Raw genomic sequence first — 52,523 nt, 5'->3', positions numbered from 1 at the left:
GAAGGAAATGGCAACCCACTCCAGTGTTCTTGCCTGGAGAATCCCAGGGACGGGGGAGCCTGGTGGGCTGCCGTCTATGGGGTCACGCAGAGTCAGACATGACTGAAGTGACTTAGCAGCAGCAGCAGCAGGAGGGACACCTAATCTAGGTGAGCAAATTGCAGAAGGCTTTCCAGAAAGCACGCACATCCCTGATCTGCAGCCTAAAGGAACAGTAGGAGAGAGCCAGGTAAGAATGGTGAAAGCTTTTCAGGTATAGAATGTTGCATGTTAGACACAGAAGTGTTTGCACCTGGCACTGCAAAGTGTTTCTCTAGGGCAGGAGTTCGTTGTAAGCGGAAGAGTAACAAGAAATGAAGATGTCGAGGTAAACAGGGTCAGTATAACAAAGGACCTCATATGTTATCATTTTGCATTATATCCTGAAAGCAGAGAGAAGCCACTTAAAAGATTGTTAAGCAAAGGAATGACACGCTCTTCTAGAAGCAACTGGGGACTAGGGACAAGGGGACCATATAGGAAGTTATATGGAAATCCAGGTAAGAGAGGACAAAGACCTCAGCTAAAGGAATGGCAATGGGAACACAGAAGGGATGGATTCAGGACATATTAAAGAGCTAAAACTACTAATAATTGGTAGCTTATTAGATGTAGGAGACAAGAAAGGGATGGCAAAGACAACTTCTCAGTCTCCGACCTAGATAGATGGTAGAGCCATTTCCCAAGATGGCAAAGACCATCTTTTGGGGATAAGATCTTTATTTGGCAGCAGGATTTACTAAACGATGCACTTTAACAGGTTAGAAAGAGGAACTTAACTTTACTACAAAACTTGGCATTAGAAATCTCTGTAAAAATGAAAACAGAAAACTGGGCTTCCCTAGTAGCATGGTGGTTAAGTCTTCACCTTCCAGGGCAGGAGGTGTGGGTTTAATCCCTGATCAGGGAGCTAAGATTCCCATATACTTCCTGGCCAAAAAAACCCAAAACATAAAACAGAAGCAATATTGTAACAAATTCAACAAAGACTATGTTTGGTTAAAAAAGAAAAAAAAAAAAAGACTCCACATTAAAAAAAAAAAAATCACCCCCAAAATAAGAAGACAGAAAAGTGTAATGACTGCCTAGAAATGAATACCAAACACATTTCAGATCAAAGATGTTTCACTGCTTAAAAGGAAATGGCAAGACCTACGGTAATTTTGGGATTGACACTGGCATTTACTCACATGATAACGGTGAGATACAGAGCCAAAAAGTGATAGTACTGCTGTCCAAGAAGCAACATGACAATGGAGGCTGTTCCTTCTAGGTAGAATGAAAATAAGATAATTTTATAGTAACCAAACTTCCTCAGCCAGGACTGGCTGATAAGTACAAGGCACTGAAATGGAAACAGATGGGCATAACGTTAAGATGGAATCCAGTGAAATAGGTTTACTCTTCCTGACAACAAAACAAACATTCTCAGCAAAAAATAAATTTGCTTCTGAATCATAGTATCAGCTGAAACACACAACTAATACTACCTATCATGGTTAGAAGTGTTATTATCCATTTATACCCATAAAAGTTGACTAATATACTGCAAAAAAAACAGCTATTATTTCCTATAAAATGGACAAAGTGGGAAGTAGTTTCATACATTTTTATTTTCACACTAACAAGAGCAGGTTTAACTAAAACCAACTATGAGAGAACCATCACTGAAACAACGAGCATAGCTTTATTGTAATGTGAAAAGGCCAACTCAAATCCAAAATATACTCAGATTTTAAAATTTGGGATTAAAGCCCAGAATTCACCTCGCACACAGTAGTGAATAGTAAAATAAACATTTTACTATTCTTCTTAGTAAGAATTCCAGATATATCTGAAATGTACTTTTTTATCCTAAAATCAAGCACCAGAAATTAGCAATAGTTTATGATTGTATCGACATTTCTTCTGTTTGTATTTCCTGTCTAATCTTATATATTTTCATCTTTCATGTTGAGAGTTCAATCACATTTTTTCCTGCATTTCTTGCTAGCAATGAAAAAGTTTATTGCTGTAGACCAAAAAGTTAGTGCTAAATATACATATGTACATTAACAAAGATTAGAAGATACTCTTTGTTTTCAATAAAAAAGCACATTGTTTAGCCCTGAATCATTTTTACTAACTAAATGTACATACAATTAGAAGAGAATTTTTAATGATGTAAGTATAATAACAATATTCTTTAACAAACATAAGGGTTTCCCCCTCTGACTGATTTTTTGGTTTACTTCTCTACTTTCAAGGAACAAGAGCGCTTTTTTCCTGGATAGTAAAACGGTGATTGAGAGGATCCATGCCATTTCTCAGAGTTCTATAAGATAAAGTATGTAAAACAGACCAAGTCCCCTTATATTCCTATATATAATAATAACACTAAATTTACACAGTTCCACATTTTGAAATGAAGCTTCTTGTTCTCAATCTCCAACCCATAAAATACTACACAAGATATGAGAGTAATACTCTAAGAAACATGCGACAAAGTGGAAAGTGCAAGATTTTAAAACCAGATTCCCTAGTGTCAACCACAAACGTGCACTTGCCATGGGTGCTGCCATCTGCCTCTAAAAGGATTAAATCAGGTTCTCTGGAAGCTGCTGACCTCCAACACCCCCCTGAAAGGTTTAGAGTGGAGAGCAGAAATGAGGCACTCTGTGCTCCCAGGAAACTGGCAGGACAAGTCTTCAGTAGTTAGACATTCTCAGGAGCTGACTTTATGAGTCAAATTCTTATATCTCCTCATACCTAGAAGAGCACTAAAATCCTTCATGGTGACGACTGTTTTTTGTGACCAGCAGAAACTTTCTAAAAAATAAACATGCTTGATTGCATGTACTCCCCTTTTACCAAAATCACATACATACTGTCCTCTACCTCTTTGGAGCAGTTTCTCAGAGAGCTACCTGAGTTGTTGTCTCCCGGGCAGCAGTCCTCATATTGCCCCAAATAAATTAACTCGCAACTCTCATATTGTGCATTTTTCTTAAAGTCGACACTGGGTTGAAATTCCAGCTCTGCCACTTTTACCAGCTTACTTTACCTAGGAAGCATTTCCTTCCTCTAGCACTCCCCCTCTGTCTCTGTCTCTCTCATCATACAAAGTACTTAATAATTGGTAGCTGTTTTAATTCTGTCCAGTGTAAAAATATATGAGCCAATGATGGGTAATATAGCAACAAAAAACAGGCTACTTTTGCTTGTACTAAAATACAGCCTTCCATAGACTGAGGATTTTGGCTCTCCATCCATGTGTTTATTAAGTAGAAGCTCATGAATAATGTGTCCCAGCACAAGTGTTGGCAAACAGATGCCAAAAAAGCTTAAATCAAAACAAAGATAAAGGCAGTGCTGTGTTTACAGTGAACATTTAATAAATATTTGTTGTACTGAGATTTAATAATAAAAGTTAACATTTCTAGAGTGTTTATTTTGTGCCAGGAACTGTTTCAAGAACTTTGCATGCCTTACAAAGTTAATTCATTTAATTCTAATTATAATCTTTAGGCACCATTTTTATTTCCATTTTTACAGAGAAGGAAACTGAAACACAGAGAGCTTCAGTAACTTGGCCAGGGTCACAGAGCTAATAAGAGCGGAGGCAGATTTCTCCCTGGCAGTCTCCATGCTTCTAACCCATTTACTATTCTGCCTCTTGGAGGTGAGTGGGATGTGGAAGAGTCCCAAGCCTATTAAAACAGTTATTACAGAGAAAGAACACTTCCTCATTCTTCTTTCCTTTCATTTATTCAACTCCTTAAAAGAAAGCTATGGGGAAAACACTCTGAGAAAATGAAAATGCAGCGCCTAGCCTTCATTACCAGAACCAACAGGCAGTGTGTTAAAGTGACCTAGCCAAATAAATAACAGCAAATTCCAAACAGCTGTCTTTTTTTGCCCCCAATGATTTATATATATATATGTCACTTTTTGAGAAATCAAGAATAAAATTTAAAGCAATTTTGCATTTCCATTTTATAATGATTTTTTATTGAGATCAACAGAAACACATATGTTAGTATGAAGGTTTGAGAAAAAGAATTATTGAAATCTTTTGGCTATCAGATCAGATCTGATCAGTCGCTCAGTCATGTCCAACTCTTTGAGACCCCATGAATCGCAGCACGCCAGGCCTCCCTGTCCATCACCAACTCCTGGAGTTCACTGAGACTCACGTCCATTGAGTCAGTGATGCCATCCAGCCATCTCATCCTCTGTTGTCCCCTTCTCCTCCTGCCCCCAATCCCTCCCAGCATCAGGGTCTTTTCCAATGAATCAACTCTTCGCATGAGGTGGCCAAAGTACTGGAGTTTCAGCTTTAGCATCATTCCTTCCAAAGAAATCCCAGGGCTGATCTCCTTCAGAATGGACTGGTTGGATCTCCTTGCAGTCCAAGGGACTCTGGAGAGTCTTCTCCAACACCACAGTTCAAAAGCATCAATTCTTCAGCGCTCAGCCTTCTTCACAGTCCAACTCTCACATCCATACATGACCACAGGAAAAACCATAGCCTTGACTAGACGAACCTTTGTTGGCAAAGTAATGTCTCTGCTTTTCAATATGCTATCTAGGTTGGTCATAACTTTCCTTCCAAGGAGTAAGCGTCTTTTAATTTCATGGCTGCAGTCACCATCTGCAGTGATTTTGGAGCCCAGAAAAATAAAGTCTGACACTGTTTCCACTGTTTCCCCATCTATTTGCCATGAAGTGGTGGGACCGGATGCCATGATCTTTGTTTTCTGAATGTTGAGCTTTAAGCCAACTTTTTCACTCTCCACTTTCACTTTCATCAGGAGGCTTTTGAGTTCCTCTTCACTTTCTGCCATAAGGGTGGTGTCATCTGCATATCTGAGGTGATTGATATTTCTCCCGGCAATCTTGATTCCAGCTTGTGTTTCTTCCAGTCCAGCGTTTCTCATGATGTACTCTGCATATAAGTTAAATAAACAGGGTGATAATATACAGCCTTGATGAACTCCTTTTCCTATTTGGAACCAGTCTGTTGTTCCATGTCCAGTTCTAACTGTTGCTTCCTGACCTGCATACAAATTTCTCAAGAGGTAGATCAGGTGGTCTGGTATTCCCATCTCTTCAGAGTTTTCCACAGTTGATTGTGATCCACACAGTCAAAGGCTTTGGCATACTCAATAAAGCAGAAATAGATGTTTTTCTGGAACTCTCTTGCTTTTTCCATGATCCAACGGATGTTGGCAATTTGATCTCTGGTTCCTCTGCCTTTTCTAAAACCAGCTTGAACATCTGGAAGTTCACGGTTCACATATTGCTGAAGCCTGGCTTGGAGAATTTTGAGCATTACTTTACTAGTGTGTGAGATGAGTGCAATTGTGCGGTAGTTTGAGCATTCTTTGGCATTGCCTTTCTTTGGGATTGGAATGGAAACTGACCTTTTCCAGTCCTGTGGCCACTGCTGAGTTTTCCAAATTTGCTGGCATATTGAGTGCAGCACTTTCACAGCATCATCTTTCAGGATTTGGAATAGCTCAACTGGAATTCCATCACCTCCACTAGCTTTGTTCATAGTGATGCTTTCTGAGGCCCACTTGACTTCACATTCCAGGATGTCTGGCTCTAGGTCAGTGATCACACCATTGTGATTATCTGGGTCGTGAAGATCTTTTTTGTACAGTTCTTCTGTGTATTCTTGCCATCTCTTCTTAATATCTTCTGCTTCTGTTAGGTCCATACCATTTCTGTCCTTTATCGAGCTCATCTTTGCATGAAATGTTCCTTTGGTATCTCTGATTTTCTTGAAGAGATCCCTAGTCTTTCCCATTCTGTTGTTTTCCTCTATTTCTTTGCATTGATCACTGAAGAAGGCTTTCTTATCTCTTCTTGCTATTCTTTGGAACTCTGCATTCAGATGTTTATATCTTTCCTTTTCTCCTTTGCTTTTCACTTCTCTTCTTTTTACAGCTATTTGTAAGGCCTCCGCAGACAGCCATTTTGCTTTTTTGCATTTCTTTTCTATGGGAATGGTCTTGATCCCTGTCTCCTGTACAATGTCACGAACCTCATTCCATAGTTCATCAGGCACTCTATCTATCAGATCTAGGCCCTTAAATCTATTTCTCACTTCCACTGTATAATCATAAGGGATTTGATTTAGGTCATACCTGAATGGTCTAGTGGTTTTCCCTACTTTCCTCAATTTAAGTCTGAATTTGGCAATAAGGAGTTCATGGTCTGAGCCACAGTCAGCTCCTGGTCTTGTTTTTGCTGACTGTATAGAGCTTCTCCATCTTTGGCTGCAAAGAATATAATCCATCTGATTTAGGTATTGACCATCTGGTGATGTCCATGTATACAATCTTCTCTTGTGTTGTTGGAAGAGGATGTTTGTTATGACCAGTGCATTTTCTTGGCAAAACTCTATTAGTCTTTGCCCTGCTTTGTTCTGTATTCCAAGGCCAAATTTGCCTGTTACCCCAGGTGTTTCTTGACTTCCTACTTTTGCATTCCAGTCCCCTATAATGAAAAGGACATCTTTTTTGGGTGTTAGTTCTAAAAGGTCTTGTAGGTCTTCATAGAACCATTCAACTTCAGCTTCTTCAGCGTTACTGGTTGGGGCATAGACTTGGATTACTGTGATATTGAATGGTTTGCCTTGGAAACGAACAGAGATCATTCTGTCGTTTTTGAGATTGCACCCAAGTACTGCATTTTGGACTCTTTTGTTGACCATGATGGCCACTCCATTTCTTCTGAGGGATTCCTGCCCGCAGTAGTAGATATAATGGTCATCTGAGTTAAATTCACCCATTCCAGTCCATTTCAGTTCGCTGATTCCTAGAACGTCGACATTCACTCTTGCCATCTCTTGTTTGACCACTTCCAATTTGCCTTGATTCATGGACCTGACATTCCAGGTTGCTATGCAATATTGCTCTTTACAGCATCGGACCTTGTTTCTATCACCAGTCACATCCACAGCTGGGTATTGTTTTTGCTTTGGCTCCATCCCTTCATTCTTTCTGGAGTTATTTCTCCACTGATCTCCAGGAGCATATTGGGCACCTACTGACCCAGGGAGTTTCTCTTTCAGTATCCTATCATTTTGCCTTTTCATACTGTTCATGGGGTTCTCAAGGCAAGAATACTGAAGTGGTTTGCCATTCCCTTCTCCAGTGGACCACATTCTGTCTTAAAATTTAGTAGCCAAGAGAGACTGGAAGAAAATATTGCTGAACATACATCTAAAAAAGCACTTTTACTGAGACTACATAATATATCGAATATATAAAGTACTCTTACAATTCAACATTATACAATTCAATTTAAAAAAATTTGAACAGGGAATTCCCTGGTGGTCCAGAGGTTGGGAGTCTGCACTTCCACTGCAGGGGGCGTGAGTTCAATCCCTGGTCAGGGAACTAAGATCCCACATGCCATGTGGGAAGGCCAAAAATATAATAAAAAAAAAAATTTGAACAAATAATTTATCAAAAAGATATATGAGTGGCAAGTAAGCACATTAAAAGATACTCAACATCATTAGCAGTCATCGGAAAATGCAAATCAAAACCACAGTAACATACTGCTGCTTCATACCTACTAACATGGCCAAAACTAAATAGCCTGATATAGTACTGATGAGAATGTGAAACAATTGGAAAACTTTACATTATTGGGAGGAATGTAAAATGGTACAACCACTTTGGAAAACAGGTTGTCAGTGTCTTCCATAAACATACACCAACCATGGAGTCCAACCATTCTACTTCAAGGGGTTTACCCAAGAGAAAGAAAAGAATACGTCCATACAAAGACATGAATGTTCATAGCAGCTTTGTTTATAATAGCCAAAAACTGGAAACAACCCAAATGCCCATCAAAAAGTGAATAGGTAAACAAACTGTTGTATACCCATACAATGGAATATTATTCAGCAATAAAAAGGAGTGAAATATTGATACCACAACAATGTGACAGAAGAATCCAGGCCAGACAATAGTACATATTATATTATTCCATGTGTATAAAAATCTAGAAAATAGACAGAATTAAAGGGACGGATTACAAAGAGGCACAAAGACAATTTGGAGAGCAATGGGTATGTCCACTACTTTGATTGTGGTGATAGCTTCATGGTGCAGACATAGGTCAAAGTGTACCAAGTCATACAGGTTAAATACATGTAATTTACTGAGAGTCAATCATACCTCAGAAAAACCATAACCAAAAAACTACCTTGTTTCAACTCATACATATTTATTTTCTAAAAAATGAAATGTGCTAAAGTTGAGTGCAGTGGGTGTTCCGTGGTGCCCTAGAGGTGAGGATTTCAGGCTTTTACTGCTGCGATCTGGGTCCAGTCTGGTCGCTGCTGCTGCTGCTAAGTCGCTTCAGTCGTGTCTGACTCTGTGCGACCCCATAGACGGCAGCCCACCATGCTCCCCCGTCCCTGGGATTCTCCAGGCAAGAACACTGGAGTGGGCTGCCATTTCCTTCTCCAATGCATGAAAGTGAAAAAATAAAGTGAAGTCGCTCAGTCGTGTCCGACTCCTAGCGACCCCATGGACTGCAGCCCACCAGGCCCCTCCGTCCATGGGATTTTCCAGGCAAGAGTACTGGAGTGGGGTGCCATCACCTTCTCCGCCAGTCTCTGGTTAGGGAACTGAAATCCTGCAAGTTGCACAGCGCCACCAAAAAGTTTAAAATTTTTTTTAAAAGTAAAACTGACTGTGGTAATGACTGTACATGTCTGTGAATATACTAAAACCCACTGAATTGTATACTTTAAATGGATGAATTAATAAGTATGGTATGTGAGTTACATCTCAAAGAAGCTGCTTAAAAATACCCATGTGTGTGCGTGCTCAGTCGCTCAGTCCTGATTTTTGTGACCCTATGGACTATAGCTCTCCAGGCTCCTCTGTCCATGGGATTCTCCAGGCAAGAATAGTGGAGCGGGGTGCCATTTCCTTATCCAGGGGATCTTCTTCCCAGGGATATAACCCATGTCTCTTGTGTCTCCTGAACTGGCAGGCAGATTCTTTACCACTGTGACATCTGGGAAGCCTCCAAATACCTATCTACTCTTAAAAAAAAAAAAAAAAAAAAAAAACTTAGATAAGAGTTTAACAAACTTGTTTTTGCCTGGAGAAGAGGAGATACTATAGGCAAGTACATGATTAAAAGTGAGAATGTATATATAGCCTAGAATCTGACAATAACACATAGAGACAGGAATTCAAGCAGCTCCCCATTCTGGATCATTGGACACAGCAACAAACAGCTTGAAAACTCTCAAACTGCCATTAAGGGAGAGTATCATTTTATTATATACACACAGTACCTGGGACTATATAGATAAACCAAAACTGATACTCTATTTGGTAACCTCTGCTAAACAGACCATGACAGATTCTTAAAGTGCACAAGTTTAAAGGCCTCTGAGTCTCTCTTTTTTCACTTGGAAAGTCTTTGTCTTGAAGGTAGTTGTCAGGATTACACAAGATAATGCTAGTTAGGATTACACTAGATAATGTATATGAGGTACTTGGCATAGTCCATGGCACACAGTAAGCACTCAAAAAATGTGAGTTCTCAATATTATGGTATATACAGTAACCAAACTATGATAAAGGCCTTGAGCTAATGGCAGAAAGGCAAATTCTATCCCATATACTTTGCTTAAGAAAGTGTGGCAACACTTAGAACATTTCAGAACTATTTCTATTCCACAGGGCTTAAATCTTTGTAAAAGTTAGTAAATAGTAAAAACTCATCTATCTAAGTTATTCAACTTAGTCTCTGAAGAGTATAGATGACATATTTTAATTGAGAAAACAGAAAAAATCCATATCATAGGCTAGGTCAAGTCATATTTTTGGAGGACAGATTTAGGTTAAGGGAAGCAATTTTATTCATGAGTTCTCCAAATCGTGTAAAAAACAACCGGCTGGTATATTTTTTGAAGGAGGACACACCCTCCACAATAATGGTCATGGCCATGGAATTTTACTAACACTCTGGAATTCTAGGACTTGGTTTTTTAGCCAAGTGCTTTTGAAACCTGGCTTCAGGAATCCATGATCAAATAACTCTTCTTCCTTCTAACAGTCACAGGAATCTTAAATATCAGGATAAAGCAAAATGACATGCTCACAGGAAGCCATGCATTTTCTTCCATAGCTCTGCAGAGGTTTAAATGAGGAAGCTCAAGAGGACAAAATTCAAAAGCTAAAATAGTAAAAATAACACAGAGCTCCGCTTTAACTGGGTTCTCCTCCTTTTCTTCTTTGCATCTCTTGTTTACATCATATTCCTACTGAATCTTGTCTAATGTAGGGAATCTGAATCTTTGGGCCTCTTAATAAATCTGAATCATTTTTTCATTACTGATACAATCAGGTTTTTATTTCTCAGCCAGGTAAGTTCTTGTTTAGTTGCTAGGTCATGTTCGACTCTTCTGCGATCCCATGGACTGTAGCCTGCCAGGCTCCTCTGTCCATGGGATTTCCTGGGCAAGAGCACTGGAGTGGGTGACCTGAAAATTGCTCTTTCCTCCTCCAGGGGAATCTACCTGACCCAAGGATTGAATCTGCATCTCCTGAAATGGCAGGCAGATCCTTTACCACTGAGCCACCAGAGAAGGCCCTAGCCTAGCTAAGAGTTATATCTTTAATCCCTGTAGGAAGATACATGAAGAATCATCACATACCTGTGGGCAGATAAAGCCTGCCCCATACATGATGCTCCTTATGGAAGAAGGAAGAACATCCGTGGGAATGAGGTTATCAACAAATATCATCATGAAGTTACTGAAGAAGGTTAAATGGAAGACTTGGAAGAAATTCACTATCAGAAAAAGGCGAAAGTTTTTCTGCGTCAAGATTTGTCTCATCAATGAGACGACGGAGGTCCAGGGGAGATCCTGTACAGTTTCTGAGAAAAGATTTTCCTCGGGGCTTCTTTTAGGTTCTAAGTGACTTATGTGGCACATGCCAGTATAAAGGCTGGCAGTAGCCAAAATGGCAACAACAACAGCGATGATCTGAAAATTGAGCAAAATTTCCATGTTATCAGAGATGAGGCCACAGAAAAGGATACTGGTAGATCCTACCAGTGATGCCACTTGGTTGATTTTAATAAGCTGGAGCCGACTTTCGTATCTAGTGAAAATTTCTGCAAACAGTACACACTGGGCTTGCTGAACAAAGGTAAGTGTGCTATCAAAAGCACATAATGATACCACCAGGTGAAGCCCACTGAGCCAGTCACCTTCATGATAGTATTTCCAGGGGAACCAAGGGAGCAGGAAGGCTGCTGCATATAAAGGGGCACCGTACAAAACAGAACTGTGACGACTGGAACAGCAGTCAGCCTTAGAGTTGTTGTGAAAATACCCCGTCAGGTCGTTAAGAGCATTCCAGATCATTAAAATCATCTAGAAAAAAAAAAACAAAACAAAACAACACAGGATTATTTTAGTGTAGTTTATACTGATGAAAGTAACTTGAATTTTTAACTAATATGAAGTGACCAAAGTTGATCAGCTGGAAAAAAAAAAAAGTCACTGCTTCCAGAATCAGCAGGAAGTATACATACTGAAATAATAATGACAGCTAATACTACCCCCAAACCAGAGTGCATTCACTTTGTGTTTAGGCACTGAACAAGTTTTTACATGAATTATTTCACTAAATCCCTAAAACAACCCTATGAAGTAGGTACTATTCTTACCCCTTCTTTATGAGGAAACTGAGGGTCAGAGAAGTTAAGCAACTTTCTCGGCTAATAAATGACTGAACCAGGGCCTGAGCCAAGGCAGATGACCCTGGAGTCCGCGCTTTCAATCATTATGCTCCGCTGTCTCCCCACGAGGCATATGGCCATGCCTTGGCAAAGAATGATGGCCTGTTTACAGACCATGGCACAGTTTTACATAATTTCATTAGGAAAGGTTAAAATATTAGCGTTTGCTATCTCAAAATGGAAAAAAACACTTATTAGATCAAGGATGTTGTTGTTAGTAATAAACAAGTAACATTATAAACCATATGGGTATTTAAGACCATGAACTCTATCCATCCTGACCACCTAATTGGTAATGAGTTACAATACAATTTGTAAATATATGGGCCATTTCAAAACACAGAATATCTTAATAATAATTCTTATTTTTCCACATAAGGAATTTTTCCAGATAACCAAAAATGTACCAGTTAAACTCTAAGCTGTCATTCTTTATTATAATTGGGATATAGTTGCTTTACAATGTTGTGTTAGTTTCTGCTGTACAAGGAAATGTATCAGCTATATGTATACATATATCCCCTCCCTCTTATCCACCTCCATCCCACCCATCTAAGTCACCAGAGAGCACTGAGCTGAGCTCCCTGTGCTATACAGTAGGTTCCCATTGGTTATCTGTTTTACACATGGCAGTGCACATCACTTCAGTTCAGTTCAGTCATTCAGTCGTGTCCGACTCTTTGCGACCCAATGAACCACAGCACGCCAGGCCTCCCTATCCATCACAAACTCCCGGAGTTTACCCAAACTCATGTCCATTGAGTCGGTGATGCCATCCAGCCATCTCGTCCTCTGTCGTCCCCTTCTCCTCCTGCCCCCAATCCCTCCCAGCATCAGGATCTTTTCCAATGAGTCAGCTCTTCGCATGAGGTGGCCAAAATACTGGAGTTTCAGCTTTAGCATCATTCCTTCCAAAGAAATCCCAGGACTGATTTCCTTCAGAATGGACTGGTTGGATCTCCTTGCAGTTCAAGGGACTCTCAGGAGTCTTCTCCAACACCACAGTTCAAAAGCATCAATTCTTCAGCGCTCAGCCTTCTTCACAGTCCAACTCTCACATCCATACATGACCACAGGAAAAACCATAGCCTTGACTAGACACACATACGTCAACCTAAATCTTCTGATTCATCCCAATGCCCACCCCTGCATCGTGTCTACACGTCTGTTCTCTACATCTGCATCTCTACTCCTGCCCTGAAAAAAGGTTCATTTGTATCATTTTTCTAGATTTAATATATATGCATTAAAGCTGTTATAAGTGACCATCATTTTAAAAGTCTCTTTGCCCTTAAACAGAAGATCTTGGACATGGATAACCTTTTCTTGATAACTCTTTCAACTTGTGAAGAATCAGCTTTTTGGAAAATCATGAGGCACAACTAGAAGGAGAAGCTTTTCTAAGGTAAAAGAACAACAAGGGCTCCGTCTCACCTGGGCTTGATAAAAAGCCACTTCTGAAACCTTGTACAGATGTAAAAAAAGCTTTACATAGTAGAAACTGAAGACAGAATTGAGCATTTCAGTCCCTAATGTTGTTAGAGAGAATGCCCAAGCAATGGGTTTGATGTTTAAAAATGTCATTTTCCATGCAGAGGAATTCTTCTTCCTTTAGTTTAAGAAAAAAAGAAATGGTTAACATTCACTACTTGTGTACAAGAGCTGATTCAGCTCATGGGTGACAAAATTCCACCAGATACTAGTTAACTTTAGTTAAATAAAAGTCCAAAAGCATTAGCTGTGAATATGCAACCAGATTTAACACTTTACTTTCTTAATCCACTTACTCAACAATTTTTGAGACGTTGCCAGGAACACTATTTTGCATAGAGTGTGGCTTTACTTGAATATATATTTTAATATCTCTTCTAACTTATAAAAGTGAAACATATCAAAGAGTTTGCTGCTGCTGCTAAGTCACTTCAGTCGTGTCTGACTCTGTGCGACCCCATAGATGGCAGCTCACCAGGCTCCCCCGTCCCTGGGATTCTCCAGGCAAGAACACTGGAGTGGGTTGCCATTTCCTTCTCCAATGCATGAAAGTGAAAAGTGAAGTCGCTCAGTTGTGTCCGACTCTCAGCGACCCCATGGACTGCAGCCTACCAGGCTCCTCCATCCATGGGATTTTCCAGGCAAGAGTACTGAAAAGGGTTGCCATTGCTTTCTCCAATCAAAGAGTTTAGACACATTTAACTAGTGACCAGGGAGATGTGTTTATGGCATTATTATCTTCCCTACTTGGGAAGGCACAACAGAAATGAAACAATGAGGTGACATCCTTAAGTAGTGTCTGAGAGAAAGAATAGAAGCAAGCCTTTCATTTTAGTATAAAGTTGTCCATTCAGTAGTACAGACTTGCATTGGGAGATTCATTTTTTATCTTCTCTTTTTGATCTTTTGATTCTCTTTTGATCTTACAGCCTATGTAACTTTGGCCCAAAGGACACGGCTAAGAGGGGTATAGAAAGAACCCATTTGGTCCTTGCTCTCATGTAAACCTTCCTCTTAAATCTAGCCTATTGTTTTACCCATCCACGGACTTGATTTATCCAACTGGAAAGCAGGGAAAGGTTAACCAAGCAAGAGGTAGGTATAGACTCATCTTGCTTTTTTAATCTTGACTATGGTTTTAAGATAACAGAATTTTCCTGTTTTATAATGGTATGTGCATGCTAAGTCACTTCAGTCATGTCCGACTCTGTGCGACCCTATGGACTGCAACCTGCCAGGCTCCTCCGCCTGTGGGATTCTCCAGGCAAGAATACTGGAATGGGATCCCTTCTCCGGGGGATCTTCCCAACCCAGGGATGGAACCCATGTCTCTTATGTCTACCTGCATTGGCAGGCGGGTTCTTTAATAGGCACTTCTCCAAAATCTTACTCAAGCAGAAAACACAAATATTCAGATAATTTGAGATATGCTACTTACTTAAATAATCCCTGGGAATTAAGCAGGCACCTCAGTCTATACTACCCAATTACTTGGGGATGCGGAGAGCAAGTTATAAGGGGGAAGTGGACATTTGGCTCAAATGATCAAATTACCTAAGTCCCTGAGCTTCATATTGCATCATGTAGATGCAAGAATGATTTTAATTCTATAGGAAATAGAGAATTATCAAAAAGGGTTAATAATTCCATTTGTAGATCAAGCATTATCTATAAACAAAATACAGACTATCTGCCCGTTTGTGTACTCAGTTCAGGGCAGTTGCCCAGTCATGTCTGCCTCTTTGCGACCCCACGGACTGCAGCACGCCAGGCTTCCCTGTCCATCACCAACTCCCAGAGCTTGCTCAAACTCATGTCCCTTGTACTCACTTGTGTACTAGCTTTCTTAAAATGTCTATAGATTCTGCTGTAATGATAAAAAAAAACATATATATGAACTTCTTTGTTACTATGCATGCTCAAACCTTTGAAAAATACACGTACTAAAATGTGGAGATGAACCAACATTTTTGGCTATGAAAGTAATTCTCCAGTTTGAAAAAGCTGGGAACTACTGCTAAAGACCTCACTCTAGGGACTTACTTTCGGCATAAGTGAGAATGAAGACTGAAGCCGAGGCCACCGGTTACTAAGAGAGCCAAATACAAGGAGGTCAGGAGAACCAAAAGCCAAGATACAAATTTGTTGTCGTTTAGTCACTAAGTTGTGTCCAGCTCCTTTGTGATCCCATGGACTGTTGTCTGCCAGGCTCCTCTGTCCATGGGATTTCCCAGGGAAGAATAGTGGACTGGGTTTCCATTGTCTTCTCCAGGAAATCTTCTCAACCCAGGGGCTGAACCTGTGTCTCCTGAAGTGTCAGGCGGATTCTTTACCATCGAGCACCAGAGAAGCCCTAAGACACAAATTTAGCCCACCAAAATCCAGGCACTCTTCTTGTTCTTAGTTTTATTTCAGGCATGCTAAAGCAAGAAGCGTGCCACACCTTCTGAACTGATCTATCATTAAGTCAGAAGGCAGGTATTTATAAACTCAGAATTTTGCAAGGAATCATAAGCTTGCTTAGCTGAGTTCAAATTTTTTAAAAAGATTTTGAGTTAAGCACCCATCTTGTCTGAGACAAGTTAATGACATTAACATTAATAATATATGACAAGTTATACATATACACATATATATATGTATATATATGGTGGATACAAAGTTTTGATAACGTTATAAAAAATTCCATAGCCTGAACTTCTGTTTATGACCAAAAAAAGTAAAAATCTTTATTTCCATCTGCAAAAAGAACTATTGATATTTTGCTTTAGATTATTTTCATTATAATAAACACTTATTTCAGTAGGTATCAAACTGAAAACCACCACTTACAATCACTTTAAAGTCAACACTACTTAAAACTCTCACTTGACTTTACTATAGCAACAAAACACCAAAGAACATGAATAGTAAATGTATCTTTACAAGCAGGAACAAAGGATTTCTGAACCTGGTTCTTATTTAATACCAAATGTTTTATATAGAAGAGTTTAAAAGTAGCAGAATGGTGTAATGATCAGGCTGGGAACATGCACTAAATACTGGTGAATTATTAAATGAAAACCCAAAACCCTTCTTTCAGAATCAACTTGGGTTGTTATTGTTAACCTATTGCTAAACCAAATAATAATGTTGCAGAAGAGGCTGCTTATGATTGCTTCTCAGCTATGACTACACGGACTCTAAATAATGATGGAGACCCCTTGAAAGCAGGGCTTTTAGCACTGAAAGCTAACTTGTCTTTTTCAGTGCAATTTTTGTTCAAGCTTTTCCGGGGCGGGGGTGGGGGTGAAGGAGAAGTTCCCCCAGTGTCCTTAAAAAGAACACACTAATACTAAAAGGCATAAAGTCTGGTGTGTTGGGTTTTGTGTGGACTTTTTTGCCATGTAAAATCATCAATAACTTTAATTCTTCAGATCATTCTTTTTTGTTGTTTTGCCATTGTTTTTTGAAGAACGCTAAAGAACATTTCAATACAGTTTCCCGTTTGATTTGGAGTCAAAATAAGCTTTTGCCATGGAGAAAGGGTTAGCACTTTCAGTTACTAGTGGCTATGAAAGATGAGTTTCTTGAAGGTCAGAGGCATGATTCTGGCCCTTCAGCTTCAACAAATCACCATCAGCAAATCCTAAATCCAATCATCTCTCTTTCCAAAGAGCTTTATCTGCAGTGACTTGTGAATTAAGATAGTTTTAGTTATTTTCTTTTGGCTGTGGAGTAGTAATCCGTCTACCAGAATAAGGGCAGTTAGGGCAGAATAGTAAACCTAGTTTCTTTCTTAACCTAAGAATAAAAATAGATCAGTAACATTTTACTTTTTAGTGTCCCTGGATTTAGAAGACAAGGATTTGTGAGTTTACCATTCCTCTTTTATCACCTCTGAAACGTCTGTTTCTTCTAAGATTATTGGCTGACATTCTACCATAGCTGTCTTCTGTCAGCTGTACCTTTACCATTACATCAAGGCTAAGAACACTGACTTTCTGATCTGTCACCTTATTTTAGAATTTTTGTGTTTTGTCTGCACGAAGATGGTAAAAGCCACAACCTACGAGAAGTATTTATTTTGTTGTGTGCAGAGACCAGCTTTCACTGTCCTGGCCATCAAGGGCTAGGGCTGCATTCTCCTCTCTCCAGGTGTAACGTCATGACTCCAGATACTTAACTTGTGATCTCTCTTTTTTTAAAAAGTATGCAAAAACGCTTGCAATTTTTTTCTCAGGAGTCGCTTCAACTGCACCTTCAGGTGGGTCTGAGGCCCACCGTTTCAGGGGCAGTACAAATTCTCAGCGATTTGGAGGTGAGGACTCAGATATCAAGAAGAAAACAGTTAACTGCCCTGAACTTCCGACCGATCCTCGATTTCCCAGCATCAAGCAGAGCAAATCTGGGAGTCAGAAGACCAGCAAGGGTCGGCGGGGCAGCGGACCTCAGGGTCCCGGCCACGCCTCGCGCCTCCCGCCCGCAACCGTCCGCTGCTCGTGGACCGTACTTGTGACCCTCACGCCCACTTAGGCTGTCCACCGGCCAGGCAGCCGGCCACCCACCACAGGGGCAGCGGAGGCCACCACCTCCTCACCCCAGCTCGCCGAACGCACAGCCAGAAGCGTTTCGAAGAGAGGAGAGGGCGGGACCCTCGGCCGCACCCCTTGTCCTTTTCCCGCCTTCTTTGTTTCCTTCGGAGTCACCATTGGCCGCCTGCCTCTGATACCGGGCGAACCGCGGGCCTGCAGCGAGACTCGATTGGACGACGTCGCCGCCGCTCGGCCGGCGGCCTGCTCGTGATTGGCCGAGGGACCGCCGGGGGTTTGAATCGCAGCCCCGGTCGGGGAGGGTTCTGCCAAAGTGCCACGTTGGGCCCGGCTGCGGCGTGAGGAGCCGGCTCGGAGAGCCGACTCAGGAGCTCGCCCCGGGGCGCCGGCCGTTGGGGCGGTTGGGCGGCGCGAGAGAACCCAGTCCGTGGCGTGTGCGGACCGCCGCGCGGCGGCGCCGGAGGCGGTAGCGGGCGGCTGCGGTCAGGCGTCGCAGTGGAGCCTGGGCTGCGGCGCGTCCCGCCCGAGGGCGGCTCTGGCTGAGGGCGGAGGGGCCGGGGGAGAGCCCGGGGCAGCGGCTGAGGCGGGCCGGCGGCGGCGGGGGCCGCTGCCCCCGGAAGAGCCGGCCGAAATGCTGGCGGAAAACCTGGTGGAGGAGTTTGAGATGAAGGAGGACGAGCCGTGGTACGACCACCAGGACCTCCAGCAAGGTGAGGGTGCGGTCGCCAGGCGGGGCCTGGCCAGGGCAAGGCGGCTGCCGGCTTGAGGCTTCACCTCCTGGCCGCGAAACTGTTAAAAAGTTGATTTTGCTCGGGGCCCACCGACGCCAGGATCGGGGAAGATCTGGCGCTCACCTGGCGCTGGGACTGTCGCGTCTGCTGGTCCCGCGCGGGAGGACTCCGCTGCGCGGGCCCGGGCTCTTGCGCGGTAATCAGCATCCCCCATCATCCCCGCCACTACTGCGTGTCAGGAACTGACCGGGCTCCAGGCACCGTTTGGAGCTCTCTCCAGGGATTAACTGATTTAATCCCCACGGTGTTCCTCGGAGCGGAGAGGGGTGGCCCCTTACCGCGCTCTCCGCGTCGGGGAGGAACCACAGCCGGTGCTCACAGCCGGCGAGGTGAGCTGCTGCAGGTGGTGGACCCGGGGTGGCAGTGCCGTGTGGCAGGAATCGCGCACACATTTGATCCTCACAATAACTCCGTTGAGAGAGTAACTCATATTGTTCCCCTTTTCCAAATGGGTAACGCGGATGCTAAAGCGGCCAAGTGACTTCCCTCAAATGTGGAAGCAAGTCTTTTTTTTTTTTTTTTTTTTTGACCGATTTTTATTGGAGTTTAGTTGATTTATAATACTGTGTTTCTGCCGTAGGGCAAAGCATTTTTGAACCCGCACACTCAGAATGAGGAGTCGTCCTAGTCACTGCTCAAACCCCTATCTCTTCTGCGCCACCTGGTTTACAGCTCTTAGAGTTGGCGTTAGACCGGGTGAGAGGGGGACTACTTAGGCGTGGTTTACCAGATGCCAAGTGAATGACTTGAGGGCACTTCTACCTCAGCTGCTTCCTTCACTTTGCCCCCTAGCTTTTTCACAAGAGGCATTCCTATCTTGGCCTGTCCTGGATTTCCTGTCTCCTGAGAAATTTTTTTCAGGCATCTTCTGTTTCAGCAATTCTGTGTAAATCAACTTTTTCATCTCTCAACTGGCATAAAAAGTTACCATCTCATTTAGTTGAATATTAATTGACCATGGTGTTTGTTCATGCTAACCATTGAACTTAAGGGAGAAAGAATGTAGGCTTAAAAGACTCATACTTAAAAAAAAAAAAAAAGACTCAGAAAAGAAACATAAGGAACTCTTTTGGCGGAAGGTGATTTCTTAAATCAATATGTCGTGGCTTGTTGCTTAAGTCAGAGTTTATATAGTCTTTATATAAGTCAAAGTTTATGTAAGTAATTATACTTACATAGTCTAACCTATTCAGTGGCTGCAGTGCAGGATCTGCCAACATATTCACAGCATCCACAAGGCAGATTTGTCTTACGTTTTAACCTGTTTTCAGAATGCCCCAGAAGGATTGATGGCCTAGTTTGATACTTTTTCCAGAATTTATGAGGCAACCATTTTGCAATTGCAACCTTTCCCTATAAAGAAATGAAGCAGTTTGCCCTATAATCAAAACTAAATATTTTTCCTTACTGTATTTAGAAAGTGTAGCTCTGTACAGGTTTTGTTTTTTTTTAATCTATCTACCACAATACTTAGCACATAATAGAAACTCAATTTTAACATTTGCTGACCTGAACTAAGGCACTCACACAGGATTATTGTTTTCATGGCTCTCTTCCACCAGGCAAGTTAGTCTATACTGCACTTTCCCGCTGTGGGAGGTTGTTAGGAACAACCACTTGTAATATTTCAACTTACTGAGGAGCAAATGCAACATATTGAGGTCAGACGTGGAACTCTCTAACCTCTGATTGAAATCAAGTCATCAGGTGTGCAAATGCAATGAACTCTTGAAGCGCACAGGTCCAAACTTCCTAGTGCCAGTTTCCATTTGGAATTTGGTCTGTTCTTTTCAGAGGACTTTTACATCTATTATCACGATGGACTTTGACATAACCCTGTGTGTCATAACCAAGTGTGCGGGGTAGGAATAGATGTGAAATTCCAAGAGTTACAACTGTGAATTTGGCCTGTGAAAGAATGAAGGCTACAGTGTGAATAAAAGGGTCTCTTTGTCCCATTCTCATTACATTATATGTTCACTCCTAAACTTCTAATGGATTTTTGTTAATTTTTCAAAAATTGTATTTATTCTGCGCCAGGTGTTCACTGAGGCACTAGGACCACAGTGCCTGTCCATAGGACAGACAGGATCCTGCTCATTTACTAGGGATCTGTTGACTGGAGGTGCTGCCTCCTGGCGCGCCCACTCCAGTGCTGGGCAGTGGGTGGGCCCTCACTAGATAATTTTGCTGCTGAGTAAGGTTTGGGAGCAAGTCTGTCCTCTTGGGCTGATAAGCAGATCTAGTGGGATTTTATCAAGTGCAGACACATGTCTGTTCATTTTTTAACATCCTCACTATTAATTTTACTGAGAGCCTTATTTGAAGAGAGTTGCTAAAACAGTTTTCTAAGATCCTGTGCTCAGTCATAGAACTACAATTTTTTTTTTTTTTTCTTTAGCAATAGAAGCATTACTTAAGTATATTGAATCTCTTTACCAAAGTTTGCTTGGGGCATTCTTTGTAAAAATTAAAATTGTTGAAAGTTTCTAACCTCAGAAGGCTGTGGTCTACCATTCATACCTTGTTAGAAACATGTGAAACTGTGCAGGCAGAAGAAGAAAACCCGTTGCTTTTATAAAACACTTTGAAGAGAGTGTCTTTTGTCAGAGGGCTGAGTTGACAAAGTAAGAATACTGACTGTGATCTCTGTGAGTAAGATCCTTTCTGGGACAGCAGGAGCCTTCTCTGTAGGTAATGATGGTGATTGCTTTGAAATGTGCCCCTGAGAACAAGGTGGAAAGACTTCAGAGACTGGGTTTTCTTTTAGACCAGCTGCTGTTGTAATTGTCATTTGGTGAGCTGTGCAAGCTTAGAATAAGGATTCGGGTTTCTACTGTATAGATCAGCAAATGAAATCTTAGTTTAAATTAAGATTTCTACTTTATAAGATGAGTACGTTTTCCACATGAGCAACGAATTTGCTGAATCACTGTTTGGAGGGTTATTAAAACTGACACCGTCATTTTTCTTGGTGTTTATATTCAGGTTTTTTGCTTTCCCAATTATAGTAACATCGGCAACAGGAGTTACACAGAAGCATCACCAGATGACGCATTTGGTTTTGTAATAGGAAAAACTTTCAGCCTTAACGTTATTGAGTGAATGCTAGAGACTACAGCTAACATGGGAATATGTCATCCTCTTTAAAGAAAAAAAACTGAAGAAAAATGCAATAGCAGTGAAATTTAAAGATTTCGGAATTCTGGAAGGAAGATCTTTTTTAAAAATCACCTGACTACTATAGAGTTAATTTTTTACCTAGGGCATAGGGCTGAGTAGACTATCTTTTTAAAGCTAATAGTTTATATTGTTAAAATAGATCATTATCACTTGCGAAGACTGATTAGTGGAAGAATATTGAATATTAAACATGAAGGTATTGAAAGTTGCAGTTCTCAAGCCTGCAGTAAATCTGTGGTATTTTTAGTGTTTGCCTACGCCAGTTCAATAGGATTTAGAAAAGACAACCTCTTAATGAAAATCCTTTTTGTAAAGTGAGATGAACAGGTGTATAATGCTTCAAAACTATATTGTTTCCTTTTCTTTTGTGTGTTAAGTAAGAATAAAGGACATTGAATATTCTCCCATTCCCTCCACAAATTATTTAGAAAACCTTCTTGGGCTTACTGCCAGCTTTTGGCTCCTTTTGGTAATGGAAGCCAGATGCTACACAACAGGAAATAAACTTTTTTTTTTTTTTTAAAGACCAAGAAAGACTTTTGTCTTTAAACTAACAGATGAAGTAATATCCTATTATACAGTGTGACTTCACAGATGCTTTCTTGTAGTTGAGACTTGTTTTGCCAGAATTCTATCCTACACATCCAATGAAATATTTAGAAGACTGAGACTTCAGGTTACTGAGCCAGGCCTGGGTTTTGTTTAACTCAAAATAAGGATTGCGATAAGGACAAGTCTCAAATTCTTCTCTGTTGGATGTTTACTGCAAGAGTGCTATACTTGGCGTCTCTTCTGTGGCAGCAGGAACAGGAAAGGTAGTCCCGGCTGACATTAAGTAACATGGGTAGTTTCCTAACTGAAAGAAATAGCTGTAGATGGTCTCAAATTAGTCTTGCTTCTGAAGGAGGTTTTGGCTGAGGTTTTGGTTGCTGGATAAGAATATCTTTGGTGAGTCTCTGGTCTTTCCCAGTGAGGAGTTACTCACCACTTTATAGCAGGCCAGGAGAGACTTAAGTAATGTCTAGGTAATGTTTGCTTTGTCCTTAATAATTCAGCATGGTGGTTCCTTTGTGGGGCTGTGTATACACATTACACACTCTATGAGTGTAAAATAATTATTTCTGGAAATCTCAGCTATACGTAGTTCCTTTTTCATTTACTGAAAACAAGATAGCAACTTGCCTGGGGTTGTATATGCTTTCCCTGGCAGCACAGACCCTAAAAGCCAAAGAGCTCAACTCTAGTTTCTCATTGTCATCTAGGAAAACAAGCAGACTGAGGTACTCTGTACCTTAGACAAAGATGTGGACATCCCTGTCAACAAAATTACAAGTGTGTGCATGTGGATAATAGAGAATCGTGATGAGGGTGAAAGTTAGACTCTGTTGACAGTGGTTTCTCTTTTGCTTATTATGACTCACCGCGTGGAATTGGTCAGATCACTTCTTAGCATCTTTCTGCTTCTCATTTGAAAATCTGGGTTAACTACCTTGAAAAGATACAAAAAATTAATTTCGAATGTTTGAACAGTTTGTAAAGGGTTTGATGTCTTGTGAATACAAGATATTATTTCATAGACTTGGTATATGAAGTCTTAAGTACATTAATAGACATTGTTAATATTTAAATCACAAGAGAATGTATTTTGACACTCATCTACCAGCAGTATACTGTTTTATTTTAAATGGGTGTAAAATGTTTTAAAATGAGCTGGAGTGGTGTTTCGTGGGTTTTGCTGCCTTGTTTCTTCCTTCTGAGGGAAAACTAACCAACCACAATGTTAATTATGCCCTCAAATGGCCGCTACCAGGTAACAAAAGTTGCTTTCCAGTTACCACTTATTCTAGGTTAAGCTCTAATATTGGTTTAATGAATTAAATGTTAAACCTTGTTTGTCAACCTCTAAAAATTGTTTTAAAATCATATGTGGTGAGGTTCCCTCTTTTGATAATAAGTGTAATAAGTATATTTTTCGACACTGGGTGAAATGACTTTCCAACATACTTAGAATAAAACCTAAACTTTGCTTACCATGGCCAATAATACTTTCTGTAGTCTGAACCGTACTTACTCCTCCAGCTCCCGTACCACTCTCCCCAGTGAGCTTCTGTCACACTGGCTTTATGTTGGGCTGCTGTTGTTCAGTCACTCAGTCGTGTCCAACTCTTTGTGACCCCGTGGACAGCAGCACGCCAGGCTTCCCTGTCCATCACCAACTCCCGAGCTTGCTCAAATTCATGTCCATCAAGTCAGTGATGCCATCCAACCATCTCATCCTCTGTAGTTCCCTTCTCCTCGCACCTTCAGTCTTTCCCAGCATTAGGGTCTTTTCAAATGAGTCAGTTCTTCGCATCAGGTGGCCAAAGTATTGGAGTTTCAGCTTCAGCATCAGTCATTCTATTGAGTATTCAGGACTAATTTCCTTTAAAATGGACTGGTTGGATATCCTTGCAGACCAAGGGACTCTCAAGAGTCTTCCCTAACACTGTAGTTCAAAACCATCAATTCTTCGGCGCTCAGCTTTCTTTATAGTCCAACTTTCACATGCATACATGACTACTGGAAAAACCATAGCCTTGACTAGACGGACCTTTGTTGGCAAAGTAATGTCTCTGCTTTTTAGTAAGCTGTCTGGGTTGGTCATAACTTTTTTTCCAAGGAGTAAACATCATTTAATTTCATGGCTGCAATCACCATCTGCAGTGATTTCGAACCTAAAAAAATAGTCTCTCACTGTTTCCCAATCTATTTGCCATGCAGTGGTGGGACCAGATGCCATGATCTTAGTTTTCTGAATGTTGAGCTTTAAGTCAACTTTTTCACTCTCCTTTTTCACTTTCATCAAGACGCTCTTTAGTTCTTCCTCGCTTTCTGTCATAAGGGTGGTGTCTGCATATCTGAGGTTATTGATATTTCTCCCAGCAATCTTGATTCCAGCTTGTGCTTTATCCAGTCCAGCATTTCTCATGGTGTACTCTGCATATACGTTAAATAAGCAGGGTGACAATATACAGCCTTGACGTACTCCTTTCCCTGTTTGGAACCAGTCTACTGTTGCTGCTTGATCTGCATACAGGTTTCTCAAGAGGCAGGTCAGGTGGTCTGGTATTCCCATCTCTTGAAGAATTTTCCAGTTTTTTATGATCCACACAGTCAAAAGGCTTTGGCATAGACAATAAAGCAAAAGTAGGTGTTTTTCTGGAACTCTCTTGCTTTTTCAGTGATCCAGCGGATGTTGGCAATATGATCCTGGTTCCTCTGCCTTTTCTAAATCCAGCTTGAACATCTGGAATTTCACAGTTCACATACTGTTGAAGCCTGGCTTGGAGAATTTCGAGCATTACTTTGCTAGTGTGTGAGATGAGTGCAATTGTGTGGTAGTTTGAATATTCTTTGCCATTGCCTTTCTTGTGGAATGGAATGAAAACTAACCTTTTCCAGTCCTGTGGCCACTGCTGAGTTTTGCAAATTTGCTGGCATATTGAGTGCAGCACTTTCACAGCATCATCTTTTAGGATTTGAAATAGCTCAACTGGAATTCCATCACCTCCACCAGCTTTGTTCACAGTGATGCTTCCTAAGACCCATTTGACTTTGCCCTCCAAGATGTCTGGCTCTAGGTGAGTGATCACACCATTGTGGTTATCTGGATCATGAAGATCTTTTTTGTATAGTCCTCTGTGTATTCTGGCCACCTGTGCTTAATGTCTTCTGCTTCTGTTAGGTCCATACCATTTCTGTCCTTTATTGTGCCTGTCTTTGCATGAAATGTTCCCTTGGTATCTCTAATTTTCTTGAAGAGATCTCTGGTCTTTCCCATTCTATTGTTTTCCTCTATTTCTTTGCATTGATCATTGAGGAAGGCTTTCTTATATCTCCTTGCTATTCTTTAGAACTCTGCATTCAAATGGATATATCTTTCCTTTTCTCCTTTGCCTTTTGCCTCTTTTCTCAGCTATTTGTAAGGCCTCCTCAGACCACCATTTTGCCTTTTTGCATTTCTTTTTCTTGGGGCTGGTCTTGATCACTGCCTCCTGTACAATGTCTCGAACCTCCGTCCATAGTTCTTCAGGCACTCTGTCTATCAGATCTAATCCCTTGAATCTATTTGTCACTTCCACTGTATAATCGTAAGGGATTTGATTTAGGTCATACCTGAATGGTATGACTGAATGGTTTTCCCTACCGCTAATGGTAGTGGTTTTCCCTACTTTCTTCAATTTAAATCTGAATTTGGCAATAAGGAGTTCATGATCTGAGTCACAGTCAGCTGCTGGTCTTATTTTTGCTGACTGTATAGAGCTTCTTCATCTTTGGCTGCAAAGAATATAATCAATCTGATTTCGGTGTTGACCATCTGGTGATGTCCATGTATAGAGTCTTCTCTTGTGTTGTTGGAAGAGGGTGTTTGCTATGACCAGTGCATTCTCTTCACAAAACTGTATTAGCCTTTGCCCTGCTTCATTCTGTACGCCAAGGCCAAATTTGCCTGTTACTCCAGGTATCTCTTGACTTCCTACTTTTGCATTCCAGTCCCCTATAATGAAAAGGACATCTTTTTTTGGTGTTAGTGCTAGAAGGTCTTGTAGGTCTTCATAGAACCGTTCAACTTCAGCTTCTTCAGCATTACTGGCCGGGGCATGGACTTGGATAACTGTGATATTGAATGGTTTGCCTTGCAAACGAGCAGAGATCATTCTGTCATTTTTGAGATTGCATCTAAGTACTGCGTTTCAGACTCCTGTTGACTATGAGAGCTACTCCATTTCTTGTAAGGGATTCTTGCCCACAGTAGTAGATATAATGGTAACATGAGCTAAATTCACCCATTCCAGTCCATTTTATTTCACTGATTCCTAAAATGTCGAATTCCTAAATTGCCATCTCCTGTTTGACCATGTCCAATTTGATTCATAGACCTAACATTCCATGTTCCTATGCAATATTGCTCTTTACAGCATCAGACTTTACTTCCATCACCAGTCACATCCACAACTGGGTGTTGTTTTTGCTTTGGCTCCATCTCTTCATTCTTTCTGGAGTTATTTCTCCACTGTTCTTCAGTAGCATATTGGGCACCTGCCGACCTGGGGGGTTCATCTTTCAGTGTCCTATCTTTCTGCCTTTTCATATTGTTCATGGGGTTCTCAAGGCAAGAATACTGAAGTGTTTTTGCCATTCCCTTCTCCTGTGGGCCACGTTTTGTCCACTGTATTGTTCCAGTTCTATTGTTTTCCTCTGTTTCTTTGCATAGATCACCGAGGAAGGCTTTCTTATCTCCCCTTGCTATTCTTTAGAACTCTCCATTCAGATGTGTTTATCTTTCCTTTTCTCCTTTGCCGTTTGCTTCTCTTCTTTTTGATCACTGCCTCCGGTGCAGTGTTACGAACCTTCATCCATAGTTCTTCAGGCACTCAGTCTGTCAGATCTAATCCCTTGAATCTATTTGTCACTTCCATTGTATAACTGTAAGGGATTTGATTTAGGTCATACCTGCATGGCCTAGTGATTTTGCCTACTTCAATTTAAGTCTCAATTTGGCAATAATTGTTCATGATCTGAGCCACTGTCAGCTCTTGGTCTTGTTTTTCCTGACTGCATAGAGCTTCTCCATCTTCAGCTGCAAAGAATATAATTAGTCTGATTTCGGTATTGACCATCTAGTGATGTCCATGTGTAAAGTCATCTCTTGTGTTGTTTTAAGACAATGTTTGCTATGTTCAGTGTGTTCTTTTGACACAACTCTGTTAGCCTTTCCCCCTGTTTCATTTTGTACTCCATGACCAAACTTGCCTGTTACTCCCGGTATCTCTTGACTTCCTACTTTTGCATTCCAGTCCCCTGTGATGAAAAGGACATCTTTTTTTGGTGTTCATTCTAGAAGGTCTTGTAGGTCTTCATAGAACCGTCTAACTTCAGCTTCTTTGGCATTAGTGGTTGGGGCATAGACTTGGATTACTATGATATTGAATGGCTTGCCTTGGAAATGAACAGAGATCATTCTGTCATTTTTGAAATTGCACCCAAGTACTGCATTTCAGACATGAAACTATCAGCCATGTTGGGCCGTACAGTGTGCCAGTTTCTTTCCCATCTTAGGGCCTCTTCCTGGCGTTTATGTGTTAAGATCTTCCTCCCTCAAGCTTTAGCTAAAACGTCTTCTAAGAGAGACTTCCATCATGACCTCCTTTCTAAAATAGAAAATCCTTTGTGCCTTATCACAAAACCTGGAGGGTTTTTTTTCTTCTCTGTCACATAGCACATCCAATTGATTAACAAATCCTTTTAGCTCTACTTTCAAAACACATCCAGTATTTGACACCTCTACTCATCTCCATCTCTGCCACTCTAGTCTAAGCCACCATGATCGCTCACCCAGTGACTGCAGTATCCCTGTCACCCTGCCTGCACCTTAACCCTTTTGGCCAACTTAACCCAAAGCCAGAGTGGAGCTGATCAAAAGCCTTCACATGGTTCCATTTCACTCAGTGAAAACCAGCATCTTGATCTCCGTAGTTTGGCTTTAACAGCTGGCCATCCTTGGAAGCCCTCTTTGTCTCCTGCTGCCCCAGCCACAAAACACACACAGACACACTCAGTGTGCTCAAGCCTCATCGGCTGCGGTCCTTATTATCGCCACTCATGCTTCCTCCCAGGGTCTTTGCTCTTCTTTTGCCTCTGCCTCGAATGCTGGTCCCCTCGGTAGATCTATGTGAGGCACCTATTCAGTCCTTCACATCTGGAGTCTAATATCACCCTTGTTGCCTGTTCTTAAGTTTCAACCTCCCACATCCATACCCTTCCTTCTCTCTTCCTTCCCTTTTTTTTTTTTTTTTTAAGGCATTTTTTTGCTATCTAGTATATATTTTCTCATGCTGTTTCTCCTATGAGAGTATAAGCTCCATGAGGGCAGGGAGTTAGCTGAGTTCATTTGTATATCCCCAGAATGATGTTTGGTATTATTGAATATATGCATACATGTATGGATGAATAGTGTTTATCACAGTTTTCAAGTTTATTTACTTATTTGCTGTCTGACTTCCCCTGTAAATCTGGGAGTGTCAGGAAAGCAGGAACTTGATCCGTTTATTCAGCATTCTAGCCAAATCTTAGCATGGTGTCTAGCAACAGAGCAGCAGTACAGTTGGTGTGGTACCTCAGTCACAGCTCACACTTCCATTGCGCTATGGCAGTCAGCAGCAGTCATTCATTGTGAATCAATGAATACTAAAAACTTTGCCTGTGTACTGCTGCTTAGTTTGTGAAGTACTTCCTTGTGTGTTATTTCATTTGATTTTCACAATCATATTGACAGGACAGTCATCTCTCTACACAAGAATACTAAATGTAGGGATGTTTAAAGTCACTCTGTTTAAAGCGTTCACTTGGTAAATGGCAGTCAGAACTGAACCAGATTTTCATATTCAGTTCAGTGCATTTTCCACTGCTATCAAAGGGCCTCTCCAACTTACTATGCAGAAAAGTGTTTCAGGTACCTAGGTTACAACTATTGCCCTTTTTTGTATCAGTGAATTTTTGTTTCTGGGATTGTGTGTAACAAAACTAATGCTGTCATATATGCACATATGCCTAAAGAGTGTTGAAAAGCGAGGTTTAAAATGGAAATATGGTTCTGTGTTAAATGAAAGTCTGAGCTATGACTGAGTTACCACACAAACTGTTCTGCTGCTTTGCTTATCTGGTTTGCTCATCTTGAAGAAGGAATGAAAAGAAATAGAAAAAATGAGAGAGACCTGTGTAGTGTTCTTATCACTGATATCATTTTCCTTTTTTTGGCTTAAGTTTTAGTACACTGAGAGGGCCAGGGTCTGTAACACACTTGCTTTGACAGTTGTATTCCTAGCAGCCAAACTCATGGGGCTTTAGGTTTGCCTGTACTTTGGCAGCTAATTATGATCTTAGGTGTCACAATGCTGAATGATCATTCCTAAACAAATGAATACACCTCCATAAAGTACATCACTATTCTTGATGTCTTGTCAGTAAGGGTACATCGAGAGTACTGTACCTGGTAAAAGGCCCCATCCTTCTGTGCCATTCCATCTTCCACTGGGATCTAACATAAACTTTATACATTGGGTTGGGTTTTAGTTCATTCTTATTTTAAGCCCTGGTTTATGTAAAATGTTGAAATGAGATCATTTGCACCACCCTAATAAGATTTGCTTGTTGTGCTAGATCTCCAGCTTGCTGCTGAGCTTGGGAAGACATTACTGGATCGAAACACAGAGTTGGAGGATTCTCTTCAGCAGATGTACACAACCAATCAGGAGCAGTTACAGGAAATCGAGGTAATTTACTCAATGGGAAAGTTACTTTTGAGGTATTGGCTATCTCTGCTCTTAAACCAATTGTATTCTACTAAAGTAACACTTGCAATTAAAAGTAATGTTTAATTTATAATGTAGACTTTTTTAGTATAAAGAACCATGGAAAGTGTATAGAGGTTGATTTTTACTGTCTTTAAGCTTTCACAGTACATAAATCTGCTATGATGAAAGACATTTCTCTCTACCCCCTTGGTGAAGTATACTTAGAAGTAAATGGTCCAGTATTTACCAATATGTGAAGCAAAGTAAAGCTGTGAATATTACATTTAGTTTTTTATTTTTTTCTTTTAAAAATGAATTATGTAATATTTAAGATTTGCAAAGAGGTACAAGAGAAAAATGCAGTGGATACCCTTGTACCCACCAACCAGACTGAGAAAGAAAATTGTCTGTTGAGACTCCCTCTGTAAACCCTGCTTGGCTGCATCCCCTCCCCTTAACCAAACACCATCCTAAATTTGATGAAAAATAAAATTGTAGTACCTGATTTCATAATACGAATGATGTTAGCTTAAGGCTTTAAAAAGGAAGTGCTATCTTGTAAATGGTCCCATTAATGTAGTCCAGCTCTGTGTAGGCCAGGTGACTGTAAAGATGATAGTTATGGATATTAACCAAACAGCTGTCCATCAGAACATTTCGTGCCCCAAACTACCCTCCCACCTTAAAAAAGTCTTGGGCTTAAATTGTAACTCCTTCCCCTCAAATTGATACAGTGGAACCAGAACTCTTATAAGTCTATGTGCAGGAAAATGTAGAAGATCTTAGAACACAGAAACCATTCATCATGGTCAGAACTTACTAGGCTCTGATTATATACTGAACCAGGTGCTAGAAATGCAAAGTAGAATGACATAGTCCTTGACTTCAGTCGAAATTACAGATTTCCATTTTTGAATACGAATAAACCTGTCATTAAAACTAAGACAAATTTATCATTTCAGTATTCTTACTTTTACATAGTGATCATAATTAAGATGCATACAGTAGATTCCCCTCCCCCATCTCAGGATTTAAGAATTTAGCCAATGATGTGACAAAATATGCTTTTATAATTCTAGAAAGGTGTACCTTGTAATGGTATTGAAGTCATCGGCTATCATTTTAAGTATATTCTGTATCAGAAGAGCATAGAACTTCCCATACCTAAAGTTGAATTTATTACTCATAGAATTGGGCAGAAAACTAAAAATGCAGGAAAACCAGACATTTTTAAACTGTGATATCCAAGTGTCATACATGGTCAAGAAACTCATTCCTGTTTTGTTTCATGGGCTTTGTTTTTCAACTGATTGGAAGATTTCATAGAGTGGTCCCAGGGCATATACCTGAAGATTTTCATATACTGTGTGGTACATTAATTTGAATTTGGGTAGAAACATAGTCTTAATACCTTGTATTGGTGTTTTCCATGTAAGCACTTACAAATCACCATAACTGAAGACTGTAGTGAATACTTATTTTAGCACATCTGCCAAATACAGATTTAAAAAGTCCAAATATTTGTACAAGTAGAGAATGATGCCTGTTTGTTACTGTAAGGATTACAAACACAATTGCTTTATGATCTAAGTTACCTGTCTTTCTACTTTTGTTTTCTGTGGTTATTGAAGATGATTAAACAATTAAAAGAGATCATTGACATTCTGAAAAAAATCCAAAGATCTTTGAGATTCTCCAAATCTATAAATAACACTCCACTATCTAATGTCTTCTGTAAGATTTTTTTTTCCTTAAAAAATGTCTGTATTCAAGCTTTCACACAGATGTGGTGCCGTGGCCACAGCAGTCACCTCTCCCCAACCCCTGATTCTTATAAGATATTGAAAAGGTTAATAGAAATGTAAGTATCCAGGTCAGACCTTAATGATTAAATAAATATACAGTCAACTATATGTGTTAATATAAAGCTAATTGAGTAAGTTTAGCCTGGAGTACTTCTAGAAACGCTTCCATAGGTCTCTTGTTTCTGTAATGGAGCACACGGGTCCAGTGGTTCATAGACCAAGTATTGTAGTGTTCAACATTTTACTCTTTATCCAAACCTATTTTTTGAGTAAGAACAAAGATTTCTTGTCTGCCATTATGGTTGACTTTTTTCTTTCTTTCTCTTTATAAATGGCTTCCTGAACGTCAATAAGGAGTGGGATGAAATGGAGATGAAATGACAATTCTGTCTAAACCCACTTACCAGCCAGGGGCCTCCTACAGACTAGACTTACTGCCTGCTTGATTTATACCTGTGTCCAGGCAGACTTGCAGATCACGACAGACTTCCAAGATCTCTGTTCAATAGTCTATACCACGGATGGCCTGAACACTCTCGTAAAAGTAACCAGGCAGCTGAAGAACCTAATTCTCTACTACATGATGGCCCATGCAGTATGTAAAGTGTCTCTTATCATTGTACCCTTGGAGAGCCCCCTAAACTTTATAAGGACTCTTCCTTTCATTCAAACCTGATGTCTTTTTTTCTCTTTTAAGTAAACTTTAGAAAAAAATATACATACAGAAAAAAACACAAATGCTAAGTCAGATAATTTTCATAAACATACCCTTGCAACCAACACCCAGATGAGAAATGAGAAAGTGGGCTTCCTTGGTGGCTCAGTGGTAAAGAATCTGCATGCCAGTCTGGGAAGATCCCACATACCATGGAGCAGCCAAGCCCTGTGCCACAGCTATTGAGCCTGCGCTCTAGAGCCCAGATGCCACAACTACTGAAGCCCACTCACCTAGAGCTTCTTGTGCTCTGCAACAAGAGAAGCCACCACAATGAGAAACCCATGCATAACTGCTCTCTGCAACTAGAGAAAAGCCTGTGCAGCAATGAAGACCCAGGACAGCCAAAAATTTTAAAAATAAAAAAATTAGAAAAAAAAAGAAATAAGAACATTATCACCTCTTCCAGTCACCACCCCCACTAAGCAGCACTCTAATACCCTTGTATTAGTTTAGCCTATCTTTGAACTTTACATAAATGGAGTCGCTTGTACAAGTTTTAAACTAACTTTTTAGAATGTTCACTGGAAATTTTCCCGATTTGAAAAGTAATACATGATCATTTTTTAAATTTAGAAAATATATTGAAAACCAAAAAGGAACCTCTCTACCAACCCAGAGAAATTTTAAATCAGCCAGAAAATAGTCCTGGAACAAACTACTCAAGAGTGGATGAAGAATGAAGAGGAACTGGTGACAATACTAGGGTGCTGTGGCTGCTGCTAAGTCGTGTCAGTCGTGTCCGACTCTGTGCGACCCCATAGACGGCAGCCCACCAGGCTCCCCGTCCCTGGGATTCTCCAGGCAAGAATTCTGGAGTGGGTTGCCATTTCCTCCTCCAATGCATGAAAGTGAGAAGTGAAAGTGAAGTTGCTTAGTCGTGTTCAACTCCTAGCAACCCCATGGACTGCAGCCCACCAGGCCCCTCTGTCCATGGGATTCTCCAGGCAAGAGTACTGGATAAAATCCCCCAAGCTGTGACTCATTATGGAAATAGACAACTTGGAAACTGGCAAAGGATATTTTCTCAGTAGAACTACAAGTATGCTTTCAAAAGCTGTTCGTGGGTTTCCAACAGTCCTCATAAAAATTGATCAGTATTTTGTTAGGCATTGTGTCTTTAAAAAAAAAAAAAAATAACCTTTGAAACTAATGATTGGCTCCAGAGATGCCTATGTAGCCTATGTGGCTTTTATTCAGCATCTAATTTTTCAAGATTCCAGAGCAAGTTTTATTTTCTTGGCTGAAGAGAAGGAGAGAAGCTTTGGAGAATAATGAGATCTGACACCATCAAACACGATTGGATTCTCTTAAAGTTTCTGACAGTTGTGTGAGCAGCCTACACCTTGAGTAAACTGCTGGAAACCTACTTGGAAACCTGCGTTATCCCCACAGGAGTCAAAGGAGTCTGGCCGTAGGGGCCCTTATTTCAAGAGCTCTGGTCTTCCTTGAAAATTTTAAAGCATTTTGTGCTTCCCCTACTACATTTATCAATATTCTACTGTATATTATACTTATTTCTTGATTTGTTTTATTCTCCTTCTCTCCCCGCGCCCCCTTACCTAACCATTTTCCACTGCAACTTTGAAGGCTGTTGCTGTGTTTATTCATGGTCTTTCAAACATAGTAGATGATAAGTACTTGTTCAAATCAATATCTTAACAGAGGACAGATAAGCAGTTTACAAAGCACTTCCAATAATTCCTAAATGTTTCCACCTCAGGAGATATTGAAAGGAAGTGGAAGGAGCTCTGACCTCAGTGTTAGAAGATTCAGACCTAAACCCTCAATTCCATACCAAATAGCTAGACTTTCAATTCAGTTCAGTCCAGTCGCTCAGTCATGTCTGACTCTTTGCGACCCCATGGACTGCAGCACGCCAGACTTCCCTGTCCATCACTAACTCCCGAAGCTGGCTCAAACTCATGTCCATCGTGTCGGTGATGTTATCCAACCATCTCATCCTCTGTCATCCCCTTCTCCTCCCGCCTTCAATCTTTCCCAGCATCAGGGTCTTTTCAAATGAGTCAGTTCTTCCATCAGGTGGCCAAAGTATTGGAGTTTCAGCTTCAGCATCAGTCCTTCCAATGAATATTCAGGGCTGATCTCCTTTAGGATGCACTGGTTGGATCTCCGTGCAGTCCAAGGGACTCTCAAGAGTCTTCTCCAACACCACAGTTCAAAAGCATCAATTCTTTGGCACTCAGGTTTCTTTGTAGTCGAACTTTCACATGCATACATGACTACTATGGAAAAACCATAGCTTTAACTAGACGGACATTTGTTGACAAAGTAATGTCTCTGCTTTTCAGTAAGCTGTCTGGGTTGATCCTAACTTTTCTTCCAAGGGGTAAGCATCTTTTAATTTCATGGCTGCAATCACCACCTGCAGTGATTTTGGAGGCTAAAAAAATAAAGTCTGTTACTGTTTCCACTGTTTCCCCATCTATTTGCCATGAAGTGATGGGACCAGATGCCATGATCTTAGTTTTCTGAATGCTGAGTTTTAAGCCAACTTTTTCACTCTCCTCTTTCACTTTCAACAAGAGGCTTTTTAGTTCTTTGCTTTCTGTCATAAAGGTGGTGTCATCTGCATATCTGAGGTTATTGATATTTCTCCCAGCAATCTTGATTCCAGCTTGTGCTTCATCCAGTCCAGCGTTTCTCATGATGTACTCTGCATATAAGGTAAATAAGCAGGGTGACAATATACAGCCTTGACATACTCCTTTCCCAGTTTGGAACCAGTCTGTTCGGGTTCCAGTCAGACTCCTTTGTTATTTCATGTCCAGTTCTAACTGTTGCTTCTTGACCTGCATGCAGATTTCTCGAGAGGTAGGTCAGGTGGTCTGGTATTCCCATCTCTTGATGAATTTTCCACAGTTTGTTGTGATCCACACAGTCAAAGGCTTTGACATAGTCAATAAAGCAGAAGTAGATGTTTTTCTGAAAATCTCTTGCTTTTTTGATGTTCCAGTGGATGTTGGCAATTTGATATCTGGTTCCTCTGCCTTTTCTAAATCCAGCTTGAACATCTGGAAGTTCACGGTTCACATACTATTGAAGCCTGGCTTAGAGAAGTTTGAACATTACTTTGCTAGCATGTGAGATGAGTGCAATTGTGCAGTAGTTTCAGCATTCTTTGGCTAGATTTTAGGCCAATGAATTACCTCTCAGATCCTGTTTGTTCTGCTCTGTAATGGTGATAAGAACGCTTGCACGACATTAGCACAGGGCTGTTGTGAGGTGATGAAATGATCAGATCAGATCAGATCAGTCACTGAGTTGTGTCCGACTCTTTGCAACCCCATGAATCGCAGCACACCAGGCCTCCCTGTCCATCACCAACTCCCGGAGTTCACTCAGACTCACGTCCATCGAGTCAGTGATGCCATCCAGCCATCTCATCCTCTGTCGTCCCCTTCTCCTCCTGCCCCCAATCCCTCCCAGCATCAGAGCCTTTTCCAATGAGTCAACTCTTCGCATGAGGTGGCCAAAGTACTGGAGTTTCAGCTTTAGCATCATTCCCTCCAAAGAAATCCCAGGGCTGATCTCCTTCAGAATGGACTGGTTGGATCTCCTTGCAGTCCAAGGGACTCTCAGAAGTCTTCTCCAACACCACAGTTCAAAAGCATCAATTCTTCGGCGCTCAGCCTTCTTTACAGTCCAACTCTCACATCCATACATGACCACAGGAAAAACCATAGCCTTGACTAGATGAACCTTTGTTGGCAAAGTAGTGTCTCTGCTTTTGAATATGCTATCTAGGGTGGTCATAACTTTCCTTCCAAGGAGTAAACGTCTTTTAATTTCATGGCTGCAGTCACCATCTGTAGTGATTTTGGAGCCCAGAAAAATAGTCTGACACTGTTTCCACTGTTTCCCCATCTATTTGCCATGAAGTGGTGGGACTGGATGCCATGATCTTCCTTTTCTGAATGTTGAGCTTTAAGCCAACTTTTTCACTCTCCACTTTCACTTTCATCAAGAGACTTTTGAGTTCCCCTTCACTTTCTGCCATAAGGGTGGTGTCATCTGCATATCTGAGGTTATTGATACTTCTCCCGGCAATCTTGATTCCAGTTTGTGTTTCTTCCAGTCCAGTGTTTCTCTTGATGTACTCTGCATATAAGTTAAATAAACAGGGTGACAATATACAGCCTTGATGTACTCCTTTTCCTATTTGGAACCAGTCTGTTGTTCCATGTCCAGTTCTAACTGTTGCTTCCTGACCTGCATACGAATTTCTCAAGAGGCAGATCAGGTGGTCTGGTATTCCCATCTCTTTCAGAATTTTCCACAGTTGATTGTGATCCACACAGTCAAAGGCTTTGGCATAGTCAATAAAGCAGAAATAGATGTTTTTCTGGAACTCTCTTGCTTTTTCCATGATCCAGCGGATGTTGGCAATTTGATCTCTGGTTCCTCTGCCTTTTCTAAAACCAGCTTGAACATCAGGAAGTTCACGGTTCACATATTGCTGAAGCCTGGCTTGGAGAATTTTGAGCATTACTTTACTAGTGTGTGAGATGAGTGCAATTGTGTGGTAGTTTGAGCATTCTTTGGCATTGCCTTTCTTTGGCATTGGAATGGAAACTGACCTTTTCCGGTCCTGTGGCCACTGCTGAGTTTTCCAAATGTGCTGGCATATTGAGTGCAGCACTTTCACAGCATCATCTTTCAGGATCTGGAATAGCTCAACTGGAATTCCATCACCTCCACTAGCTTTGTTCATAGTGATGCTTTCTGAGGCCCACTTGACTTCACATTCCAGAATGTCTGGCTCTAGGTCAGTGATTACACCATCATGATTATCTGCGTCGTGAAGATCTTTTTTGTACAGTTCTTCTGTGTATTCTTGCCATCTCTTCTTAATATCTTCTGCTTCTGTTAGGTCCATACCATTTCTGTCCTTTATCAAGCTCATCTTTGCATGAAATGTTCCTTTGGTATCTCTGATTTTCTTGAAGAGATCCCTAGTCTTTCCCATTCTGTTGTTTTCCTCTATTTCTTTGCATTGATTACTGAAGAAGGCTTTCTTATCTCTTCTTGCTCTTCTTTGGAACTCTGCATTCAGATGTTTATATCTTTCCTTTTCTCCTTTGCTTTTCGCTTCTCTTCTTTTTACAGCTATTTGTAAGGCCTCCCCAGACAGCCATTTTGCTTTTTTGCATTTCTTTTCTATGGGAATGGTCTTGATCCCTGTCTCCTGTACAATGTCACGAACCTCATTCCATAGTTCATCAGGCACTCTATCTATCAGATCTAGGCCCTTAAATCTATTTCTCACTTCCACTGTATAATCATAAGGGATTTGATTTAGGTCATACCTGAATGGTCTAGTGGTTTTCCCTACTTTTCTCAATTTCGGTTTGAATTTGGCAATAAGGAGTTCATGGTCTGAGCCACAGTCAGCTCCTGGTCTTGTTTTTGCTGACTGTATAGAGCTTCTCCATCTTTGGCTGCAAAGAATATAATCCATCTGATTTCGGTGTTGACCATCTGGTGATGTCCATGTATACAGTCTTCTCTTGTGTTGTTGGAAGAGGGTGTTTGTTATGACCAGTGCATTTTCTTGGCAAAACTCTATTAGTCTTTGCCCTGCTTCGTTCCGTATTCCAAGGCCAAATTTGCCTGTTACTCCAGGTGTTTCTTGACTTCCTACTTTTGCATTCCAGTCCCCTATAATGAAAAGGACATCTTTTTTGGGTGTTAGTTCTAAAAGGTCTTGTAGGTCTTCATAGAACCGTTCAACTTCAGCTTCTTCAGCATTACTGGTTGGGGCATAGACTTGGATTACTGTGATATCTAATGGTTTGCCTTGGAAATGAACAGAGATCATTCTGTCGTTTTTGAGATTGCATCCAAGTACTGCATTTTGGACTTTTTTGTTGACCATGATGGCCACTCCATTTCTTCTGAGGGATTCCTGCCCGCAGTAGTAGATATAATGGTCATCTGAGTTAAATTCACCCATTCCAGTCCATTTCAGTTCGCTGATTCCTAGAACGTTGACATTCACTCTTGCCATCTCTTATTTGACCACTTCCAATTTGCCTTGATTCATGAACCTGACATTCCAGGTTGCTATGCAATATTGCTCTTTACAGCATCGGACCTTATTTCTATCACCAGTCACATCCACAGCTGGGTATTGTTTTTGCTTTGGCTCCATCCCTTCATTCTTTCTGGAGTTATTTCTCCACTATCTCCAGGAGCATATTGGGCACCTACTGACCTGGGGAGTTTCTCTTTCAGTATCCTATCATTTTGCCTTTTCATACTTTTCATGGGGTTCTCAAGGCAAGAATACTGAAGTGGTTTGCCATTCCCTTCTCCTGTGACCACATTCTGTCAAATCTCTCCACCATGACCCGCCCGTCTTGGGTTGCCCCACAGGCATGGCTTAGTTTCATTGAGTTAGACAAGGCTGTGGTCCTAGTGATGAAATTATATATACACTTATTTATGTAAGTGTATATATTTTGGGCAGTATGAATTGTTGCCCTGTTGATCCGTGTTTCAAGAATTTTAGTAATGAATCTTAATTCTGAAAAAAATAAATCCTTTTCAATTACTGGAAAGTAGCTCTAAATTAGAACAAGCAAAGCTTTTAATAATGAGATTATAAGTGGTTTTTATTTTCATATTTCATACTTTTTAACTTTTTCCTAAATTTCCTCCAAGGGAAATGTAATATTTTAATTAGGGAAGAGAGGCTTTTCAAAGGTAGTGGGAAACATTTCTTGTTACAGAATGTCATTTTGATACTAAGTTCAGAGAAGTTGGGGTGTAATCTTTAATATAAGGATAATCCCAACACTACATTAAAGCCAAATTTCCATTCCATTCCTTATGAGTGTTTGGCTGTGTCTATCTTTTCCAGCATTCCAGGTCAGGTTCTACAGTTGCAAATAGGTGTTAATATAATCCTTCTGGCCTTTTTCAAAAGTTTGCCTCAATTGTAAAGGCAGCCTACTTATAGCTTTTTCATATAACCTGAACTTTATACTCCTGAAAGGCATATACTCCTTGAGGTGACATTCTGTACATATTCTAAGACATTTGGGAGACAACCCACAGAACTTAAACTTTGATAGTCTTGCCTATAAGTTGACATTTTGCCTATGATTTTGCTACCCCCATGTTCCCCTTCTGCTACTGTTTTGCTTAAATATCCCCTCATCATTCTCCCCTGTTTAATATGGCAAATACTTGTGTACTCAAGCTCTTTTTGGCACTTGGATTTTAGGATCTCTGCAGTCCAGGCAGATTCATTTGAGGCTGTGATCAAAGATTCTGAATTGAAAAAACCAGAACATAGGAAGCATAGCCATGCCTTTAAATGAAGGGTAGAAAATAAGGGTAGAAAAAACCCATTTCCTTGTAGAATTGGAAAAATTTGATTAAATACTAATTTGAAGTTTTAGAGGCCAACCTTGAAGCAATGTCTGACTACATGGATTCTGATTCTCTGGTCTCATATCACTGCTTGCTGAGAGGGCTTAACATTTTTCTTAGAAGTTGCTGACCAGTTTAGGCAGACTCCTTTGTTAGGTAACCTATCACAGAGTCTTGGAGAAGTGAAGGGCTTTTCTGATTAGCTTTGATTTAATAATAATAATAAGATTAAACTCCTACTACATGAAAACAAGCTCCCTGCCAGTCTTCAGGTTGTCCTTAAAGCCAAGTCACCTAAGACCAAAATATCATAAGTTCTTTCTAAACGGTTTCATTGTGTTTTCCCACTGCCCACGGGTTTTTATATATCAAATAAGGGGGACCTACTGTAGTTTTCTAAACAGCCTCTTTGTACTTATTTACATACTGACTTGTTTCCTTTATCCTGGCTACAAATCTAATTTGAACATTGTATCTTTAAAAAGGTTCAATATCTTGGGGCCCATGTAAGAGAGACTTGTTAAAAAAAAGTCTGTTTCAGATTGCTGGGGCACAGCTGTGCCATGGGGAATAAACACAGAGAAATTATCTGTAAATGGAGCTAGGGGGGAAGAATTAGTGACTAACCAGGGCCTTTTCCCAAAAGGGCTATAGTCAAAGCTCTTCTCAGCCTCTCTGAATGATCCTCTCAACATTCCAGCAGTCTGAGTTGTGGTACCGGGAGTGATAAGCTATTGTGAAGAGAGGTCTAGGAATTGTCAGTAACCAATATTTTTTTAGTCCCTATTGTGGATCAAGAATTGTGCTAAATGGACTAGATATATAAGAGGCTTCCCTTCTTCAAGGAGGATTAGGAAGACTATGATGTTAACAAGTAAGCAATTTGGTTGTTTATTAAGTGCAAAATGTTTTGAGAGAAATTATTCCGTAACATCTTACGGAAAAACCCAAACAAACTATTTGGCCAGCCCAATGACAGCGTCCCTTGGAGTGGTACCGCTTTCAACAGGGTGGCCTAGAAAGGTTTCTGAAGCCTTTGTGTTTGCATGGAGGCCTAAAGGATAATCTTGAGTGTTTTAGCCATCTTTATGCTGAAGATCCCTTTGGCTTTCTAGTGACTCTTTGATGACCCTCTTAAAATACATAAAATACACAGAATTACAAAGGGAATTGGTTATATTGAAATGACTATAAAAATACTGAAAAATAAATTTCTGATATATTAACATGTGTTTATTAATAAATATCAAAATCAAATGGTAATCTAAAAATTGTAATTTCAAATAGTGATGAAATGAGTCAGGATTTCTGCAACCACTGTCATGTGATAACTGTGATTTCTGGAGGTGATGAACTCCTAAGGATTCCTCATACTGCTGGTGGTTTGTTGCTTCCATTCCTAATTGAAGAAAATGCTAAATTTCAGTTAGAAGTTAGTGAAAATGAAGGTATAACTTTTCTTCCGGTTGGATCCTCTCAATTCTACCCAGGGACCTCAGATCAAGAACTGCTGGATTAGATGGAGCCAGCCAGGAAAAGTGAGGCCCTGGGAGAGGGGAGAGGAGGATGACAAAGGCCCTAAAGGAAGAGCGAGCTTGCCTTAGCGTGAGACAACTCCACAATTTCAAGATAAAGTTACCCCCTGAGTGTGAAATAAGGACTACAAATGAAACTGGAAAAACCATTAAGAGACAGGCAAATGTTAATGCTGAAACATAACATGATATTAAGGCATTGTTGGGGTTTTTAAAGGTATGATTTGAATTGTGGTTAAAATGAAGTCTTATCCCTTAGAGATATATAAATATGTATATTTAAGCTGCCTTGGATTTGCTTTAAATTGACTGGGGCTTGGGGGAATAGAAGAGATGAAACAAGGTTGTGTATTGACAGTTCTTGAAATTGGATGATGTGATGACGGTTTGTTAGACCATTTTTTCTGTGTTTATTGTATGTTTGAAGTTATCCATTTAAAGTTTTTAAAAATGCAGTAGATAAGCCATCTGTAGAGAGTATTTGTGTGGACTGAAAATTTAGGAAGGAGCACTCACAATTAAGTAGTATATGAGGGCTTTCCTGGTGGCCCAGACAGTAAAGAATCCACCTGCAATGCAGAAGACCCAAGTTCGATCCCTGGGTTGGGAAGATCCTCCTGGAGAAGGGCATGGCATCCCACTCTAGTATTCTTGCCTGGAGAATTCCATGGACAGAGGAGCCTGACAGGCTACAGTCCATGGTGTCAAAAAGAGTTGATTTCAAGGAATTATGACTGTAGGAACATGTCACAGTATAACATGATAAAGAATGGTGTTGTGATACAGTTAAAATATAGCCTAATTTTATTGAATAATTGCAAGTTGTTCATTGTTGATCCAAGTGAATGTTTATGTCTCCTAGACCCATGAGAAAGAGACATTGGTTTGGAGGAGGGGAGGCTTCCAGGATTTTCCATTTCTGAGATCAACATTTTTCTAATACGTGTGATCCACAGACCACTTACACTAACATCATCTGGGGTTTTTACTAAAAATGCAGAATCCTGGTTCAATCCCAGTCTCATGGACTCAATTTTAGGGGAAAGGGGCCCAGATTCTTATACTTTTATAAATACCCTAGATGAATTTTAGCACATGAAAAGTTTGAAAACTTAACTGTAAATAAGAATGAAATAGCTGCTCTTATTGAGCAGTTTTACCATTTGCAAGATAGCATGCTGAACCCTTCCCTAGGTGATGAAGAAATTTCACCTTAGAAAAACTGAGTTACTTATAGGAGTCATCCAGTTGGAAATGGCAAAGTGGGACTCCAAACCAAATTCCAACCCCGCAGCCTGTGCTCTTAGCTCCTCTACTGCTGCCTCCCGTCAGGCCATCTCTCTCCTCTGGTCCTCTGTCCACCAAGACTTCCATGGGCACTGGCCTCCCACCTGCTCTTTAGGGGCAGATCCTAAGGAGGATGTGAATAATCCAGTTACTGGGCGGTTATATCTCTTGTTGTAAATTAATAATTAGTGTCTGGTCTATGCTGCCTGCAATGCAGGAGTTGCCGGTTCGATCCTTGGGTCTGGAAGATCCCCTGGAGAAGGAAATGGCAACCCACTCCAGTATTCTTGCCTGGGAAATCCCATGGACAGAGGAGCCTGGCGGGCTATGGTGCAGTGGGTCGCAAAAGAGTCAGACGTGACTTAGTGACTAAACACACACACGCTGTGTATTAGACTTTTAGATTGTTGTGAATTGTCCCAAAAAATACTTGAGACCTTTGTTGTTTAGTCGCTAAGTTGTGTCTGACTCTTTGTGACCCCATGGACTCAGCACACCAGAGTCCTCTGTCCTCCTCTGTCACCTGGAGTTTGCTCAAGTTCGTGTCTATTAAGTCAGTGATGCTATCTTAATGATCTCATACTCTGCTGCTCTCTTCTGCTTTTGCCTTCAGTCTTTCCCAGCATCAGGGTCTTTTCCATTAAGTCTGCTCTTCACATCAGGTGGCCAAACTACACTTCAGCTTTAGCATCAGTCCTTCCAATGAATATTCAGGGTTGATTTTCTTTGGGATTGACTGGTTTGATGTCCTTGCAGTCCAAGGGATTCTCAAGAGTCTTTTCCAGCACAATTTGAGAGCATCAATTTTTTGGCGCTCAGCTTTCTTTATGGTCCAACTCTTACATCTGTACAGGACTACTGGAAAAAACCATAGATTGACTATACAGATCTTTGTTGGCAAAGTGATGTCTCTGCTTTTTAATATGCTTTCTAGATTTGTCATAGTTTCCTTCCTCAGTCATGTCCAACTCTTTGTGACCTCATGGACTATAACCCGCCAGGCTACTCTTTCCATGGAATTTTCCTGGCAAGAATACTGGAGTGGGTTGCTATTTCCTTCTGCAGGGGATCTTCCCAACCCAGGGATCAAACCCAAGTCTCCCACATCTCCTGCATTGCAGGCAGATTTTTTATTGCTGAGCCACAGGGGAAGCTCTACTTGAGAGCTTATAATTGACATAAAGCAGCCTGCAGCATGTCTGCAGCTGTTAAACACATTTCTATATTGTAAATCTTTTCTCCACTCCAGTGTTCTGAAGAGATTGAACACATTCCCTCAGTGACGGGAACCCACCAGGACATTGCCAGCCAGAGGGAAGGGTTAAGGGCACACCTCTAGGAGAGGCTGGTGGGGATTGAGGGAGTGGAGTAAACAGGCTTTCACAGGGGCTATGCCTTGTGCTCATTCCCTCTCATTTAATACTTTTGGTCCTACAAGTGAAAGTCGCTCAGCTGTGTCCGACTCTTTGAGACTCCATGGACTATACAGTCCATGGAATTCTCTAGGCCAGAATACTGGAGTGCATAGCCTTTCCCTTCTCCAGGGGATCTTCCCAACCCAGGGATCAAACCCAGGTCTCCCACATTGTACGTGGATTCTTGACCAGCTGAGCCACAAGGGAAGCCCAAGAATATTGGAGTGGGTAGCCTATCCCTGCTCCAGTGGATCTTCCCGATCCAGGTTGAGTCAACCGGGGTCTCCTGCATTGCAGGCGGATTCTTTACCAACTAAACTATGAGGGAAGCCCCTTCAGTCCTACAAGGTAGGTACTAACTGATCCACAATTCATTTTAAATTCTGAACCTAAAAAGCTCTATAAAAACAAGGTTTTTTTTGCCCAAGTGCAGCAAATTCATTTGACAGCAAACCTTCACCTGAACTTGCATGAGGCTTCCTGTAGCCTTCACTCTTACTCTCTGAGGAGAGCATTACATCTTGATGATAGGGCTTTGCCCAGCCCTCACTGAGGATGGTGTAAAGTGTGCGTTGTCTTCCTAAAATTCAAAGAATTTTCCCAAGCATTCTCAGCCAAGAGTTTCAGGGGTATGAAAAGGTATGAGAATGAAGTGTTTTCTCAACACATTGCTACTGAACTGTGTAAATAGATTTGAAAAAAGACCTCATATACTTTTTCAACCCTGCCACACTGGCATTGAAAGAGCCCATTGGAAGTCATGTAGCCTGTTCTTTGAATGAAGTCCATTAGCTTTGCAAATACTTAACAGATATGTCTGAAGATCCTCCAGAAAGTGTTTTTAAAGTTGTGTCTTGGGTTTGTTACCATTTGGTCGTTGGTAATGCTTCAGACTTACCTTTTGCCTCTTTCTGGTTGTGCCCCCAGAGAAATATTATGACTGTTTCATTTGGAATAGATACAGTGTTTCATGGTCTTCAAGTGGAGTCCAGTGGCAGGGGGGTCAGGGAGGTGTGGGGGGGGTGGGGTGGGGGGGGTGGGGGGGGGGGGTGGGAATCAAGGTAAGGTGACAGCGAGGCGTTAAAATTGTGATTATTCCCCTTTATCCTCGGCCAGTTGGAAAGCACCCTTAGCAAAATAAATAATCTGGCAGATTTCTCACAAATAAGGAGGATTATGGTGACAACATTCTCACAGAATTAAAAATATTGTTGAATAATATTAAGTTAAAGTATCTTTTTCTGGTTAAGTCAATATTTTTTTCCCCTATTCTTTGTCCAGAATATCTCACCTAGAAGAAAGAAATCAAATATTTTTCAAGCAAAAATCATCTAAAATCCTCCCTCTTAGGCTTTCCTTATTTCTGTAAAATATATTTTTGCTTAAACTTTGATGATGTATTCCAAGCTTTTTCTCTTGTGGGATTATCATGTCTTGCCTGGATTTTCCTGTCAAATATTAATTTTATGTGTGTTTTGTGCTTTATAAGAGTAGGCCAGCCTAAAGTGTATTGGTGAGCTTTAGGGGAACGAAACATATAAGGGACGGCCTGTACTCAGCTTCTTTTAAGAAAAGTAGTTTAATTGAGATTTTAAGTTACTCATTTCGTAAAATAAACTTGTGGTGTTGTGGTATAATGAAAACTATATATTCGACCTTTATCCCCATGTCCTGAATCCCTTGGCATTTCCTAAATGATACAATGAGACTGGTTGCCAGAGGAGCTGACCACATGATTAGAGGGTTAGAACTTTCAGCCCCGTCGCCAGCCTCTGCAGAGGGGTCAGGGACTGGAATCAAGTTTGTTCACCAGTGGCCCATGATTTAATTAATCATGCCTGTGCCATGAAGCTTCAGTAAAACTCTGAAAGAAGACTAAGGGGTTTCCAGGGAGGGTGGTGCCTCTGAGCAGAATAAAGCTGTAAGTAAATCCCCTTCCCAAGCTCTCTTGTTTTAGCAGATTATTGAACCTGAGGGGAGGTCATGGGAATTCCCAAATTTATAGCTATTTGGTCAAAAGGACGGGTGGTCCCTAGGACTTACCTCTGGTACCTGAATTGGGGGCAGTTTTGTGGAACTGAGCCCTTATCACTCCAGGTAGTGTCAGAATTGAATTACAGGATACATTCTGTATTATACCTGGATACTGCAGGTATCCTATGTGTTTAATGTGTAACCTGGTCACAATTATCTCTTCCAGTATCTGACCAAGCAGGTGGAGCTTCTGCGGCAGATGAATGAACAGCACGCAAAGGTTTATGAGCAATTAGATGTCACAGCGAGGGAACTGGAGGAAACAAATCAAAAGCTCGTTGCTGACAGCAAGGCCTCACAGCAAAAGATTCTGAGGTATATTTTTTAGAATCCATTGAAAAAGCCCTAGGGGAAGTCATTTAGTATAAACTAGAATAGAACATGGCTGTAGTGGGTTCAGGTCAGTATGGGGTAAGCTTTAATTTAATTCTCTATGGAGAATAGAGATTAAATAGAAGTCTTTTCCAATTACAAAAGCCCAGTTTGAGTGGTTGCCAGCTAAGCTCTCCTCACTGCTTATGCCTTTAATTCAATATGACAAGCTGCAATTGGCTTCTGTCTGTTCCTCACAGTCTGACTGAAACAATTGAAGGCCTGCAAATGAACATTGATCACCTCCAGAGCCAAGTGGAGGAGCTGAAATCATCTAGCCAAAGGAGAAGGAGCCAGGGGAGGCATGACCAGGAGAAATCGGCCCCCAGCTTCTCGTCTTTGAAAGAGCTGTATGACCTCCGCCAGTAAGAGCCCACCTTCCATTTGCAAGCAGGAGAACATCCCGTGTCATTGGCACATTCTGGATCCCAGTAGATTAAAAGTACCCTTTGAGGAAATGCCACTTGGCTATTAGGCCGCCAGTGGTTTGAACAAAACCACTTAAACATACAAGTGATAGTTGCTGTTGTTGTTGTTTAGTCCAGTTGAAATTTCAGTAAAACAAAATCCAGGCAAGCAGAAGGGTTGTTTTTTTTCTTGCCTGCAGAAAAGCCTTTTACAGTTTAGACTTTGGAGATTGAATCTTCATTTAAGAACTATTTCTTGAACACCTGTGGTAAGGCAGGTGCTATGCCAGATGTGAGGAGTGGTGAGCAAAACAGACATAGTTCCTGCCCTTATGGAGCTTTCGGTCTCAGGAAGAGGCAGGTAGCAAATAAGTATAGTTACAAGTCGCCCAGGACTCTGACCAGGCGAGAGACCAGCTCGTGCATTTGGAGGGCCTCAACCTGACTGTTCATCAGATCGCCGTCAGGCCTAAATCTCTAGGTGTGAGTAAAAGGCTATTCAGGTGATTCTGATGTATGTTCTTGGTTTAAAATCACTGCAGCAATGGTTCTCAATGTTAGCTGCATATTATGAATCATAGGAAGAGCTTTAAAAAATACAAACTCTCTAGTCCATGTGGCAGACCAGCTAGGTCAGAATCTGTGGGGGTGGGACCCAGGCGTCAACTGTTTTAGGACTGCCCAGGTGATTCTAATCTGCAGCCAAGACTGAGCACCACTGGCTGCTCTGATCTCCTTGAACAGTCTCAATCATACTCCTGGTCTTTGGGAATGGATGTTCTGTAGCATTTTTAATATTTAAAAAAAATTAATTACAAAAGTTGTGTTTTCTTCCATGTGTTGTCAGTCTCACATATTCATTTTAGCCACTGCTCTAGGGTGGAATAGGCAAAAATCAGTCATATCACAGCTCCTCAAAAATACGTGGTTGGAAAAAAATCATCAGCCTCCCTCTTTGCATTCTCAGTCGGCCTGTGTAAGAGTCTTTCAATATTTCCCCCAGGCACTTCGTGTACGATCATGTGTTTGCCGAGAAGATCACTTCCTTACCAAGTCAGCAAAGCCCCGATGAGGAAGAAAATGAGCATTTGAAGAAAACAGTGACAACGCTGCAGGCCCAGCTGAGCCTGGAGCGGCAGAAGCGGGTGACCATGGAGGAGGAATACGGGCTGGTGCTGAAGGAGAACAGCGAGCTGGAGCAGCAGCTGGGGGCCACGGACGCCTACCGAGCCCGCGCGCTGGAGCTGGAGGCGGAGGTGGCTGAGATGCGGCAGATGTTGCAGGCGGAGCATCCTTTTGTGAACAGGGTGGAGAAGCTGGTGCCGGACTCTCTGTTTGTCCCTTTCAAAGAGCCCGGCCAGAGCCTGCTGGACGAGATGCTCCTGACCGTGCCCGAAGTGCACAGGAAGCCCCTCAAGCGTAGTAGCAGCGAGACGGTGCTGAGCAGCCTGGCGGGCAGCGACATCGTGAGGGGCCACGAGGAGACCTGCATCCGCAGGGCCCAGGCGGTGAAGCAGAGGGGCATCTCCCTTCTGCACGAGGTGGACACACAGTACAGCGCCCTGAAGGCGAAGTACGAGGAGCTGCTGAAGAAGTGCCAGCAGGAGGAGGACAGCCTGTCCCACAAGGCTGTGCAGACCTCCCGGGCTCTGGCCAAGGACCTGGCTGCCCTGAATGCCCAGCGCACGCCCAGCACCCTCAGCTGGGTCCCAGCCTCTGTCACCCCAGAGCCCATCAGCTCCCCCACCACCTCGACGCCGCCAGAATACAAAGCGCTTTTTAAGGAGATCTTTAGTTGCATCAAGAAAACTAAACAGGAAATAGATGAACAGAGAACCAAATACCGATCTCTCTCCTCTCATTCCTAAGTGAACCACCGGCTCCAGGACTAACTGGCCTGTTTCCTGTTACCTCTCTCTTCCACTCACACAGTGTGTGTCGACCCCAAAGCCTGATGTTGTTCCTGACGTTGGCCTTGTTGCTTTGCTTATTTATTAGCAAATGTATAGAGTGAGGAAGGAAGGTGCTCCCTGGTGGCAGGTGTATAATCCAGTTCGTTTAAGCTCCTCAGGAAATCCCATGACAGACTGGCCTCTGGCTAGCGCGATGATTAGGTTGCAGTTCCTTGAAAAGCCCCAGAGCCAGTGGAGGGAGGGTCTGTGCCCCTGGAGAAGCAGGCCTGGAGTAACTGTAGTATATAGTATATATAATATAGTGTATATTATATAGGGGAAATGGCAGAGTTGAAACAACGGCAATGCAATTCCTGCTGCCTTCTTGCTTAACTTATCAAAACTATGTAGAAGTCAGACGGCTGCCACATGAAAAGGTCTTTCACAAACACCTGGATACTGTGAATTCATGAAGAAGAATGTTCAGGAGAAAGCAGGGGTCCCATCCAAAGCGAATGGCATTAACAAATACTCCAAGCCTTTGAGTTCGTTACATCTGCTACCAGTGGAACTGTGACTGACGGGTAATCCTAATACATCTCAGTCCAGCTGAATACCAAATTGAAAGGGCAGGCTCTGGTTGGCCCAGTTAGCTTGTTAGCAGAGCCCTGGAGGGCCTTCTCCCCACATTCAAATGTTTGTACTCAAAAGTTATAGTGGCTAGGATAGGCAAATCATTCTTTTCTTAAATTCACACTAAAGGGGCAAGATGGAACCCTCACCCCCACTGTGCTGTCTGAGCTGGCTAGCCCACTGGTCTCAAGCTGCTCCTACTCACTTCCTACCATTCCTGTACATGTTTGTGACTTGCTGCAGAAATGCCTATCTGCCACTTTATATTCAACAGTGTTGATGTCCTAACTGTGGAAATACACTTGTTCTCTCACTTGCGTACTTTTAATTTAAAACTATTTAATAAAACTGAGTTCCATTTATTGTATATATTTTTCTAAAAACCAAATAAAATTACCTATGAAAATGAACAAATGGATCGATTCCTTGTTATTTCAGTCTTAAGCCATTTCACTGTTATCACCAACTGTTTACTTTTCTTTTTCCCACAGAATCTCTCTGGGAAGAATTGATAGTGATTTTTTTTCCATTTCCATTTTTCCCATTCTTTGGGATTGTGTAATAGCACAAATTCTGCTCATATTGATGTTCATTAAAATTACTATATGATTAAAAAAATGTATATGCTCTATATAATTTTCACTATTTTAGAAATGTCAGACTTGGTTCTAAATTAATAGCATTTTGGCTAGTTGATTCTTAAAACATTTGATAATTCAGTTATAGGAAAGACATTTTAGAGAGTTCAGATGTTAAATGAGCATTGAATCTACTTTTGCACAATGGCAAAGCTGGATTAATGGGTAAAACATTATTTCTTCAAACAGTATAAGGAGTTTATAGTGAGTTGGCTCATCTTCCCTGAACTTCTGACCTTCCAGTCCTTGTCCTGTCCAGTTACCAGTTTATTGGTATATCATTCCAAACCATTTCGTGCTTAGATTAGTACATGAATGTGCTTATATCACCCCATAGTTTAAAGTGAGTGCATCTTGCCTTTTTACTGAAGCATGCATCTTTAAACCGTGTATTTTTTTTTTAATTTATTGAAGTGTAGTTGATTTGCAATGTTGTGTTAGCTTCTGGTGTACAGCAAAGTGATTCAGTTATACACGTACATAGTTTTATATTCTTTTCCATTGTGGTTTATTACAGGATATTAAATATGGTTCCCTGTGCTATACAGTAGGACCTTGCTGTTGATGCATTCTGTAGATAATAGTTTGCATCTGCTACCAAACTCCTAATCAAGCCATCCCTCCCCCACCCCCTGCCTCCTTGGCAACCACAAGTCTGTTCTCTGTGTCTGTGAATCTGTTTCGTGGGTAAGGTCCTTTGTGTCATATTTTAGATTTCACATATAAGGTGATACCATGTCTTTCTCTCTGTGACTTGGTTCATTTAGTATGATCTAGGTTCATCCAGGTTGCTGCAAATAGCATTGTTTCATTCCTTTTATGGCTGACTAGTATTCTGTTGTTTATGTATGTAGACCACACCTTCTTTACCCATTCATCTGTTGATAGGCGTTTGTGTCTTGGCTGTCGTGAACAGTGCTGCAGTGAACATAGGGGTACACGGATCTTTACAAGTTAGTCTTCTCCAGGAGTGGGATTGCTGCATCATATGGCAACTCTATTTTTAGTTTTTTGTGGAACCTCCATAGTGACCGCACCAGTTTACATTCCCACCAACAATATAGGAAGGTTCCCTTTTCTCCACACCCTCTCTAGCATTTATTTGTAGGCTTTTTATTGATGGCCATTCTGACCCGTGTGAGGTGGTAGCTTATTGTAGTTCTGATTTGCATTTCTCTAATAATTACCAGTGTTGAGCCTCTTTTCATGTGCTTGTTGCCATACCAATAAACTTTATGACCCTTGCCAAACTAAGAGGAAAAATGGTATTTTCCTTATTTAGTTTTGCATTTATTGAATAGCTTTTAATCTGTTCAAAGCCATTTTTGCATTGCCCTTTGCCTATTAAAGAGCTCTAGTAGTTAGGAAATTCACTTTTGCAATTAGATATTACATGCTATTTATCTTTTTACCTTGTTACTGGAATTTTGCAAAGTAAGATTTTTGTGTAGTTATATTAATCTTTAAATACTTTATTTCTTTTTGTGCTTGACAGTTTGAACCATCTGAATTTCAAGTTTTCTGGGTTTTTTATTGTGGTAAAAATACACATAATTAATATCTGAACCACTTTTAAGTGTACAGTTCAAACATGTTAAATACATTCACATTGCTGTGCAACCATCAGCCACCATCCATCCCCATAATTCTTACTCTTTAAAACTGAAACTGACTTCCCTGGTGGTCCAGTGGTGAGGAATCCGCCTGCCACTGCAGGTGACGTGGGTTCAATCCATGGTCCAGGAAGATCCCACATGCCTCAGGCAGCTGAGCCAGTGCCCCAGCTAGAAACCTGCGCCCTAGAGCCCACGTGCCGCAACTACTGGGCCCATGTGCCTAGAGCCCGTGTTCCACAACAGGAGAAGCCACCACAATAAGGAGCCCGTGCACAACTAGAGTACCCCTGCTTACTGTAACTAGAGAAAGTCCATGTGCAGCAATAAAGACCCAGCACAACCATTAAAAAAAAAAAAACAACCGAAACTCTCTACCCATTATACAGTAACTCTGGGAGGCAGGATCAAAATGGTGCTGTAGGACCCTGGGATCACCTCCCCGAACAAACTCAAATCAAAACTACATGGGCTTCCCTGGTGACTCAGTGGTCAAGAATCAGCTTACCAATGCAGGAGACACAGGTTCAATCCCTGATCCAAGAAGATCCCACGTGCCAAGGAGCAACTAAGCCTGTGTGCCAACTACTGAGCCCAAGTGCCGTAATTACTGAAGCCCATGCACCCTA

The 52,523-nt window shown here is 41.2% G+C and overlaps 1 protein-coding gene across 1 annotated transcript; it reads left to right on the top strand.

The window, feature by feature from the left end:
• The first annotated feature begins 18,112 nt into the window (after positions 1-18,112).
• On the top strand, positions 18,113-50,057 carry CDR2 (cerebellar degeneration related protein 2). Its single transcript, XM_055561763.1, has 5 exons — positions 18,113-18,550; positions 30,014-30,126; positions 46,506-46,654; positions 46,912-47,076; positions 48,122-50,057. Exons 1-5 carry the CDS (start codon positions 18,472-18,474, stop codon positions 48,984-48,986), a joined length of 1,371 nt encoding a protein of 456 aa, XP_055417738.1. The 5' UTR covers positions 18,113-18,471; the 3' UTR covers positions 48,987-50,057.
• The last annotated feature ends 2,466 nt before the right edge of the window (positions 50,058-52,523 follow it).

This window comes from Bubalus kerabau, chromosome 23, assembly GCF_029407905.1.
Source record: "Bubalus kerabau isolate K-KA32 ecotype Philippines breed swamp buffalo chromosome 23, PCC_UOA_SB_1v2, whole genome shotgun sequence".
NCBI lineage: Eukaryota > Metazoa > Chordata > Mammalia > Artiodactyla > Bovidae > Bubalus > Bubalus kerabau.
Note: the sequence above shows the minus strand (reverse complement) of the source record. Positions and strands in the feature narration are given on the sequence as shown.

Bases quoted from the DNA above. Each gene is read 5' to 3' on its own strand.
- CDR2 (XM_055561763.1), top strand. From the start codon at position 18,472: ATGCTGGCGGAAAACCTGGTGGAGGAGTTTGAGATGAAGGAGGACGAG. The intron at 30,127-46,505 runs GTAATTTACTCA...TATCTCTTCCAG, and splicing joins AGCAGTTACAGGAAATCGAG to TATCTGACCAAGCAGGTGGA. The intron at 47,077-48,121 runs GTAAGAGCCCAC...TATTTCCCCCAG, and splicing joins GAGCTGTATGACCTCCGCCA to GCACTTCGTGTACGATCATG.